At 37.6% G+C, this 72,089-nt stretch overlaps 1 protein-coding gene across 2 annotated transcripts; it reads right to left on the bottom strand.

Moving 5' to 3' along the window:
* Positions 1 to 45,004: 45,004 nt before the first annotated feature.
* On the bottom strand, positions 45,005 to 49,537 carry LOC149177689 (transcription factor MYB14-like). Of its 2 annotated transcripts, none has more exons than XM_089423455.1 (3): positions 48,007 to 48,171; positions 46,685 to 46,814; positions 45,005 to 46,442 (listed from the first exon to the last, which is right to left on the bottom strand). In XM_089423455.1, exons 1-3 carry the CDS (start codon positions 48,011 to 48,013, stop codon positions 45,662 to 45,664), a joined length of 918 nt encoding a protein of 305 aa, XP_089279581.1. In that variant the 5' UTR covers positions 48,014 to 48,171; the 3' UTR covers positions 45,005 to 45,661. The 2 variants fall into 2 exon arrangements, with proteins under 2 accessions (XP_089279581.1, XP_089279580.1); XM_089423454.1 differs by having other exon boundaries at positions 45,006 to 46,442; positions 48,030 to 49,537.
* Positions 49,538 to 72,089: the final 22,552 nt, after the last annotated feature.

Genomic DNA, 72,089 nt, shown 5'->3' with positions numbered 1-72,089 from the left:
GTAGAATCTCCTATATCTTGTACGATATGGCGAAAAGGTTTGTATAGCATAAGTTCAACTCTGCAAAAGTCAGTGTAGCAAGGTTCAGTTGTGGATGGTATGGAGGAGTAACGTGGTATGACCCGAACAATTTCTTTTGTAGGTCTTTGTTTCCATTTGTTTGTTTTGCTTTGAGGATCATATGACTAGGATCTTGCTAATTCTATAAGTGATGTGGATTCTAGGGTTGAAGGGCACTGGATATATGTATCTATGATGTGTGGGGATGTAGTGGAGGCGGTGTTCATTTGTGGAAGGCGCATAAGAATTTTTTGGTTTACATTTAAAGAAATGAATGGTAGACTACATAATGTTAATGGTAATTTTTGCAGCATACGGTAGGTTTCTTGTGCTCCAATGTCATGATCAATAAGGGTTTTTGCAAGAAATTTTTGAAATCCGGATGTTGCTGGGTCAGCAATGGGTGAATCCAGGACAATTCTACGTAGCATGTGGTGGAAACTTTCAGATTTTTTTTTTCTGCTTTGGATGCATATTTGGCGATATATTTTTGTACAGCGTGTATGGAGAGTACTGGTTGGCAGTCAACATTTGCACGCCAAATAGATAGGATGGTAGGGTTATGGCTATTGAGTCGATCATCATTGCAAGCAGGGGTGTATGTTTTTTGGCCATTGGAATCAATGAATAAGGCCAATTTTGGATGTAATTCCCATGGTGCTTTATAACGACATTGGAATGAGGATCCATTTTTTCGCAGGCATGTGCTTTCTGAGCATTTTGTGTGACATTCAACACAATTGATGAGTTGTTCATAGTCATTGAAAGGATTGGTTCTGAAGATTTGTGGTGTGGACAATAGACAAGGGTCTTCGGGATTTGTCCAAGCAATTGGTTGGTTTGAAGTCGAAGGAGTACGAGGGTTCCAAGCGGAAATATATTTGTCGAAGAACTGCCTTGTAATATCAACTGCTTCTGTGTCTTCCCAGTTGAGGTTTTCCATATCAGGTGCATTTTCTATCCAAAGGAAACCATGGATGTGCGCAGATCCCCTATGTTGCCATTCATACCTGTCAAGTATGCGTTTTTGTAAGATAATTTTGTAATAGGTGAGGAATGTTGTTTCGAGTTTTTGGAAAAAAATGCAGTAGAATGCATACCTGTACCAGTAATATTTTTTCTTTAAGTGTTTCTCTAAGATAATCTCACGAAATGTTGTGAATCTATGGTGCATATATAGTGATGTTAAATGTGGGTTAGAGATAATGTTATCATTTCTCCACTTTTGTTGTTTTGCAATATCAGAAGGTAGACATCCGGGCATGATTGCATGAAGATCAATCCATTTTGTATCAGCTTCACTTAATGTGAAGAAGAAGGTCAAGCAACCGAGTTGAGATATCATGTTCATTAGTTCATTTTTATCTTTGTTCCAAAATGATCTTGTTCCACGTAAAGAGCTACCGAATCGCATGACTTGCTCTGCCAATTGCTCATCTGGAAATTGTTCTAATTGGATGTTAAGATCTTGAATAGATACTGGGAAGTTATTTTTGATTTTCTTTTTCACAAAAATCGACATTGTTGCTTGACTGCGATGTCGCATTATGAGATTATATATATAATAACGAAAGTGTGGGTGCTTTCCAAATTTGTTATCGTAGTAACGTATGAGGTGGAGTGCATATTCATGTAACTGCACTGCTTTCATTCTTGGCTGATTTGGCATTGCAGCTCCTGTCAGAAAAAGGGTGGGGAAATCCATAGAGAGTAGACCTTCTATGTTGTATCCATTGATTGGCGATAAACCGATTGTTGGCCACTCAATTGTAGTATCAGATTGGTGGTTGTAAGCATGTAAATAATGGTGGATTTCTTGGATTTCTATATTTGTATTAGGTATGATGGGTACAAATGATGATGTTTGGTTTATGGATGGGTCTGCGGAATCTTCGGTGAGCTCATGTGGTGGTTCAAGTGAAAGGTGGACAGTGGTTTCTGTAGTATTGGAATGGTGAAGGGAGGAGGAGACATCGGTGGGGATTGCTGGTAAGGATGCCAATGCGTTGTTATCAATACAAACATTCTTATAGTATGGGTCATTTGCCAATTTGTATTCTAATGCAGTGAGAACGCGATGTCTACTGACAATGAAATCATAAGCCTTATGGTCATTACTATGACGAGTGACAATGAGGATGTCCAAGTTTTCAACACGTCGTGGCAACATGTTCGAGATTTTTGTAATGTCTTGAGGAAAACAAATTGTGTGGCCACTGTATTTATATTGGCCACCACGTGCATGTGTTACTTGTAGTATAGGGTTAACCCTAGCAATGAGCATTTCTTCTATTTGTGAAAGAGATGTAAGGATAGCTAGTTGATGACCAGGGTCCATGTTGTTTGATAATGAGAAGCGATGACCCTTTGTTTCAGAGATGCATCTGGAGCAGCAATACATGTGGTTGGAATTGCGGATATGTATTCTAGGATATGATTCAAGACAAATGGAGCATGGGCATTTAGGTGGAAGTTTATCAATCTTTGCATGGAAATCTCAATGTTCTTGATTAGTATAAACGTTGCTAAAAGCATGTGCGAAGGAGGGGTTAGGGCAATTAGGTATGGATGTATTTGTTTGAGAGGTTTGCTGAGAAGATAAAGAGTTTGATAATTGCAAGGGAGGATTGTTTTCGGGGTGGGCCATTTCAGACGAGGAATGTTGGTTTTCCTTCTATTTTTTGTGTTTTTGACATTCTCTAATGTCTTTTTTTTCTTGATAAAGCTCACGGCAACGTGCATTTATTCATTCTTTATTTGTTGCATAGTATCTTCGAGCATGTTCATCATTAGACGAAGAAGCCATTCGCAAAATTTATGGTACCTACAAGCAAGAGAGGGGAAAAGAAGAATGTTATTTGGAGACAACAACCATGTTATTGCATGAAAGCGAAAGAAGGGAAAAAAATTTAAGTGAAAGTGAAAGAAGGGAAAAAAATTTAAGTTTTGAATAGTTTTATGTGAATTTTTTTATTTGAATAATGTGTTTGAAAGAACATATTAGTATTTTTTCTTTATACATGTAGATAGTTTCATGTGTAATGTAGCAAGTTACGTCATTTTTTAAAAGGAAGAAGATGATAAAAGAAAAAAAGAATGTGAATTTGTCTACTCACATAATGCTAGATACAATGGAGGACGAATACTTATTTCAATGGTATATAAGAAAATTTCGTAAGAAGGCATGCAACAGTATATCGTGTAAAGTTGTATTTATAAAATTGGACAATAGGAATTGTCAAAAAGCAAGGAATACATTTTGCGATATTTATCTACAATATCGAGATGTTCTGAATTTCTCGAAGGATGTTGTTGCATTCTGTCATGAAATGCAACTTTTCTTCTTTTATGATAATGCATTTCAATCGTGGCACTCCTTTAAAAGTTTTTGTCTTCACTGATAGTGTGAAGATATGATCTGTCCATAGAGCTTTAGAGACAATTTCCTTGATTAGTTCTGGATTTGAAGATAATAAATAGAAGTCTTTGGCATTATTTCCAAGAATTGTAGATCTCACGTCTTCAAAAGCAACAGTTGAAGCTAATTCACCAGTGTGATCTTGTATGTCGATTTTCAATAAGTATCTGTAATCACAGTCACTTACTTCAGTGTTGCATTTTGGGCAGAACCACATCCCTGTATTTTGTGGAATATGTTTTTTCATGCATTTTTTCCCACCAACGATCGACAGGCAGACAAGGTGTCCCTCAGTCCTGGCCTGGCGAAGCTAAGCCAAGTGCTCGGGGAAGGAGAGAGCCGAGCTGAGCGGAGTAGTGGAACATATATAGATAGGGTGATCATTGGTCTGATGCTTCGGGCGAAATCAACTCCCAGGGTGTGACGGGCGGTGTGTACAGGGCCCGGGTACATATTCACCGCGGCATGCTGATCCGCGATTACTAGCGATTCCAACTTCATGTTCTCGAGTTGCAGAGAACAATCCGAACTGAGGCAATCTTTCCGGATTCGCTCCGCCTTACGGCCTTGCTTCCCATTGTCATTTCCATTGTAGCACGTGTGTGGCCCAGCCCATAAGGGCCATGTGGACTTGACGTAAAAACTATCCATCCCAATTTTTGTTATTGTGCCCTTTAATTGGAAAAATGTTGGTTTCTCTAAGGAATCCATACTGTAAATATCAGCAATTGTTATCTTTTTTGTTGATGGCCAAAAAGAGATCTTGTTGTCAAAGATGTAGAAGCTGTAGTCGAACCTTCTTTTTTAAACCATGACTTTAGCGTATGGGCCTCTTCAATGTCATGATATACAAGAATAATGGATCTTGTTGTAGTGCCAATATTTTTTCCATTAAAATCTACAACACGCGCAGATTTGATTGCAATGATGTGGTTATTTCCTGTAGCACATAGGGAGGAGATTTCTTGTGACACGGCATTAAAATTACCTCCCCAAAAGATTGCATCTATGTTATACCCTGACATGTCTTGAAGTTGTGCTGTTTTTTTATTAACTTCAGAGCCGTCTTTTCTACGTATAGTGCATACACTGGAAATGTCCGTGACAATACCAAGAATATTAACAATGGAGTTGACATTTGTTGTTCTGATATCATTAATTTATTTTATATTGAATTGCACTGTTGGATTATGTTTTTTTTTCATTGGCAACATGTTCTATGGTAGATGTTGCATTCAACAAAATTTCCCAGCCATTGTTCAAGTGGTTATATTGCTTGTTAGCCATTTTTACATTCCCTTTAGAGACAATGTAGACATTTTCATTTTTGATTTTGTCGAAAAATTAATCTACGACATTGTTGAAACATGCAATATGTATTTCTCCACCCTCTGTATCGAACAGGTCAAAACCAAACACTTTACCGAGTCTGTATTGATTATAAAATTGTCGAAGAGTTGTTTTCCTTTGGACGTATCCTTTTATGCACCAATTTGAGTGGTAAGGGTTTAACGATTTGATGGGAATTTGAACTGGCAGAACGGATGGAGTTGGAGTAGTTGGAAGAGGGCAGTGTCTTTTTGATAAAGGATTTGGGTTCGATGAGGATGGAGTGTTTTCCTCAGATGTGATTGGGATGCTCATTGTTTTTGGATTGCCAATTAAGGGTGCAAATGAAGTAGATATTTCAAAGTCTATTAGCTTTATAGACCTACATGACAAATGATTGTCATAGGAATAACTGTTAGAAGCGGATGTGTTATGAATAAAAATGTTAAATTTGAAATAAGAAATTTATAAGAAACTTACGTTGATGGACCGATAGCTAAGGTAGTCCAACTTTTAACATTTATAACAGAACCCTTTTGTAGCAAGCCTGTTGCTACGAGATCATTGAAATCTTTTGGAAGCATGATATGTTTCTTATGTGTTTTGTCTGAAATTGCAGTACGATATCGTGGAGTTGAATTTTGCATTGATTGTATTGGTTCAAGTTCAACAATTTGTAGGTATGGTTGAATATGAGTTGATCCAGATAACATTGAGGAAATTGCATTCTGAGTAAGGTTTGTTGTCATTTTCTAGTACAAAACAAAACACAAAAATGTTGTTTTCTTCGTGTAAGATGTTTAATACTCATTACATTCCTATAACATTACTTGAAAATATATGAATTAAAGGGCAAAGGGCAAGAAGCATGTTCAATTTGTTTCTAAATGAGTGGGTATCTAAGCTTGTAAACATAATGAAGAAAGATATTTATTACAACAACTTTTATATGATCATTTTTTTTAAAACATAGTTAAAATTGAAAATTAACAATTTCAGAAACCTACACATGTTAGAAACAATAAGATAGAAATAATCGGATAGGGCATGATGATTGAGTTTCCGGTGCCAAATAATGTATACATTTTTTAGGGAATTTGGCAGTAGCAACACCAGAGCTACGTTGTGGGTTTTGTATTGGGCAAATTTGTATTGTGGAATTTGGGTTTTGCATGAGTATTTTTGTTTCCAGAGAAAACGAATGTTGTACATAATGGTGGAGAGAAGTTGTGCAATTGCATAGAATGCAATGATAGGTGGCTAAGCTCAACATAGGTCCAATGACCAAGCACTGAAACTATTTAATGCAATGCCTATGCTAGATGAGGTTACATAAAATTATGTAATTCCAGGATTTGTAATTTGATGATATGCACAGAATGGGTAATGCCATGAGGCCCTAAATGTTTTTGCTCAATTAAGCAGATTGTTTCTAAGCCAAACAACTTCAGCTTTGGCACCATTGTCAAGGCCTGCGTTGGGTAATGCCATGAGGCCCGAAATGTTTTAGGTCAAATGAGGAGAGTGTTTTTAAGCCAAACAACTTCACCTTTGGCACCATTCTGGAACATCTAAAAGCTCTGAACAGCTTACCTGCCTGGTACTTAGTATGTTGTACGGGCCTGGAATTAGATGTTTTTAATCCTCAGGATCAGTTGGCATTTGTTTAGTTGACATATTCACAAACAAAGAAAGGACAACTCTTGTGAAAGCTAGATGAGAGGATAAAATGAAGTATGTCATTCAAAAGAGTAAAGGAATATGCAATAGCCAAAAGTAGTGCTAGAAAGGAACGGCAAGCGGGGAGACCAGTCCCTTAAGATCCGTGGGATGCAAGGACAATCTCGAAGATTGTGATTTCCTTTGCAAATGACACATGGAGATTTAGGTTTGGATGGTGCAGTGTGTGGATTTTTGTCAGATGATGCATGGTTGCCCCCTTTCGTCGTTGGCTTCTTCTTCTTCTTCTCCTTCCTTTTCTTCTTCTTCTCAGTTACTTGGTTTTTAGTTTGACTAGTTTCACCAAGCGAAGAGGAAGAAGGAGAGGGAGAAACAAACGAAGTAGAAGGTTGGGGGGTAACTCTAGTATCATCTGGTTGCTGATTTGATTGCTCAAGAATCATGGTGTTTCGAATGACAGAGGCCAAGAAAAGCCATACTGACGGGCCAATTGCAAGCCCTGGTAGGGAGAATGTAGCCATATGAGGTGCACCAACATCTCCCCTAGAGGAAAAGGGAGTAGGATTCCCCTAAGGGGAAATCCTTGATTGGTGGACTCCATTTTCTCAACCTAAGACCGATGAGGGAACAATGATGTTATTCCGATTTAAATAAATTTTATGATGCTTTGACATAACTTGCTTTTTCAATTTTTAAGAGTCGAGAAAAAGCTAAAGATGACTCTAGTCGCCTTCGATTTCAGTAACTCTATTATCATCTGGTTGCTGATTTGATTGCTCAAGAATCATAGTGTTTTGAACAACAAAGGTCAAGAAAAGCCATACTGGCAGGCCAATTGCAATCCATGGAAGGGACAATGTAGCCATATGAGGTGCACCAACAACTCCCCTAGAGGAAAAGGGAGTAGGATTCCCCCAAGGGGAAATCCTTGATTGGTGGACTCCATTTTCTCAACCTAAGACCAATGAGGGAACAACGATGTTATTTTGATTTAAATAAATTTTATGACGCTTTGACACAACTTGCTTTTTCAATTTTTAAGAATCGAGAAAAAGCTAAAGATGACTCTAGTCTCCTTCGCTTTTTAATGAGCCTGAAGTGACAAATGCTTAGATGGACCTTTTCTTTTAAGGAGTCTGAAAAGGAACGAAAGTGACTACTTTGGAAATCTAGACAGGGGGATTACCAAACCAATCGCAAAACTGCAGAATACTTTTTATGGTACGGTAGTCAATCTTCCCGAATGATGTGTTCAGTGCATTGCGATTGATAGGGCGGCAGACATGGCTTCCTGAGGATAAAGGATATAGCCTACTGTGGTCTCCCAATATATACTAGACGGTACGTGGGAGCACAAGCCCGTACTGGCACTTTTCGTCTCAAAGAGGAGGAATCACCCAACCTACGATGAAAGCGATAGTTACCAGGCTTTACGACGTCGGAATACATCTCTAGCCTAGACTTCTAAATGTTGTGCGTTGGGTTCCAAAGCATTTTTATGTTTATTGAAATTTATTTTACAGTTGATCTTTCTTAAGAAGTTTTCCTTTAAGGTTGATCGCGTGATGTAGATATACAATTCCTAAATATGCAATCTAAGATGATAAACAGTCGTTTACTTTCTTTTTGCAATGAAAATCCTAGCTACTAAGGAAAGAGAAGTGAAATTGTTTCAACATAGAGCAGAGAGCACACACTAAGATGCACTATCCTAAATCAATTTGTGCATGCAAAGTCAACTGTTTGACTTTGATCATATCAATCATATCAGGTATTCCACTATAATAAGATAGCTTGCCATCACATATATAACAACTACAAGTCAGATCTGGTACACAAGGCAGGACACTAAAACCACTGATGTTGTTTGTATCAGAGCAAGAGAAAAATGACGTAAATGCACCTGGTATAGCTAGGTAATCCGAAGCTAGCTGATGTTGTTTGTATCAGAGCAAGAGAAAAATGACGTAAATGCACCCGGTATAGCTAGGTAATCCGAAGCTAGCTCTAGCACCCGGTATAGCTAGGTAATCCGAAGCTAGCTGATGTTGTTTGTATCAGAGCAAGAGAAAAATGACGTAAATGCACCCGGTATAGCTAGGTAATCCGAAGCTAGCTCTAGAAGTGGGTACGGATATCAACTAATGAGAAACAGAATCTTGTGAGTAAGAATGCTTACTATAGCAGAAAGCATTGTAATCTGGTAAGGGTTCTCCTTTCTTTATGGGGTAATGTAAAAGAGTAGTTCTTATGGAAGAGTTCAGATATTAGTATCTGTCAGGCTTTAAAACTCCCAATGGTTGGAATAAAGTAAGCTAATGTGGGTGTCCTAGCAAATAAAAATGTATAGCTTGTTATAGTTAAGTGTTTGCTGTAATGGATTTTGTTAATCTCAAGGTAATGGAGTGAATGTTTATATGATGTGCATAGCTGACTATTTCCAAATAAAGGTATACAAAGAGTGAACAATGCAGAAATATTTTTAAATGAAAACTATCAACTGATTTTTGATGGACATGAGCAAAGTTAATTGTTTGACTTTGATCATATCAATCATATCAGGTATTCCACTATAATAAGATAGCTTGCCATCACATATATAACAACTACAAGTTAGATTCTAGAGTCTGTTCACCAGAAACAAGACAGTCACGATGGCACCACTCTGCATTAGTTTAACACACAGGAATAAAGTCTAAATTATCAAGAAAGCATATACATAACTGAATTAATTCAATTAGGAAATAATTTTGAATAAAATTTATAAGACTCTGTATCTGCTCTGAGGCTAATGTACAATTGATGGCAGAGCATTTTCTATCATGGTCCATGGATGAAATAGAAATTAAACAAAAACTCAAAAAGGAGATTAAGGCTGTTACCGGAGATGAAGTAGTCCAGAAACATCCAGAAATGTCCCTGAAAGTTGAATCTCCTAGAGACAAAACAGAGTAGGCCAAGGCTTTTTTTAGGAAGTGATGAAAAGCATCTGTATTTAACATTGTTGTGTGAGTAACCAACATAATTTGTACAGTGCTATGGAAATTAATAGTCTTTGCGGGAAAAAAACCTAATATAATCCTTTCTGTTGGTTTTTTATTCAATATTCAATTGGAATTCCTAGAAGCATTTGGAGGAATACAAATTGCAACTATTGACAAAAAGTTATGCCCTATCGAGTTGCAAAAAATTGATTATTAAATTTCAAGATGCTCTTGAAAGACTTGGAAAGCAGCTTGGATGATTCCTTAAATGGTGGCATTGCATACTCAATGGATACAAATGAGAAATTCAGAAACTCATCCAGTGATGAATGAGAGCAATTATCATCAAAGCATACAATACTATTTTATTAATGTTTGGGTGTTTTTGTTGTCTTTGTAATTCTGAGTATTGGAGGTCTGGTAAGGCATTGTTTCTCAATCAACAATACATACAAAAGTCGATTGGGCTCTTCATAATAAGTTTGTAAAATAAAATCATGAACAATATGAAAAAACTACAAATATAATGCATCGGTGTCAAGCAGTCCCAAATCTCACATTAAAATGCTAAAATTGCTGTATAAAATCCGAGAGGAATTTACCATATTAGGTTCGCAAGACTAATAACTTAATAAAATGAGAAAAGAGGAATCCCAAATCTGGCACAAATTCTCACACACAAAAGTTTGGGTGGTGGGATAATTGGCTTGGAAATGGCATGTGGTTACCATATGGTATAGAGCTCCATAATTGCTGCTCAATTTATCAGATCATACTGTAGCCATTGATGTGTTGTCAGTAGGTTGTATTTTCATGGAATTGATGAACAAACAATCCTTATTCCGTCCAAGGGAATCCATGGATACATTCTAGGATATGTGGGAATTTCTATACACCCTACAACTGTTAAGAATTCTTTTTTCTTGTCCCATTTAATGCCTATTTAATACCTATTGAGATTGGAAAGGCTACTACTAAGACAACAAATAATGCATAGAAAAGAAGGAAATGCAAGAACTTCTTAGTTGGGCAGGGGATCTAATATCCATAATGCATATAAAAGAAGGAACTGTTTGGTCTGGCTCAGATTATTGCTGAAACCGATTTCATGACCCAAAAAGTATTAAAAAATACAGAGTACAGAGTAAATACAATCAGCATGATGCAACGTAGAGTTCAAGAGAGCAAGGAAATTTAAATAAAGTTTGGAATATTTTTTCTGATGGAAATTCTAGTGAAAAATAAATTTTTTGTACACCCTATAGTCCTGAAGAAAACCGTTGAAACCAATTTCATGACCGAATATGTGGTTACCATATGGTTTAGAGCTCCATAATTGCTGCTCAATTTATCAGATCATACTATAGCCATTGATGTCTTGTCAGTAGGTTGTATTTTCATGGAATTGATGAATAAACAATCCTTATTCCATCCAAGGGAATCCATGAATACATTCTAGGATATGTGGGAATTTCTGTACACCCTACAACTGTTAAGAAATTTTTTTTCTTGTCCCATTTAATGCCTATTTAAAACCTATTGAGATTGGAAAGGCTACTACTAAGACAACAAATAATGCATAGAAAAGAAGGAAATGCAAGAACTTCTTAGTTGGGCAGGGGATCTAATATCCATAATGCATATAAAAGAAGGAACTATTTGGTCTGGCTCATCCTTTCAGGTTTTATGAAATTAATATGATTAAGGTTACCACCTACAAACAAATGACTATGTGGAAGAAGATTATAGGGCCAGGGCAAGGTAACCTATAGAGATTGTGCCTTAAAGATCTTTATAACGGGCAGCACTAGAAACTTGCAACAGCTGATGGAATTGCAAATTGAAAACATGCATTTAGGTGATAGAGGTCTGATTGTCCTGATCTCCAGCAAACATTGATAACTGCTCAAAATGAGGAAGATTATCCCAAATCAACAGTCGATAATAAATTGTCTTCTTTCATACAGTGCTTGTTATAGTCATCATAGTTAGTACCGCTACAACAAAGACAAATACTCTATGGAGGCTATTGCTATGTTTTTTCATTCTCATTCTCACACACAAAAGTTTGGGTGGTGGGATAATTGGCTTGGAAATGGCATACTCCAATACTTTTGGTCTTGCCACGAGTACTTTTCTGCTGGTTTTTTATTCAATATTCAATTGGAATTCCTAGAAGCATTTGGAGGAATACAAATTGCAACTACTGACAAAAAGTTATGCCCTATCGAGTTGCAAAAAATTGATTATTAAATTTCAAGATGCTCTTGAAAGACTTGGAAAGCGGCTTGGATGATTCCTTAAATGGTGGCATTGCATACTCAATGGATACAAATGAGAAATTCAGAAACTCATCCAGTGATGAATGAGAGAAATTATCATCAAAGCATACAATACTATTTTATTAATGTTTGGGTGTTTTTGTTGTCTTTGTAATTCTGAGTATTGGAGGTCTGGTAAGGCATTGTTTCTCAATCAACAATACATACAAAAGTTGATTGGGCTCTTCATAATAAGTTTGTAAAATAAAATCATGAACAATATGAAAAAACTACAAATACAATGCATCGGTGTCAAGCAGTCCCAAATCTCACATTAAAATGCTAAAATTGCTGTATAAAATCCGAGAGGAATTTACCATATTAGGTTCGCAAGACTAATAACTTAATAAAATGAGAAAAGAGGAATCCCCAATCTGGCACAAATTCCCTATCGAAAAGCACAATATATTTAAAGTAAAATCATTTTAGGAGTTTCATCGAATTCCAACAAACATTGATAACTGCTCAAAATGAGGAAGATTATCCCAAATCAACAGTCGATAAGAAATTGTCTTCTTTCATACAGTGCCTGCTATAGTCATCATAGTTAGTACCGCTACAACAAAGACAAATACTCTATGGAGTCTATTGCTATGTTTTTTCATTCTCATTCTCACACACAAAAGTTTGGGTGGTGGGATAATTGGCTTGGAAATGGCATGTGGTTACCATATGGTATAGAGCTCCATAATTGTTGCTCAATTTATTATAGTTAAGTGTTTCTTGTAATGGATTTTGTTAATCTCAAGGTAATGGAGTGAATGTTTATATGATGTGCATAGTTGACTATTTCCAAATAAAGGTATACAAAGAGTGAACAATGCAGAAATATTTTTAAATGAAAACTATCAACTGATTTTTGATGGACATGAGAAAAGTCAACTGTTTGACTTAGATCATATCAATCATATAAGGTATGATATCTTTCCATCACATGTATAACAACTACAAGTCAGATTCTAGAGTCTGTTCACCAGAAACAAGATAGTCACGATGGCACGACTCTGCATTAGTTTAACACACAGGAATAAAGTTTAAATTATCAAGAAAGCATATACATAACTGAACTAATTCAATTGGGAAATAATTTTGAATAAAATTTATAAGACTCTGTATCTACTCTGAGGCTAATGTACAATTGATGGCAGAGCATTTTCTATCATGGTCCATGGATGAAATAGAAATAAAAAAAAAAACTCAGAAAGGAGATTAAGGCTGTTACCGAAGATGAAGTAGTTCAGAAACGTCCAGAAATGTCCCTGAAAGTTGAATCGCCTAGAGACAAAACAGAGTAGGCCAAGGATTATTTTAGGAAGTGATGAAAAGTATCTGTATTTAACATTGTTGTGTGAGTAACCAACATAATCTGTATAGTGCTATGGAAATTAATAGTCTCTGCGGCAAAAAAACCTAATATAATCCTTTCTGCTGGTTTTTTATTCAATATTCAATTGGAATTCCTAAAAGCATTTGGAGGAATACAAATTGCAACTACTGAAAAAAAGTTATGCCCTAGGTATCGAGTTGCAAAAAATTGATTATTAAATTTCAAGATGCTCTTGAAAGACTTTGAAAGCGGCTTGGATGATTCCTTAAATGGTGGCATTGCATACTCAATGGATACAAATGAGAAATTCAGAAACTCATCCAGTTATGAATGAGAGAAATTATCATCAAAGCATTGTTGGTAAGCTAAATCCCCTCTGCGGACAGAGGCGATCCCACTAGCCTATGACAGAACTAGCCACAAACAAACCACGCTGCTACGCAAGTTCCTAGTTATGCCTCAAAGGTGAATCAAGAAGACTAACCTGGAGTCCAACGCTATGATTGAAGCAGAGTTGATATCCTCGCTCCCTTGCTCCAACAGATCATAACAAATACCTGCACATACAAAGGAAGAGACAGATACCAACATAAAAACTACCAAGGCACAACTATATTTCAGTCAGAAAGGAAATAAATCAACATATCACCATGACAGATAATGAGATTGGAACTATAATAGCAGTCGCTCATCAATTAATAAACAGGAAAAGTTACAACCATTGTTCTGACGTCGACCCTTCTCCTGGCTGGGTGAGTAACTATATGTGTCTTGACATGCATCTCCTCTCCGGCAGCATAACCTCTCTAGCACTCATTAGCATTCTCTCCATGACCAATAATCATCACTACTATAACTCAATTACCAAATCACTAGCATAACACTAACACCAACACTCTCTCTAGCACTAGCTTGTCCAATGCATAATGACAAGCTTATATAGATGGAGAAGGGAGGAGGATGCGATGAACCGGGACACCTTTTGTGGAATTAGCAAAAGCCATAAAGATGGATAAAGCTCGACAAAAAACTGATTTTCTATCCTCAGAAAAGCTCCATGTAATGAAGGAAACAACAGTCGGACGTGCATTAAGGCAAAAAGCACGACTAAATTTGGTTGGCGCGACTGTTGCTCTAAGATAGAGCGCCAATGGTCGCGCCCCCTTTTGAGGATCTCCATCATTGGCACGGGTAGGATACTGTGGACTTGCGCCAATGGAAAAAGAGCATTTTTTAGGGATGATCTGCAGAAGGTGTCTTCAGGGAACATGGAGTACATACTCAGGGGAACATAATGTAGGTGTTTTTAGACTTTGTCACTTCTTATAACTCCCGGGATGGGTCCTCCAAGGTACGACAAGAGGAGTAACAGGGATGGTGACAAATTACTGTGTAACAGATGCCCCCTAAAGCATGAAGTCCGAGAGGTGGAGAGGGGTGAAATGCTTTACAAGAACACACACATAAGAGCACACAAGAGCACATATAGTTACTGCCGCCGAGGAGCTGTATTAAGAGACATGACTGATAGTTCAATTACAAGATGTACGTGGTATGGTCGCAGCCATCCATAAGAGAGTACATAAATAATCTAGATCCATAGTATGGACGCAGCCATCTAGTTAGGATCAATGATTTGACTCAGGTATGGTCGCAGCCATCCAGTGAATGAGTCAAGTATCAAGAAACACGCCTGGATTACAACAGACACAATCCAGGGTCTTGCGCTCCATCTCGACCCGAACAAGAGTACAAGTCCAAGCATGTGAATATATGAGTTGAAGTCGAACATGCATGAACATCGCCTGATTACCAGTCAATAATGGAAACTGTTAACAGACGCGAGAGGTACCACCAATAATGACAATGGCCCTCAAGGTACTATAGGTACAATCTACGGCGTGTGAATCAATGCGCTGAAGTCGAACACCCGTAGAATCATTCGATCGGAGGCCAATGATGAAAACCTCACGTCGAACACGAAGAACCTGCCATTGAGGCATGTAAGCTCCAAGGCACCGGAAGGGAGTCTCTAGGTCAACTTCCTGGATAGTGAGCTGAAGTCGACAGGGAGTGACCTTGATCGAAGATGGGCCATAATGTTTCCCACATCATCGACACAAGACAGAGAGATAATGTTGTGAATCAAGATTGTGCGAACTATCAGAGGGAGGTTGTTTATTTGCAGAGGTCAACTTCTCTTGAACATATCGGCGGCACATTAATGGAATTGGCAGTATTTGACATCAATGTATCAAAGGTCATTATGACGAGGCAATGAGTGAATGAGAGGTCAAATAGGGTACCCAAATCCATGGAAGCAAGTGAAAGATATGAGATGAAATATCCCCACCCTGGACACGAAAGCAAAAAGTGCCATGTTCAAGAGCGACATACTGCCGTTACGTAAATAATTATGGTTCAAAAAATTTTATTTTCCCCCACCATTTCTGGCGAGTACCCCAGTTATTTTTAACAAGCTTGATGGGGATAGCATATGCTTGCGTTGTGACAAAATCGGATGTCATTAAGTTTTAACGAGTCTGACAAAGGAAGAACTCAGCGTCTTTTCTTGTTTAGAGAGTTTGAAAAGACAGCGGAAAAGGAAACTCCAGGGATGTCCTTTTTCGTAAAGTTGTGTCTCTCGGGCCCGAAAAAGTATAAAATAATACCCGAAATAACCGCCCGATCATTACGATCGAGGAGTACTTTTCATGATTAGTGACTTCGACCTGAAAAAGTAAAAAAGCGGTCAAAACCACGTCGTTTCGTAACCACTGACGAGTTTGAAACGACAAAAACCCGGTAATCTTTTTATGTTTTAACGGTCGACAAAAAGAACTTAAAACGACCGCCCCTTATCACCATTTAACGAGTCAAGAGGAGCGACTCGGCAATCTTTTCCTCTTTAAATGGTCAGAAAAGAGCTGAAAGCGGACCTTCATTTTTATTTTCTTTAACGAGTAAAAAAAGGGAAAAATACTCGGCAATCTTTTCATATTTTACGAGTCAGAAAAGAGCGTAAAGGTGACTCATCCTGAAGGAACGAGTGGTATAAGGGATAGCAACTGGTTTTGGTAATGGTGGAACTTTACTTGAAACACATAAAGGTTAAGAGGCTGGCTAACAAGACCACTCATCGCTGCGTTTCCTCAGGAAAGGAGAAACAACCAAGTGAAAGCACATGATCGGCCAAAAAGATGGTGGCGATGGAATGAAACAACCAAGGCTCATCTAGCAGAATTTTAGCGGATAAAAGGCAATCACGGGATGTAACTGGGTTCATTTTTACACAAGCTTGAACCATGAAGAACTTTGCTTGGATTCAGTTTCATGTTTACACAAGCTTGAAACGAAAAACTATGCTTGCTATAAATTTGCATGCCCCCAGCATGATAATGCAAATCGAGGTACATGCCCCCCAAGCTTCATGGCATTCACGGAGTGGATGGAATGAAGCTTCACTCTCAAGATCTATCAAAAGACTCGATTTGGAAAGGGAGGTGTTTCATTTTTTAATGAGGTTGACACAGTAAAAGAACTATCCTCATAACCCTTGTTTCATTTTTTAACGAGCTTGACACAAGACAAGGAACTATGCTCCGACCGAACTTCATCATAATGAACAGGAAGTCGGGGCTTCCAAGAGTTCCACTTCCGGTGGAAGGATAACGTCTCGGAAGTCAGGACCCAATGCCCCCAGGACACTATGCACGACGGCAGCATCACTAGATATAGGCACGGGATAAGTGGCCACGTAGTTGACCTGCGGTGGGGCAGATGCAACTGGTGGATGACAACCAGGAGGGGATGACGATTGCGTAGGAGGGACCCATGGACGAACGAACGATAATTGATCGATAGTCACAATTCTTCCATCGTGTGGAAAGCAAACCACACGGAAAAGTGAAGAGACAAGGGCCCCCATGGCATAAACATAGTCACGGCCAAGGAGAAGATTGAAGTCTAAAGCACCTTGGGTAACCCATACGTCTAGATAGACGGTCTTGCCTCCCAAAGTAATAGGGAACTTTGGAAGGAGCCCTAATGGTTGGCTAGTTCTTCCGTTAAAAGCAGTCAGATTCGATGCTACAGGCACAAGCTGTGGGGAACCCAAAGCTTGCCAAATAGTGGCAGACAGAAGACTAACAGATGCGCCCTCATCCAAGACAGCGCCAGGTATTGCCTTGTCATAGGCGTGTACCGTGACCCAAAAAGGCACATGAGATGGGAGGTGGAAGGTAGTCAAACGTCTCCAGTCAAAGGAAGCGACTGAACTACTTGGTGGGGGAATCGTATGCTTGCCCCCCTGCTCGAGAGAGAGCGCAGTAGGACTCTCAGGTGTAGGGGTATTTGCGGATGTAGGAGAATCTGAGGAGACGAGAAGAACAGGAGAATGATGCTCTTCCGAAATAGAGTGGTCGGCGGGTGGTGAACTCGAGTCGACACTCTTTCCGACCAATGGTTGGTCTGGAACAGGCTTGGCAGAGCCAGATTCAGGAAGAGGAGGCTGGACAAGAGAGGAATCTTGGTTGATTTCTTTGTTAGCAGGGGAACGTTCTGCAATTGCAGAAAGACGTTGATAACCAGTAGGAAGTTGGGTTGAGGGAGCTGTAAGACTTTCCAATACAATAGAGGCTCTATCCAGGAATGGACAAAGGTGAAGGGGATGATTGCCTTCACAAAGTTTACAAGGGATTCGAATCTTCTCTTTCCCCTTACCATTTCCAGGTGATAAGGTAACATTGCCATGATCTACCGAGGACGATGCAGGGCAGTCCGGATCATGAGACCATACTTCTAAAACCCTGGGAATACCAGGACAATCGCGGAGAAGATGGTTTTCCTTGCATAACTTACAAGGAAATTTGACCTTCCGCGGAGGAGCACAAGGTGGCTTGACTTGGGTTATACCTTTAACCTCTGGTTTAGGGGTCTTCTTCTTCTTTGTCTTCTTAGCCACCTGGTTACTTGAATCCAGAGGTTCACCAGGCGAAGTAGAAGATGAGGACGCAGCAGTAGGTGAAGAAGGGGAAGGGTCCACCTTGGAATCAGCAAGACGTTGTTCAGGTGGAGGAGGTGGTGGTGGACCCGAACTGAACGGAGGAGCACTAGAGGGTATCTCAGGCTCCTTCCCGATAGATGGCGGGTAATCTTTTGTTCGAGTACTGATATTGATGGGTATCGTTCCAGCCATGAACACTTGAGAACCAAAGGAAGAGGGAGGCTGAGATGGGTCAACCACCATTTGAGTTTTTTGAGTTTGCTGTGAGGGAAAGGGTTCTTTAAACACCGCAGGAGTCCCAGAGGTGCCTTTTAACAAACGACTAACTTCGGACCGCCTCGGGCAATCCTTGGTATAGTGATCCTCATCACAGATAAGACAAGGATACTTGGGTTTGCGTTTAGCGCCGTCCTCAGGTTGAGGTTTTGGGGTTTCCTGTTTAGGTTGTTCTGGCTTATTCTTCGGTTTCCCTTTCCTCTTTGCTTTCGAGGCTTTGTTTGCCGTGGTGGTTTGGACGGCATTGACCTCGGAAGTAACATTCGAAGTGGGTATTACCTGGGAGGTGGGTGCATTCGGAGCAGAAGTTATCACACTCAAAACCACCGAGGTTGAAAACAACCATACGGGCAAACCGATGGTTAACCCAGGCAAAGACAAAGTTGCGATATACTGAACACCGACATTTCCAACAAAAGGAAATGGACTAGGGTTTCCATCAGGGGGAACACCTTGGCCGGTGGACTCAGGGAAGGATGCCATTGAACGAGAAATAATCCTACTCAAGCTAACGCAAACAAAATCTAATTGGGTAGATGTTATCGTGGCCAATAATTTTTAAGACACTGAACTTAACCTTTTCATTTTTTAAGAGTCGAGAAAAGGGTAAAAGATGACTCTAGTCTCCTTCGAATATTTAATGAGCACGAAGTGACAAGACGCTCATAGGCACCTTTTCGTTTAGGGAGTCCGAAAAAGATCAAAAGTGACTGCTCTGGAATTCTAGGTAGAGGGTGTGCCAAACTTTTCACAAAACCACAGAATACTTTTTAGGGTACGGGTGGTCGATCTTCGTGAATGCTGTGTTCACTGCATTGCGAATCGTAGGGCGGCTGACACGGCTTCCTATGGATAAAGGCTTTATTCCTATAGGGGTCTCCCAATATATACTCGACGGTACGTGGGAGCACAGTCCGTATTGGCAGCTACCGTTTCACCGTGGAGGAATCACCCAACCACTCGACGATAAACTACCAGGTTTAACGACGCCGGAACACGTCTCTAACCTAGACCTCTAGAGTGTTTGCGTTAGGTTCCAATGCGTTGTTATGTTCATTGAGTTCATTTTAAAGTTTATCTTTGATTATGTTTTAGTTTTTTGGTCCTACCGTATGTGATATCTCGAAAACTTCTTACATGCAAACTATGTGCCGAAATTAAATCATTTGATTCGATGAATCCTATCTACAGGAGGGTTGAGATCTTTTTTCACAAACGAAATGATCACTTCAACAAAGAACAAAGATCCTAATGCAGCTAATAACAAGAAACGAAATTTTGTCTTTTTCCTTTTAATAACAGCAAATAACAATAAATGCTAACTACTATAATGCAAGAGATTTTTTGTTTTTCCTTTCCTTTAAGATAGCATGATGCATGTAAACAAATTCCAAGAGATATGCACAATCCAAGTTCAGTCAATGAAATAGAACCAATTCTAAAACACAAAATGAACCATGCAAGCAAGGAAAAACACAAAAACTAGTGAACTTCAAAGAGGCTAGAAGTGAAGTATTCAGAGTATAGAAGATCAAGCTTTAACAAAGCATTGGATAGGTGTAGAACAATCAACAAGCTGACTGGATGATCAAGAGACCAAAACTTCCCACAGAAGGCTAGACATGCAAAGTCACTGGAAATAAGCAAACAGCTGAGGGATACAGGCTAAAACCAGTCAAGCAGAGGTTCAACACAGTTCCAGAGGCTGAAAGAGATATATAAATAGACTGAATGAGATTTCCACCCACACACAGGCAAAGTTTACAGAGCTGGCGCGACTGTCAGCCTGCAACTTGCGCTACCACATAATTGGCGTGAGTTGCTTTTGAGCAACATGCGCCAACTGGCGTGACTGTCAGAGAAATAACAACGCCAATTAAGCTTGCCAACTAAAAAGATAAATGATACGACCTCAGGTCGGGTTGACAGTGCTCAGATGGGTCAAACAGTAAAGAATCAACTCAGAACTGACTCAGGAAGCTCATGCACTCAAGCAAGCAGAAGAAAATTAACATGCAAGACAGAAAACAAAGAGTTACTCCCCAGCGGAGTCGCCAATTTGTTGGTAAGGTAAATCCCCTCTGCGGACAGAGGCGATCCCACTAGCCTATGACAGAACTAGCCACAAACAAACCACGCTGCTATGCAAGTTCCTAGTTATGCCTCAAAGGTGAATCAAGAAGACTAACCTGGAGTCCAATGCTATGATTGAAGCAGAGTTGATATCCTCGCTCCCTTGCTCCAACAGATCATAACGAATACCTGCACATACAAAGGAAGAGACAGATACCAACATAAAAACTACCAAGGCACAACTATATTTCAGTCAGAAAGGAAATAAATCAACATATCACTATGACAGATAATGAGATTGGAACTATAATAGCAGTCGCTCATCAATTAATAAACAGGAAAAGTTACAACCATTGTTCTGACGTCGACCCTTCTCCTGGCTGGGTGAGTAACTATATGTGTCTTGACATGCATCTCCTCTCCGGCAGCATAACCTCTCTAGCACTCATTAGCATTCTCTCCATGACCAATAATCATCACTACTATAACTCAATTACCAAATCACTAGCATAACACTAACACCAACACTCTCTCTAGCACTAGCTTGTCCAATGCATAATGACAAGCTTATATAGATGGAGAAGGGAGGAGGATGCGATGAACCGGGACACCTTTTGTGGAATTAGCAAAAGCCATAAAGATGGATAAAGCTCGACAAAAAACTGATTTTCTATCCTCAGAAAAGCTCCATGTAATGAAGGAAACAACAGTCGGACGTGTATTAAGGCAAAAAGCACGACTAAATTTGGTTGGCGCGACTGTTGCTCTAAGATAGAGCGCCAATGGTCGCGCCCCCTTTTGAGGATCTCCATCATTGGTGCGGGTAGGATACTGTGGACTTGCGCCAATGGAAAAAGAGCATTTTTTAGGGATGATCTGCAGAAGGTGTCTTCAGGGAACATGGAGTACATACTTAGGGGAACATAATGCAGGTGTTTTTAGACTTTGTCACTTCTTATAACTCCCGGGATGGGTCCTCCAAGGTACGACAAGAGGAGTAACAGGGATGGTGACAAATTACTGTGTAACAAGCATACAATACTATTTTATTAATGTTTGGGTGTTTTTGTTGTCTTTGTAATTCTGAGTATTGGAGGTCTGGTAAGGCATTGTTTCTCAATCAACAATACCTACAAAAGTCAATTGGGCTCTTCATAATAAGTTTGTAAAATAAAATCATGAACAATATGAAAAACTACAAATACAATGCATCGGTGTCAAGCAGTCCAAAATTTCACATTAAAATGCTAAAATTGCTGTATAAAATCCGAGAGAAATTTACCATATTAGGTTCGCAAGACTAATAACTTAATAAAATGAGAAAAGAGGAATCCCAAATCTGGCACAAATTCTCACACACAAAAGTCTGGGTGGTGGGATAATTGGCTTGGAAATGGCATGTGGTTACCATATGGTATAGAGCTCCATAATTGCTGCTCAATTTATCAGATCACACTGTAGCCATTGATGTGTTGTCAGTAGGTTGTATTTTCATGGAATTGATGAACAAACAATCCTTATTCCGTCCAAGGGAATCCATGGATACATTCTAGGATATGTGGGAATTTCTGTACACCCTACAACTGTTAAGAAATTTTTTTTCTTGTCCCATTTAATGCCTATTTAATACCTATTGAGATTGGAAAGGCTACTACTAAGACAACAAATAATGCATAGAAAAGAAGGAAATGCAAGAACTTCTTAGTTGGGCAGGGGATCTAATATCCATAATGCATTTAAAAGAAGGAACTGTTTGGTCTGGCTCAGATTATTGCTGAAACCGATTTCATGACCCAAAAAGTATTAAAAAATACAGAGTACAGAGTAAATACAATCAGCATGATGCAACGTAGAGTTCAAGAGAGCAAGGAAATTTAAATAAAGTTTGGAATATTTTTTCTGATGGAAATTCCAGTGAAAAATAAAATTTTTGTACACCCTATAGCCCTGAAGAAAACCGTTGAAACCAATTTCATGACCGAATATGTGGTTACCATATAGCTCCATAATTGTTGCTCAATTTATCAGATCATACTGTAGCCATTGATGTCTTGTCAGTAGGTTGTATTTTCATGGAATTGATGAATAAACAATCCTTATTCCATCCAAGGGAATCCATGAATACATTCTAGGATATGTGGGAATTTCTGTACACCCTACAACTGTTAAGAAATTTTTTTTCTTGTCCCATTTAATGCCTATTTAAAACCTATTGAGATTGGAAAGGCTACTACTAAGACAACAAATACTGCATAGAAAAGAAGGAAATGCAAGAACTTCTTAGTTGGGCAGGGGATCTAATATCCATAATACATATAAAAGAAGGAATTGTTTGGTTTGGCTCATCCTTTCAAGTTTTATGAAATTAATATGATTAAGGTTACCACCTACAAACAAATGACTACGTGGAAGAAGATTATAGGGCCAGGGCAAGGTAACCTACAGAGATTGTGCCTTAAAGATCTTTATAATGAGAAGCACTAGAAACTTGCAACAGCTGATGGAATTGCAAATTGAAAACATGCATTTAGGTGATAGAGGTCTGATTGTCCTGATCTCCAGCAAACATTGATAACTGCTCAAAATGAGGAAGATTATCCCAAATCAACAGTCGATAATAAATTGTCTTCTTTCATACAGTGCTTGTTATAGTCATCATAGTTAGTACCGCAAATCTCATTAAATACCTTGGGGTTACCAGCTGGTATTTCAGCTAGCGGTTACTACCCCCGTCCATCCAGAAAAACTGGGGAAGAGGGAGGAAATCTGCAGGGGGTTAGCAAGATGCCAGTACCCTCCCTTGGAATGCCTAAAATGTGGAAGTGAGGGGCAATATTTCTCCGGACCCAAAAAAGAAAGATGACTTCATGTGATGTGGAGTTCAAGTATGATGTTACTACCATGTAATTATACCTCCCAAGTCAAAGACATATCAGTTGAGTTAGAAGGTCGTCTCAGGTTTCTAGGGGAACTGTTTTTCATAAATTTTCAAGAAGATTCTATAGTACAAGAATCAACAAGGGAATTTATAGATGGTTCCCTGTCCAATCAAAGAAACTCTACCAAGAAAAACCCTGCTGATACACATTTAGCATTAGCTCTAACTCTTATTCTGTGCTTTTGATGGCTAGTAACTATAGTTAGACAAATGAGACCTGCTAACAATTAGAACATAGTTTATTCATTTATTAAGTCTGGTGTACATTGCTTGATGAGTGTGTCCTAGCACTCTAGTGTTAGCAGATAGAATAAAAAAATCGCAATTCCAAATCAGTTATCATGATTTCAAGTTTCACGGGGCCAATTTGACAGCACAGTACATGTAGCCTAGTAGGGAATTTAAATTCCATGTTATCACTTCACCAACACAGAGAACATATAGCCTAGTGGTATACATGGATACAAAAAGAAACAGGGCATTTGGGCTTCTAACAGTTTAAAGAGGTGGAGTTTAGCACAACTCCCTTCAAGTGTTGGTAGATGCATAATCAAGGAAAATTCGGGGAGGCGGAAGCCCCAAGTTTTGGACAAGGAGAAGGAAAAAATTCAGAACAAAATTGGAGAGTAAAAAAGATAAACATATACACATATTTTGACGAAAATATATAAGCATTGATCAGTGCCCTAGGTGTGACAACATGACCTCCCTTCAGTCTGTTTCACAGAAATTAATCAAGAGAAGCAATGAACCCATCAGAGGTAAAAATAACCTAAATTGGGCTGCATGAGGGTTTTTATAGGCCTTATTAGACAAGTTTAATTCAGTCAACTAAGTCATACTCATACTCAAAGGTCAAACTCACAACAAACTCTCTCAAACTCTGTCAACAAACAAGTTTGACTTGGACAAGTTGAAAAATCAAACTCTGCCAACAACCAAGTTTGACTCGGACAAGTTGGAAAAACAAATTTTCCTGATGACTCATTTCAAACTTGGCTAATGGCGGGTTCAAGCCACAATCCTGGCAACACTGGAAACTTTCCCTTCTATGTTCTGAAACTACAGATAATTTTAAGTTATCCCTTGCACAACTTCTATGCATATGATCATGTTAAATTAAGAACTTCAAAAAGACACATTAATTTTATTTTGCAGGAGTACTAACTACATAACAAAGAAAATCACTGCATGACCCAACTTACCACAGCCAGGACCTTCCTTGTGATTTTTCACAATGTACTGGTGACCATTAGATTCTAGCCATTCTTGTATGCCCAAAGCATTCTCAACACACCCAAGAAAGTTTGGATTCAGCGAAGCATATTCATTGGCTTTATAAAAGACTCCAACAATTTCATTACTTCCTGCAGGTGCCTGAAACGTAAGACCATATAAATTATAAAAATAGGAAGCAGAGAAGAAAATACAATCTTTTTAATGAGAGTGATAATTGAAACTTGATACTGCTCCAGGTTTCCAAAATGTTCAAATCCACAGATGGTGTTATTGAAGGGTTTTATGCAAGAGCTTCTAACATTACGACACATAGATCAGAATAAATGTAAACAAAATTGTCCTGGACATCATTGATATATGATATAACCCTTCGATCACCAATTGGATTCACCATTGAGGAGAGTCCGAACACTAGTCTTTTACAAAAGCATAAAAGTAGATCAATGATTAAGATAAAGACCTTTTGTAGAAAAATATCAAGATTAGGAAAAATCAAATCAAAATAAAATATGCCTCTGAGAGCTCGAGTTAAAGGCCCTTTGCAGAAACATGTCAAGATCAGGAAAAATAAAATCTAACACAAAAAAGAAAATTATTATCTTGACATTAATAGGATACTTTCTGAGAGCACAAGATAGGATGTTATGCTCTTAACCTGCAAAGTAATACCCAAACATAGAATTTGCGAAGAAAAGATACCGAGAACACAGAATATGCGAAGAAAATATACCCAGAGCACAGAATAACAATGATTTTATTATTCAGAGAGAAATGTTCACAGGCCTCTTCGAGGGGGCAACCTCCAATAGAGCAGAGCTCGATTACAAAACAAGACACGATACTCCTCGCAGGGAGTCTCTATCCTTTATATATGACTCATACATGCAATACCACGGGCTAATACCGTGGGTTTTATTAATACCATCTATCTAATACTACCGCCCATTTACCATCTATCTAATACTACCGCCCATTTGTAACTAACTGTGGTCCCGTCATTAATTGCGGGTTAACCACTTACAAATATTAATATGGGCTTTATTGACTCTTGACCATGACGTGATCCCATGACAAAAATAAGGGGGTTAGGGTGGGACCCTAACATGCCCTCCCCCTTAAGACTAGCCTTGTCCTCAAGGCTGAAGCTGCGGAAACTGGTGAAGAATAGTGGCTGGTTCCCAAGTTGCATCTTCCGGAGAGGTGTCTTTCCATTTGACGAGGACCTCCTTAATCATGCGGCCGCGCAGGTGCTTGTCTCGTGTGTCTAGAACCTGTTCAGGTTGAAGCCAGATTGACCCTTCTTCGTCCAATTCAGGTAGACTGGTTTGAACTCGGCAATTGTTCCCAATCACTTTCTTGAGGCACGATACATGGAAAACTGGGTGGATTTTTGCTGTCGGTGGCAAAGCCAACTTGTAAGCCACTTCTCCAATCCGCTGAAGTACTTGGTATGGTCCGTAGAATTTTGGAGAGAGATTTTGACAACCCTTGTCTTTGAGTGATGTTTGCTTATATGGTTGCAGCCTCAAAAAGACCTGATCCCCTTCTTGAAATTGGCGCTCTGAGCGATGTTGGTCAGCCTGTTGCTTCATACGGTTCTGAGCTTGATGAAGATTCTCACGCAGATGGGCAAGCATGGTTGCGCGGTGTTGTAGGAGTTGATCCACGGCTTGTACTTTGGAGCATCCCGTGAGATAAGAAGTAGGGGAAGGCAGAAGTTGTCCATAGACTGCTTCATAGGGAGTCATTTTGGTGGTGGCATGATAGTTGGTGTTATACCACCATTCCGCCAGAGGTAACCACTGTACCCAAAGGTGTTGCTTTTCTGACGTGAAACACCTAAGGTAGGTTTCTAGACATTTGTTGACGGCTTCGGTTTGACCATCTGTTTGCGGATGATATGAAGTACTGAGTTTGAGTTGAGTGCCTTGTATTCTGAAAAGCTCCTGCCAAAAATTACTGGTGAAGATTGGGTTGCGGTCGGACACAATAGAAGTGGGCATGCCATGCAATTTGAAGATCTGATCCATGAAAGTTTGAGCAACCAAAGTTGGTGTAAATGGTTGGGGTAGGGCGCAGAAATGAGCATACTTCGACAGTCGGTCCACAACCACCATGATGACTGACTTGTTCCCAGACTTTGGAAGACCTGTAATGAAATCCATGGAGACCTCTGTCCAAATTGACGCCGGAATGGGCAATGGTTGTAATGTGCCTGGTGTGTTGACAGTTTCCCCTTTGTGGCGTTGACAGACGTCACATTCTGCTACGAAGGTAAGGATGTCCTGTTTCATGCCGGCCCAAAAAAATGATCTTCTGGTGCAAGCATAGGTCTTCTAAAAGCTCGAATGTCCTGCAATGGGAGATGAGTGCAATTCTGCCAAAATGCGACTTTTGAGGGTGGATGTTGGTGATATTACGACTCTGTCCTTGTAGCGAAGAATATCATTCTGCCACGAGTAGCCCTTGCTAGAATTAGGATCTACCTACAATTGAGAAATGAGTTGGGAGAGCCCGGGATGTGAAAACCATTCCCTGCGAGCCTCTTCAATCCAGTCTGGAATGGGGAGGGAAATTGCGAGCAGAGTACTTTCCTCCTCAAATTGGCGCGACAATGCATCTGCTACCCTATTGTCTTTCCCTTTCTTGTAAATGATCTCATAATCATATCCCAGCATTTTGGCTAACCATTTATTTTGTTGTGGGGAAGATAGGCGTTGCTCCAAAAAATATTTAAGACTGTGATGATCTGTGCGGATTTGGAAACGTCACCCCAACAAGTAAGGTCGCCAGGTCTCGACTGCATGTAAGATGGCCATCATTTCCTTCTCGTAGGTAGATTGGCCTAGATTCCTCCCACTTAGTTGTTGGCTGGTGAAGGCCAATGGTCGCCCTTCCTGCATTAAGACCGCTCCAATACCTGTTCCCGAAGCATCACATTCAATGACAAATGATTTGGTGAAGTCCGGTAGTGCTAAGACGGGAGTGGAACACATGGCGGTTTTGAGAGCGGTAAATGCCTGTTGTGCTTCCTCGTTCCAGAAGAAGGAATTTTTCTTTAGGAGTTGCGTTAGGGGCTTCGCTATGCAGCCATAGTTGCGGACAAATTTACGATAATAGCCTGTGAGACCCAAAAATCCTCTCAAGCTTTTCAAGGTCTTAGGTTGAGGCCATTCTTGCATTGCCTGGATATTTTTGGGGTCCACCTTGACACCTTCACGCCCCACAATGTGACCCAAATACTCAACTTCTTCCATGCCAAATGCACACTTAGACATCTTGACAAATAATTTATGCGTGCGGAGCAGTTGCAAGAGTAGATCTACATGCTGAAGATGTGCCGCCCAAGTGCCACTATAGATGAGGATGTCATCGAAGAAGACAAGGACAAATTTTCTGAGATATGGTTTGAGGAGGTGATTCATAAGGCTCTGAAAAGTAGAGGGGGCATTACAGAGACCAAATGGCATGACCAGGAACTCATAATGGCCTTCATGAGTTCTGAAAGCTGTCTTGGGAATGTCGACTTCCTTCATGCGAATTTGGTGGTAGCCTGATCGAAGATCCAACTTAGTGAAGAATTGAGCCCCATTGAGTTCGTCCAGCAAATCGTCAACCACCGGGATAGGAAATTTATCTTTGACGGTTAACTTATTGAGGGCCCTGAAGTCGGGACACATCCGCCACTCCCCATCTTTCTTGAGGACCATGACCACTAGGGATGAATAAGGACTAATGCTGGGACGAATGACACCTGCTTCCAACAATTCCTTGATGATGTTTTCTATTTCATTCTTTTGGGTGAACGGATATCTGTATGGCCGCACATTTGGGGGTTGGGCCCCTGGAACCAATGTGATGCTATGATCATGTTCCCCTCGTGAGGGTGGAAGCTCATGAGGCTTGTCAAAGACCGTCCGATGTTTATCTAAAATCTGTTGCATCTCAGGATGAATTGGCACAGGCATGGTGTCTACTACCTGGATGGCATTAAATTGAGCTACCACTCCATGATGGCCCTTTTTCAACAATTTTTCCATCCTATGCGAGCTGATGATAGAGGGGGCTCCCGCTTGTAGTCCACGGAGGGTGTGTGTGGAGTTGTTCTGCTTAAAACTCATATATAACTCCTGGAAATCCATTGTGATTGGCCCAAGAGTGCGGAGCCATTCCGCGCCTAGGACAATGTCACAACCCCCCATGTGTATTGCAAACATGTGGGTTTTCAATTGATAATCCCCCATTTGAATTTTGACATTTTCACAGCGACCTTCACATTTCATTGTGCCCCCATCTGCAATCTGGACTTGGAAGTTAGAAACTGCCCGGACGAAACAATGTGCTGCTTTAGCGATCTTTTGATGGATGAAATTATGGGTACTTCCACTATCAATCAAGACTACTACTGGGCAATGTTTAAGAAAACCCCTGATTTTGAGAGTTTGAGGGGAAGAAATTCCTGCCAATGCATTTAGCGAAATAATTGGTTCATCAGATACAATCTCCCTTTGGTTATATTCTTCGATCTCCTCCGGTTCCTCAAGTGGTGGATCTTCCTCAGTGGAGCTGTAGTCAGTGGCATCTATTTGAAAAAACTTGTGCTCTTTGCATTTATGACCCGGGGAATATTTTTCATCACAGTAGTAACATAGTCCTTGCTTCCTTCTTTCGGCCATTTCCGCAGGTGACACCTTTTGAATCTTAAGTGTCTGAGTCATATTGGGAGCCTGTGAGGGACGACCTTTAGCGGGGAAGTTGGGGCGGCTGGATTGGGCTGTTAATGCACGTTCCACCTTACAGGCTACCTGGCAAGCCTCTGTCCATGTGGGAGGGTGGTGGAGTAGAACCTGAGCTTTGATGGCTTCTTTAAGACCGCTAATAAAGCATTCCATGTAGAACTCATCTGTGAGACCCCTAGTGCGGAAGGCTAAGGCTTCAAAAGCAGTAATATATTCCTCCACTGTACCCGTCTGTCGGAGCTTAGCGAGACGCCCCAAAAAAGAGTCTTCCTGTTCAAAGCGACTGCAAAGAGTTTTGGCAAATTGGGCCCAATCCCGAAACTGTCCATTGCAACGCTGATGCCATTCCTTCCATTGCCATCATTCATTGTCCAAGTACATGGTGCCCACCATAAGCTTAGTCCCCTCATCTATGATATGATTCAATTGGAAATACTGCTCCATTTGTGCTAGCCATGCGGACGTGTGAGAACCGTCAAATTTATGCATATCCAACTTGGGAGGTCGCTGACTAGGTGGTGGATGGGTGTGCCAGACTTGATGAGAGTGGCTAGACTCACCCTCATGGTATTCATGGCCATTATACGCCTCCTCGTGGGCTGGCTTCTTGCCCTTTGGGAGTGCATCATGTAGCTGGTTACTTATTCCTTTAAGCTCAAGTTCGATAAGCTTCACCGCCGATTGGAGGGAGTGCACATGCTCTTCAATTTTGTCGATCCTTTCATTGGGCATCGCTTGGGCGCGAGTTTCTACCATACACCAACTTGAGGACAAAAATTGGGACCGCCTAAAAATTTTTTACTAAGAAATTGAATGGTACCACCTTGCTCAGCTCGTCGTCCTGATTCTAATGGGCTAGGTCACCAATAAGCACCCCGGAAGACTCCTAACGGAGTTTTACTCCTTCCTGATCAATACTGCAGGCGCCAAATCCTCAGAATGTCAATGCCGCCAAAAGTCCTGCGAAAATTATATCCAGGGACAGGAACCCTTCACAACTACTCCTATTTGGTGGATCTGAGAGATCTAAATGGTGGAACAACTGCTGCTGCTGATCTGATGGAGCTGTGGGACTGATGTCTGCTGCTGCTGCCCTTGCTGATCTGGAATAGGTGATGTGTGATCCCCCGATAGAAAGGGAACTATGGTCTTGAGGAGTGTCAAGTGCTACAGATCGCAATATACATAAGGGTCTGACAGTAGTACTCGGCCCAATGTTTCAGGGCTCTAACTAAGGAGGATCGACTGTACCCTTAGCCGTACAACCCGACTACCCTATTGTATGGGCGAGTAATCTCTCCAAGTGCTGTTCTCGGTGTACTGTAGCCACAAGACGGCCGAAGGTTTATCTATGGCGAGGTTTCAAGGGAGCTAGGGGGCTTCCTATATACCCAGAGGGTACGTGGAAGACAGTCCGTGCGCGGTTCTGTCTAATGCGCTACTACTCGAAGGGGTACCCACAGGGGTTACAAGGGAGTCCAACAGACGTGACCACCTCTTGTATTTCCTGCGTGCATGCCTCCCCAAATCCGCAGGTTTATGCGCTTAACGACAGATCCCGTGGTTTAAAGACGTCGGAACATGTCTCTAGCCAAAAAAATTTTGCTAAAATTTGGAGATCCCACCGAGCCCTGGAAAGTGCTCTGATACCACTTGTTATGCTCTTAACCTGCAAAGTAATACCCAAACATAGAATTTGCGAAGAAAAGATACCGAGAACACAGAATATGCGAAGAAAATATACCCAGAGCACAGAATAGCAATGATTTTATTATTCAGAGAGAAATGTTCACAGGCCTCTTCGAGGGGGCAACCTCCAATAGAGCAGAGCTCGATTACAAAACAAGACACGATACTCCTCGCAGGGAGTCTCTATCCTTTATATATGACTCATACATGCAATACCACGGGCTAATACCGTGGGTTTTATTAATACCATCTATCTAATACTACCGCCCATTTGTAACTAACTGTGGTCCCGTCATTAATTGCGGGTTAACCACTTACAAATATTAATATGGGCTTTATTGACTCTTGACCATGACGTGATCCCATGACAAAAATAAGGGGGTTAGGGTGGGACCCTAACATAGGAGATAAAGGCCCTTTGCAGAAACATATCAAGATAGGGAAAAATAAAATCAAAACACAATATGCCTTTGTGAGCCCAAGATAGAGGGCCTTTGCAGAAACATATCAACATCTGGAAAATAAAATCTAACACAAAAGAGAATTATTATCATGATATTAAAAGGATAAAGTATCCTATTAATGTCATAACCAGTTTGGTTTGTGGGAGATGACATGTCCTTTTGAAAATTATATATTATCATGATATTAAAAGGACAAAGTATCTTATTAATGTCACAGCTAAATAAGGTAAGTTCATAGCATTGAAGAAGCCATGCATTAAAAATAGCCCAATATCTGATGAAGGTCTTGTGACGATTGCCAGCGGCTTCCCTAGCCTTATAAAATTAAAGGTGAAAAGGTGTAAAGCAGTAACATCCAAAAGTGTCTGTCAGGTTCAGAAAAAAAGAGCCTCTCTAATCGTTGTTGTCGATGGTGGTTCACAGACAGCAGGAGAGGATGATCAGAGCAGAGTTAGATCTACATGCTTGGATATGGTAGCTAAACCTTAATCTTCCCAAAGAAAACTCATGTATGTGAATAGACAAGGAAAATAAGCATTGGAATCACTTGCAATAATTGTTTTTAAAGTGCCTCCAGAATCACGCCATGAGCTCCAGAAATTTTCACAGAGAATCCTAAAATCTCAGTGGAAGTATAAAACGGATAAAACTTCTAAGAAATTCACACTCGGTGGAAATGACAACATTGATGTCTTGTCATTAGGTTGTATTTTCATGGAATTGATGAACATACAACATAAAAGGGACCAATGGTTGAAATTCCCTTGTTTTCAATACCAGTCACTTTAACTGAAACAACCACAGGATGGTCTGTGTCAACAAGTAGTGGGACAACACCATGTGCTTGAAACAAAGGATTCCCTACAAATAACACAACATTGTAGACCAAATTCCTATCAAATACAACTAAATATTTAGTCGTCTAGAAACCAAAGTTAACTGAAATTTCTAGTTCCATAAATTGTTTGCTTCAGACATCTACATACCCAGATCATCAAGATATGTAATATTAACGTGTTATTGAGTTCCGATAGAAATCTCAGCAACATGAAATGTTGAAATGGAATTTTACAGAATTCATAATGCATATAAAAGAAGGAACTGTTTCGTCTGGCTTCGATTATTGCTGAAACCGATTTCATGACCCAAAAAGTATCTAAACAATTCTGAGTTTTTAAACAATTCACACTCATCTAATATCCATAATGCATATAAAAGAAGGAACTGTTTGGTCTGGCTCAGATTATTGCTGAAACAGATTTCATGACCCAAAAAGTATTAAAAAATACAGAGTACAGAGTAAATACAATCAGCATGATGCAACGTAGAGTTCAAGAGAGCAAGGAAATTTAAATAAAGTTTGGAAAATTTTTTCTGATGGAAATTCCAGTGAAAAATAAAATTTTTGTACACCCTATAGCCCTCGTCGAAACCCTTCTCCCTTCTCTGGAGGTCTGCCACCCTCCTCTGCAGCAACTCTGTTGCGCCCTCCTCAACACCCGCGCCCTCCTCTGCATCAAACGCGAAAACATATTAGTTATTAATTAAACAGTTGATTTCTCTCCAATCGTCTAACATTACATCTAACGGCTACGATTAAGACAAAGACATTTGGGGGGTTCATTTCAAAGGGAAACGCCTTGCGGCGTAATTATAATCATGAGTATAATATGCATTAATGTTGTGTGGTTAAAAATTTCAATATTTCCCTTAAATGTAGTGAAGGTTGGTCAATGTATTTCCTACATTTTCTTCTTAGTGTTCTTTCAATTCTATCTTGGTCTCATTTTCTCTCTAGCCTTCTCTTATACCTCATCTTCGTTAACTTGTTCCTAATCATTTTTCCTTTTTGAGGTTTTTAAGTTCCCCATTATGATTGGTGATTGAAATGTGGTTTGATATTAGTTTTACCATTATTATTAGTTTTTTATTTTTTCCACATATAATAACTAGGAGATAGTTAGGTTTGGAAAAGGGTGTTTTTATTTTTATATTTCTTCATGTGAAAAGTAATTAAATTTTTAGATTTCTTAAGTTACATAACTAATTCTATTGAAATATTTCCTTAATTATGGTATTTCTTGAAATTTTATCACAAAACCTCCATCAAACCAATAAACCATGATATATAATCCAATAAATTTGAACTATTTCACTGTTTAAAAGTTGAAATCCGAGCTCTCTTCTCCAATTTTTTTTGCAAATGAAACCCCTTCATCTCTATCATGTAAGTGCTTGAGTTTGATGTGAGTGGATTCATTATTGAAGTGTATTCTCACATTTTTTTTAATATTTACATGTTTATTTTATAATAAGATTTTTTGAATTTTAATTTAATTATAAATAATTATTAAGTTAATGGTAGAGATTTAACCTCTAATGAAAGTTGATATAATATTGAAAGTAGTTTTGCCTTTTTTTCCCTTTTAATTAAACCGATTAATTAAAAAACATGTCATATGAACACGCTTGATATAAAATGAGTTATGATTTTTTGGGTATGTGATATTGATTAACTATTTTATTGGCCCATGATATTGTAAGAAAGCCTACTTACATATTAAGAATCTCCATGGTAAAGTGGGGGGATATCTTCATGGTTATATATATATATATATATATATATATATATATATATATATATATATAGTAGTAAATAACAATAATAAAGCTACAATTTAGTTAATTTTTATGAATTTTTTTAATTTTATCAATGTGAGATGTATGATAAAGTAAAGATTTTGATGTTTATCATGGATTGATGTCTATGTACAACTACCATCCATTTAATGGTTGAACATAACAACAAGAAATGATAAAAATAGAATCTAGAAATTCCAGTTTAATTTGTCCTTGAATTAAACTGAGAATTACAATCGAATTCTATTCTCGTAACAACTTGTAATAGTTAACTAGAGTGAGTTGACTTAGTTAACTTGGGAAATTTGAGTTGGAAGTCTTTCTGAAGTCATGTATATGTCCTCCTATATTATAGGGGTCCAGGATGAGTTAAGTATGAGTAGTTATTAGTTAACTCAGTTTACTGAGTTAAATCTAGTTAAATTAGTTCCAAACTATTTGAGGAACTAATAGTGAGTTAACAGTCAGTTGATGCATTAATGCACTCAACTAGTGCTACTCTAGTTAACTGAAGATTCCCTCATCACAAGCTCATGCATGTCGATTCTGAGAAAGACCCAGTTGAGACTAGAGTGCAGGGACAGTGTACTATTTGTTGTATAATTTTCTGAGTTGTACAGATGGTGCATGCAATCAGGAACTAAACCTAGAAGGGATTGCACAGTTATGGATGAGGAATTTCCCTTTAAATACAAACTAGTTCTCTAAGGAACTGTGAAAAGAATTAGAAGCTTGAAGGCTTGGAAATTTGTCTAAGTATTGGACAAAGGAAGTCATCAGGCAGAGGATAGGAAATACTTGTGCAGGTTAAGCTCAAGGTTGAGCATAGCATATTTATTTATCCAAATTCTTTGACCAAGGGCACAAGGAAATAGGAACTTGGAGAGCTAGAGAATTGGCTAAGTGTTGGCCAAGAGTTTGCTTGTGAGTTGGAGATTGATTTTACTGAGTGTTGGGATTGTTCTTGTGAGAAAAAACATTGTATTATCATCTTGGATTTCTAATTAATGCAATACAAATAGTGGGGTTTTGAGCTATGGCTTTTCTCGAATATTTATTGTCTTATGTGCCATTGATTTGTCTTCCTCTTGTCGATTATTATTTTCATTGATATTTATGGGATTCCACTATAAAGAGTAGAAGCATATTCTTATCTCTTGCTTTAGCAAATTGCATTAGCTTATGAATCTACAAGATTTTCTACATGGTACCGGAGTTGAGAACAATATACTAGAGGAGATTTCAAAGTTTTGAGTTTTGGGCCGCAAGTTTGCAGAGAATATTTGAATTTTTTTGTGAAAAATTTTCAGAAACAAATAGAAAATTTGGATTCTTTGTGAAAAATACCTAAATTAAAAAAAACAATCAACCGAATCAGAGTTCGAATGAGGGAGATATCGCTGATTTAAAATCAACTATTTTTCTAGAAAATTTCGTCATAGTGGGACAAATGAAACAGATTGGTGTGCTAGCCAAGAACCTGTATTCTCTTGAGGTTCAAGATGAATGCAAAGCCTTGAGGAGCAAGGAAAAAGTTAGAGACTTGGTAGTTTAGAGGGAGAGTAAATTACCTCTCAACATGTAGCCCCAAAAGAAGCCTCCGAAGCAACTTCAAGAAGTTGTGGAACAACCACAACTAGAGAAGCTATGAGGAGACTGAGTGGAGAGATCCAATCAAGTAGAGAAGAAGCAGTCTTAGAGGCAGTCTCAAAATTAGTCTCAGAAAATTGTGAAGCAGCCACAATTGGAGAAGCCGAGAGGAGACTAAGTGGAGGCATCTAGTCATGCAGAGACCTCCAATAGGGGGGAATTTTGAGCCAAGTGGGAAAATGGATCACATGCAACCATACCTCCATGTGTGAGGTGGGGCAATTTGAAGTAATAGTCCTAAGAGAGCTAAAATTGGGCAGGGTCCATTGAGTGGTTTTATCTCATGGATTGTACCTTGCTATGGGAGCCCAAAGTACATAGTAGCGGGAGGAATGAGTGGGATTGATGCAGTTAGAGATCAAAGTGACAGAGGCTAGAGTTGTCAGATACTGAAGAATCATAGAGAAGGGTTGAAAACAATGCAGAAAGGTAGAGTCAACAAAAGAGTAGAGTTTTCAGTCAACAGAGGCAATAACAGATAGAGACTTTGATGGCAGAGGCATCATTCTAATTCAGGTTGGATGCTTTTTTTGTTTATGGAGTTGCTAGAGCAACAACACTGAGAGAAGTGTTGCTTGTAGAACATTCAAAAGGTTCAGGATTGGGATTGAGTTGAATTCCTTTCTTGTTGAGAGGGAGTGTTGAAAATAACAAAAAAAAATGATAAAAATAGAATCCAGAAATTCCAGTTTAATTTGTCCTTGAATTAAACTGAGAATTAAAATTGAATTCTATTCTCATAGCAACTTGTAATAGTTAACTAGAGTGAGTTGACTTAATTAACTTAAGAATTTCGAGTTGGAACTCTTTTTGAAGTCATGTATATGTTATACCTATATTATAGGGGTCCAAGATGAGTTTAGTATGAGTGGTAATTAGTTAATTTAGTTTACTGAGTTAAGTCTAGTTAAATTAGTTCCAAATGGATCTAATAGTGAGTTAACAGTCAGTTGATGCATTAGTGCACTCAACTAGTGCTACTCCAGTTAACTGAAGATTCCCTCATCACAAACTCATGCATGTTGATTCTGAGAAAGACCCAGTTGAGACTACAGTGCAGGGACAATGTACTATTTGTAGTATAATTTATTGAGTTGTACAGATGGTGCATGTAATCAGGAACTGAACCTAGAAGGGATTGTGCAGTTATGGATGAGGAATTTCCCTTTAAATACGGGCTAATTCTATCAGGAATTGTGAAAATAATTAGAAGTTTGGAGGCTTGGAAATTTGGCTAAGTATTGGCCAAAGGAATTCATCAGGCGTAGGATAGTAAATACTTGTGCGGGTTAAGCACAAGATTGAGCAGAGCATATTGTATTTATTCAAATTATTTAACCAAGGGCGCAAGGAAATAGGGACTTGGAGAGCTAGATAATTGGCTAAGTGTTGGCTAAGAGTTTTCTTGCGAGTTGGAGATTTATTTTACTGAGTGTTGTGATTGTTCTTGTGAGAACAAGCATTTTATTATCATCTTGGATTTCTAATTAATGCAATACAGATAGTGGGGTTTTAAGCTGTGGCTTTCCCCGGATATTTATTGTGTTATGTGCCATTGATTTGTCTTCCTCTTGTCAATTATTGTTTGCTCCATGTTTATGGGCTTCCGATGTAAAGAGTAGAAGTAGATTCTTGTCTTTTGCTTTAGCAAATTGCATTAACTTGTGAATCTACAAAATTTTCTACAATAATTTTATGGCCACGCTAGTATACTTTTAATTTATTTCCTCAAACGTATATTTTTTTTTTTCAAAATTTTAAAAGTGTTCAAAGAAACATAAAAATTAGACAACAAAAACATTATAAAAAAGAAATACATACTCCATGGATCTTCTTATTCTTCTTAAAAAAATATTTTGTCATTGAAAATACAAAGTTGTATAACATGTAATTCAAATATTAATTTATTGGGTCTCTCTCTCTCTCTCACTATATATATATATATATATGTATATATATGTGTATGTGTATGTGTATGTGTATGTGTATGTGTATGTGTATGTGTATGTATATATATATATATATATATATAATCAAAATGTTTCTATTAATTGGTCAAAAGAGTACAAAGTTGTATAACATGTAATTCAAATATTAATTTATTGGGTCTCTCTCTCTCTCACTATATATATATATATATATATATATGTATGTATGTATGTATGTATGTATGTATGTATGTATGTATGTATGTATATGTATATGTATATGTATATGTATATGTATATGTATATGTATATGTATATGTATATGTATATGTATATGTATATGTATGTATGTATATGTATATATATATATATATAATCAAAATGTTTCTATTAATTGGTCAAAAGAGTACATCGAGAAATGCTTAATGGAAAACTACTCCTAGCCTCATTCCTACTAGACTTTTTGGCGAGGAGATACAAGAAAAAATAGACTAATAACATTAATAAAAAACTATTGGATTGCATGCAAACAACCAGAGAAACCAAAACAATCCCAATATCCAAAATCCGCCCATCTAAGTATCTGCTTCCCTAGAATTGGAGCATCTCTGTCATTCTTATTCCTCTATGGTTAGTGGAAGGCCTCATGGATATGAGTCGCCATATGTTCCATCATCCCCCCAATTGGTCCTATTGATCCTAAATTCTCTTTTGGTCGTGACGGAGGGAGGATAGTCTGTATAGCATTTTCCACTAATTACATTGCAAGTCATTCATGAAAGTAATCAACTTGTTCTAGTCGTCATGGTGAGCCTTAATTAGCTGATCCATCCTTAAGGTAAGTTGTCCTCATTGATATTCTAAGAAGTCAAAAGGAGGACGAAGGTCAACTTGGCTCAGTGATTGGGATCACGGTTGGCCAAGTGCCTCCCCCAGATCCCATTGGTTCACAGGGTGTCGAGATCCATCACCCCTTGGACCCACTCCTTTGCACGCTTTCCCTCGCTATCGCAACATGAGACTACCCACTGTCATTGCACTCCAAGGTTTCAATGACTCCCACCACCTTAGAGCCAACCTGATGCATGAAGGAAGAGATTGTTCCAAGAGCCAACAATGAAAAATGTACCACCCTCAACGTGTCCCCAAAATGATTTCAAATACAGGGGGATACTGGTTGGCAGGACCATGCCTTATGAAAATTCCACTCCGACTACCAATACGACCACCGTACCAAGGCCCTAGAAGTGATTGTGACATAGAGCGATGGTGCCAAACTACACAACATAGGTCACAGAACACACACCCTCCCCAGGGAATAAAAGAGCCATAAAAAAGGTTGAAACTCACAAAGACGCCCCAAACATAAAACTATAGCCCATAATAGGGTGTGGAAACCTCCCAACACAACAATTTGTCTAACAAAGTACTAAATCCCACCAAGGTGAACCAAACACTAAGAAAAAATATTGACTGAGTCAAAGAAATTACCAGAAAAGAGTGGAGGCATCCAAGGGCATTGCCAGGGAAGAACTTTCCCTTCAAGGCCAACTCTCCTCTCTATCTAATGACTTTCCTCTAGACTGATTCAACCAAGCACAACCCAGGGTCCCAAATAAAACTCTATAGTCTCACCAACTTGGTTGAATAAGTTTTATTTCGCCACTAAATACCCCAAACAATCAACACTATTCTAGAAGTGGGGAAGGGCTTGGCTAGAGAGCCTCCCTTCGCACTTGTATTAATTGAATCCCCAACACCCATCACTTTCATCGCTTGTTGATTACCATTGATGCTTATGCTCTGAATAAGAGTAGTTATATCCCAGAGGACTTCAAGAACCAACGACTAATTTCAACAGTTAATTCTAGGCAATGATCCATCCATGCTATTTATTCCTTAAGATCGATTGATTCTTCACCTTATCCTGAGGATGAACCACATTAGTTGGTTCGAAACGTCAACCAAATCCTAATAATGTGATTAATCCGAAAGAAATCTATCAACCTTCATCCACTTAGAAGCAAAATTAATGCCCCTCATATGTTTTCCTATTGACATTGCTACCAATATTCCAGGGAATTAAACTTTCATCAATCACCCTAAAAACAAAACTCATTTATTGATTTTTCATAACTTTTACACCAATACATTTTAATTAAATTCTTTTTTTCACATTTAAATTATTGTAAACTAGAGAAGAAAAAATTAATAATGCAAAATTATATAAAATATATTTCTCACACATATTTCTCACACTCACAAAATTACTAATACTTTAGTCACACAATTACTAATAATAACAAAGTATTAGTATATAAGATATTAATCATTTGTTAAATTTTCATGAAATTATTGAAAATATTATTCAAATATTTAAATAATAAATAATAAAAAAATAAAATAAAATTATATATATAACAAAAATTAATATAAAAAATATTAATAATTTATTAAATTTAAAATTTTGAAAATATTATTTACATAATATTTATAAGAATGATACAAAATTATATATATATATAATTAATATTTGAATTACATTTTATATGGATTTGCGTTTTGTGAATTTCCCGAAAAGTTAAAACGTAATTTTTGTTCTCAATATTTAATGTGATAGGGTTTTGTTATTGTATTAATAACTAGGTCTTATCACTTTAAATATCGGGAACAAAATGAAATTTATAAAATGCAATTTCAATATTAATTTATTGGATTTTAATATATTTATTTAAAAATATTAATAATAATAATCACAAAGTGTCACTATATTAATTATCAAATATTTGTTAAATTTTTATAAAATTTATAATAAAAAAATTATAATTAAAATTTATTTTTAATGTTAAAGCCAAATTATACCATAAAAATATATGAAATATAGAAATATATATGAAATTATGAATCTTCTTTTAATAATATAATAGAATCGAAAATATGAAAGTTTAATATAACACACTTATGAATAATATGTTTATATATATAATGAAAAATATATCATTATAAATTTAGCTAATATGCACATCTATTAAATTTGATAAAAAAAATTAGTCCTTTCTATGTACACTTTTTTATCTATTAAATTTGATAAAAAAAAATTAATCCTTTTTGTGTACGCTTTTTCTTGAGTTTTAAGATATAGACACTCTTTAATCTTCAAAGAAATTAAACTTTTCAAACCTGATCACTTATACATTTAAATAAATGTATATAAATATATAAAAGTCTTTTAAGTTATATAAATATACAAATTTACTTAATTGTCTCCTCATGCATTCCTAGTTTCTCCTTATTCTCACACCAATGATCATTATATTATATGTATTCCTAGCTTCATGTTTTGGGAATCATGCTTTTTTAGTATCTATTTAGTAGAATTGTCTCGAGTAATGGGATGTTGTGATGTTTTAATTTTTTATTTTTAAAATTTTAAAGTCATTAATATTTTATTAATTTTAATTAAAATAATAATATTATTATTTTTTTTTTTTTTCGTAAAAATTATATATAAAGAAATTTTTTTATGTAATTTTTATTAAAAGATTTTGCTTAATTCATTATGGATCATAAAAATTTAAAAAAATAAAATAAAATTAATCAATTTTAATTTCTTTCACGGTAACCAATTCCCTTCTGAAAATTTTATGGAAATTAAACTCCCTATAAACCAGCGAAAAAAATTCTTGAGATCAAGTTCCATATAAACCAGCTAAATATTTTTTCCCTGCTTTCCATGATTCAATCGGCAAGGTGGGATTGTTTATCGAAGTATCTAGTGCCTGCATGCACGGACTTTCGTTAACTGCAGAGACTCGCATTGTTACACCATCGTACGTATGAGCATGCAGAAGTCACTCCACGTTCCCTGTCCTTTTTTTCCTTATTTTCATATCTTTCAAATAAATTGAGTCCACCTCAGAGTACAATAAAAATTACTGTTTGCCTGACTTCTTTCCTACTATCAGGTTTAAACTATTATTCATAAATATTCTTTTCACTGATATATCGTTTTACCATTGAGTTACCGTTTTACCATTGAGTTACATGCTCGTTTATGACCCAAAAAAAAATGACCATACAATTACAGAAAGTGCAGATACTTCTTAAATGTTTTCAGACTTTCAGTTGTTATAATATAAAACTTTTAACTCGCATTACGTCGTCGTTCATTTGATATAACTCCAAAGAACGTGCGGGGGACCGTTGAGCTGGTAATCAGAGATTGAAATGGTGGAAATTTGAGAGATCTAGTTTTAAATTTCTAGTAGTAATTTAGGTTAGAAAGAGGAAAAGAGGAAAGCAAGTTATAGTTCTTTATAAGTTTACTAATATTTACGTGTCAAGTTGTTGTTGGTTTTTATTATGTTTTATAATATAAATTAAATGATTGAACTGAGAGACTAGTTTACAGTTCAGTGTAACGATGTTTAAGTTTTCTGGTCTATTTTTGTCTTTTTAAAATAAAAATAAAAAATAAAAATTATGTTTTAAATAGAAAAATAATATCCACTAAAATTAAAAAAATGAATATAGTGTAAATTAATTAGAAGTAAAAAAAAATGTAAATCAATTCTTTGAAAATCTATGTTAACTAATTTATGTCACTATCAACTTTATATATAGAAAAAAATTAGATTTTTATGATTAAAATTTTTATTTAGTCTTATAACATTTAAAAGTACAATTCAAACAATAGAAAATAATACAATATATTTTACAATATAAAAGAAATTATATAATTTTTTTTATCCCTCTCACCTCATGTTACATCATGTTAGATTCATAATAAATATATACTAATTTAATCAAAATTTTAAATGTCAAAACGGCAAAAGACTAAGAAAATTGGATAACACTGTCATGTTCTAACACCATGAATAATATAACTTCAAGACTTATTTGCACAGTTTACGAAGAAGATTATGATATAAATTATAGTGGATTATCAAGAAGACTATATACATAGTTTGTGGTTGAGGAGAAGTTAAACATTATTTATAAAATTATTTATCATGCATATTTTAGAGGAGTTGTCTATAATGCGATTTTTTGGAGATTTCCTGCGGAAAAAATTGAGATTAAATCTTGATTTGTTGCAGTTAAAATGGTTTTTTAACTGCATATTTAGATTCAGCACCCTGAAAAACCCATGGGACGCGAAACTAGCTATCAAACTTGCGATTCCAATAAATCGCTACCGGATTTTGACTGGAAAAACCCACTGGAAAGGCTTCCAAAAAGTCGCATTATAGACAACTGCTATTTTAGATACAGAGGGATGAGTTTGCACAGTTTACGAAGAAAATTATGATATAAATTATAGTGGATTATCAAGAAGACTATATACATAGTTTGTGGTTGAGGAGAAGTTAAACATTATTTATAAAATTGTTTATCATGCATATTTTAGAGGAGTTGTCTATAATGCGATTTTTTGGAGATTTCCTGCGGAAGAAATTGAGATTAAATCTTGATTTGTTGCAGTTAAAATGGTTTTTTAACTGCATATTTAGATTCAGCACCCTGAAAAACCCATGGGACACGAAACTAGCTATCAAACTTGCGATTCCAATAAATCGCTGCCGGATTTTGACTGGAAAAACCCACCGGAAAGGCTTCCAAAAAGTCGCATTATAGACAACTGCTATTTTAGATACAGAGGGAGTGGGTTGTCAGATGACTTAGGTGAATTTAAAAAAAACATTTTTCACTCGGATATATTTACACACTTAAATAAAGAAAATTTAAAAACATTTACTATCAATCTGTATAGACCATATTGTTTATCTTTATTTTATTTTCATATGATATTGTTTATCTTTATTTTTAAGGATATTTATTAGCAATTTGCATAGACCATATTTTCTTTATTGAAGTTTATGTGATTCATATATGGTTTATGATTTGGATTGATGATATATTTATTAGTTGGCCAACGGCTTTACTTAATAGACCATATTGTTTAACTTTACTTTTATTTTTATACTATATTGTTTATCTTTATTTTTATTTTCCTATGCACATAAAATATGATTTTTTATTACTATATATTTTACTCTACTCTAACTATTTAATTTTTTGGTTGTTTTAAAATATATAATTTTTATTTTAATTTTTTGGTTGTTTTAAAATATATAATTTTTATTTGTTTTATTTAAAATTTTTACATAGGAGTTGTTTTTAGTGTGATTTTTTTTTAAATTTAACAAGAACTGTTAGTGTATTTATTGCCAAAAGTGGAGCATGCTCCTATTACAATTTACAGTGGCTTTTAAAAACTGAGTAATGAGAACAAGGAATGTAGTGTATTCTCCTATGCTTATATTAAAAAATTCATTGAATTCTTTGGCTATTCTTGTTTTCTGTCTTACATATTGTCTCTGAAAGAGCAAATTCTATGGCCTTATCCTTATGTTTTTCAATTTGTTGTTCCTTCTTCTTGTTGTTCCTTTGGCCTGCTGTTCCTTCGGATGTTGTTCTTTCTGCTCCTATTCCTCCTTTTTAGTGTGATTTTTTGGACTTTGAGGTTTTAGCAGAAAAAATTGAGATGAAATCTTTAATTGTGTTATTTAAACTGTTTTTTTGAGTGTATATATGGATTCAGCACTTTGAAAAACCCCTAGGACACTTGGATTGTGTAGGGGTCACCCATCAAGCTTGTGATTTGGATAAATTCGTGCCAAATTTTAGTGAAATTAGACTGAAAAAAACCCAGCAGAAAAATTTCCAAAAAATAACATTAAAAACAACTAATTTTACATATATTTCTTGAAATCATAAATAAAATCATACATTTTTCTAAACATAAATTTAAAATAAATTACACCATTATTTATAGATATATAAAAAAACCTTAAAATCATAAATTTTTCGAAACATAAATTTAAAATAAATTGCACCATTATTTATACATATATATAAGCCTTATTTTGCCTGATTAGGTAATAAATTGCACCCTTGTTTATAGATATATATAAAAGCCTTATTTTGGCACTGCATAATTTGGTAAGATCAGAATTCAATATCTAACTTGAAATTAATTGTTTTCGAATAAAAAATTGTATTTTTAAATTCTGATTTAATAGTTGTAGTAATTTGGTCTTCACAAGTCTTGAAATCTATTTTAAAACAAAACTATATATTAACTTTCTTAATTCCTACTCATAACCACCCACAGAATATATATATATATATAATATCAGAAATTATACCATTACAACATATTAGTGGACGAAAATGTTTATTTATACCCAAAAGAAAAAAGAAAAAAAAGTTCCAGTGTATCCCTTCATACACAGTGAATTAAAATGTTTATTTATACCATAAAAAGTTCTAGTGTATCCCTTCATCCAGTGAATTTCTCGACGACACAACTTTAAACCATCCATCTCACAGCTTATTGACACGTTGGAGCTCTCCAACATAAATATGCCATATTTAGCACAACTTCTTCTGTAACTTCTGAACGTGAAAGAATTTCTCTGCAAGGCAATCAAGTTTATCTTCCATTAGCCCTCTTTTCCTGAGTGCCTCATAATACTTACAATTTACGAGAACTGTAATGAGTTGCACTTGACTGATATGAGAAATTGCAAGATATTAACAAAAGGTATAGCAGTAGCCTCTCTGAATGCATGAACTCCTGAACCAGTGTTAACGTCGCCCACTTCAGGTCTTTCTCAGAAGATTAATGTCACAGATAAGCCACACTTAAAATGATACAGCTGAAGTTTCTTCAGATCATAAGAGATATATGTTGTCTCAGGGATTCCACTCAGTCACTGGATTAATGCACTCGGAATCCATGGCAATAGTAATGGCTGAATCTAAAAATTCACTACCATAGTTCCCATATAACCCATATGCAGAGGAGAATCGAAATCTATTTGCTTCTCCTTGGTCTAAAGAGCATTCGGCCTCTGCAATCTCGATTTCACAGAGCTTTGGTAGATGCATTCTCCCGGTACCAAAGGCTGGATTAACCCAGAGTCTGAACTGTGGGATAGACAGCCAGCATTGGGGATAACAAAGGTGTCTAATTGATGATTTGTGCTTTGGTAATTGGGCACTGCATCCATTCCAAACTGACCCAACTCCATAGGATTATTTTGACCTAAGAATGGGTGTTTCTCTTGATCGAAACCCTTCAATTGTGATGAAAATGTGATGGGGTCAGACATGATTTCAGGTTGGAGAAACTTGTTTTCAAATTCACTGTTCTGGGACTTGGAGATTTGATACTCATTGAGAGCAGTCAAACGCTGGAAGATATCATTTCTGAAATCATGGGCAAAGATGGATTCATGCAATATCTCTTCATGGTCAGGTCTAATATAATCTGCATAGGAGGGTCTTTCCATCCAAGTACCACCATGAATAGCATAATATGGTGAAATATTTGCATTTCCTGCACAAAATAAACTTCCCATGTAATTATCAGGTACTATTTCTCTCATATCTGCAACCCTTTTTAGGCCATCACGAGTATCTGATGCAGGGAATCCTTGATTGACTAATGAAGCAGACTTCTCCTGTAATTCTTCACCACTGGTAGCTTGGTTTAAGAGCTTATGGGCCTTTAGATCAACTCCCTGAGCCATCAGTTTCTTTTTTATACAAGAATTCCAGAAGTTTTTCACTTCGTTGTCTCGTCCAGGTAAATGCTTTGCTATTTGAGCCCATCTACACACACGGGACCTCATTGGAGTAAGAGAAGTATAAAAAAAGGGTCTCAGTGAGGTCATTGAAACAGAATAATAGTACTAACATGACATGGTATTAGATATACTGACTGTCAAAGTGACCCTATACTGTTACTATATAACAGATCTCATTACATATAGAACTTTGTATAGAACTTTATGAATTTATAGAATGTTACAACGTGAATAGACTGCACCAGAGGCATTCATCAGATGTATTACCTATTTCCAATAATTTTATGAAGATCAATAATAAGTCTTTCTTCTTGTAGGGAGAAGGACCCTCGCTTTAGATCTGGTCTCAGATAGTTGATCCAGCGTAGCCTGCAACTCTTGCCACAGCGTTGTAGACCTGCAAATAAGGACATTTTACTCATCATTTTTCTTGCTCCTCAAACACCTTCATATATAAACTAATGATCACTGCAAATACTAGAGATATGAAAAACCTTGCAGTACATCATCTCACAGCCATTTTTTAACAAATTGGTATTTGTATGATTCTATTTCATCATTCAAAAGCTAGATGTATTTTACAGGCTCCATTCACCAGATCCATAATCACTCATAAGCAAGCTATATGTGTTCTAACATCCCCTTTTCCACAGTGCACAGAGATATGGAGGCAATCCATAAACACAATATATAACCATCAGTCCAAATAGGTTTAAACCCAGTTCAGATATGATTTTCAGAATGAAAAGCTAGAAATACATATTTTGATATATCAATTTTTGATTTGGATGGTGATTTATAGGAACTGTAATTTATGCATATCTGAAACACAAATTTAAAAGAATTTTGAATAAATATCAATTTATTGAGTAGAAATACACATCATTATAAAATGAACTTATAATATAAGTAAGGTTATGACTAAATATAATAAAATAATAATATTAAACTAGATAAACACCAAATATTTAGACACTGATACTTTAAGATCTTGCCATCTTCAGAAATATTATCTCCTTATAATTCGAACAATATAATATTAATATAAATATATTTTAATTTAATATATTAAAGATCAAATCTTTTTAAAAAAATTTAATCTTTTAATAATTGTTTTAGGGAAAATAATTAAATTTCCTATCATAAAACACCTTTCTTCAGAGAAGAAAAACTTAAAATAGAAAATTTTAACCTACATAAATTAATCTGCTAGAGCACTCATAACCTCATAACTAATTATATGAAATGAAAAAACATATAAAACTGCACTTCATATACTACAAAGTAAAAATAAGTATCTTCCAATATGTGGATATATGCAATTTAGTGTTCCAATATGTGTATATGTGCAATTTAGTGTTCCAATATGTGTATATATGCAATTTAGTATTCCAATATGTGTATATATGCAATTTAGTATTCTCTAATATGTGTATATGTATATAAGAATAGGATAAAAGTAGTATCCAAAAACTAGCTGTGTATATATACAATTTAGTATCTTCCAGTATCAGTGTATATGTATATATAGAATATGGTAAAAGCAGTATACAAAAACTAGCCCAGTTCCACTGGGTTCAGTAAAGCACCTCGCATCTCTTAGCTCAATCACCTGCTTGCTTGGGAACGACGCTCCAGCAGCCATGGCCATAAGCGGTAACATATTTGATCAGCTTCTCATCTTCTTCCGGAGACCAGAGGCCCCTCTTAACCTTCTGCTTGTTGCAGCAGGAATGGTGTCCCATTGACTGAGTGCCCTGGATCAGAATTAGTTGTCTGCACAGAACCCAATACTAACCAGAGCTTCTAAAACGCCTTAATCAGTGACATAAAAGAGAATCAACAAAATCACCAGATATCAATTGACCCACTAAGAGAAATTCATGAGATACCTACTCCTCAGAAATAAAAGCATGGAAGGCAAATCTCAAGTACATATATTCCAGAAATTGATGACGGTCATGTGCCTTCGCTATCGACAGCAGGCACAATTAATGACGTTTGTTTTTTTCTTTCTGATGATTCAAACCCTAGGCAAAACCCTCCATACCAGAACTTACCCAATTTTGGGCCTAGATGATTCTCAGGTGGAGCCTATACGTGAGAATCGAACCCGGGCTATTTAAGGTAAAGTCCCGAGTCCCACCCACAGTTTTAGGAAGCCTTTTACGCTTATTTAAGGCGGGGATTGAGGTTGACCCAGCTGGCCCACTGCCGACAGGCGGCCCTGAACTGCTAGAAGAATCCCATCTCAGAACCGACCCCTCCGGCGTTCGTTAAAGCGATCCCACACACAGTGATTCGATGGCGAAGGTTAAACAACCGGACCCCAGCCGTATGAAAGCAAGACCCTGTACATTCAAGTGAACGACTTTATTGTATTTATCCTCTTCGCAAAGGATTTTCAAACCCGTGGGTGAACCCAGGAAAAATAAATAAAAAGTACTGATAGGATACTATACAAGAAACAGAGTCCTATGGAATAAGTTAAGAGTAAGAATGCTCTGTTTCAGGTAAAAATTTGACCATAATCACATAGAAATTTCAAATATTATGACAATTACACCATGATTGAAGTCCAGAATACTCTGTTTCTGGTAAGAATTTGACCATAACCGCATAGAAATTTCAAATATTATGACAGCTGCACCGTGATTGAAGTTCACTGTCTAGATAAAGTTCCCAAATCCTCTTTGACTGTCACAACTCTATTATAATCTTCCAAGTTCAAGAACCATCAGAATTTGACCATAATCCAAATCATGTCTCTGAAATTTTGTCCAATCTTGAACATCATCAGATCTTGAAAAATGGACCTAATTCAAAATTTGAACTTCCTGTAACATCAAGTTCCCAAATTCCTGAGAGGAGGTGCACACAGACAGGGGACTGGTGTTAAGTAAAGAGACTTACAGCGGGGTCAGAGCAGTTTTGCCCGGTGGCAATTTTTAGAAGTTACGAGGATAAGCTACAACTGCAGCAAATGCAGATTACAGTATTGCATGCGGCCAGTCTAAAAATCAGAGGCTTCAGGGCTATAGCCATGGCTGCTTATAGTAAGTCTGGGGAAATAAATGTGTCCAGTCCTTACTCGCCCTCCAGTCCCCCTCTTAATCCACTTCCTTCCACCACATTCAACGCTACATTCTGCACGCAATCTTTTCTTCATTTAATGAAGTGAACGTGGCCACCATCGATGGTTTTTCGTTTTGTTATATGCTGTTACAGTTACAAAGGAAAAGGGAAACCCCACGCAAATGATTACAGGGTACCATAGACGAAAACAAAAAGGAATTCCAAACGAAATATGTTGTGTAGGTGTGGGAATTAAAAATTTGGTGGAAATTTGTTCAATTTTTTTCTGTCTTTCTGTTGCAGGCGATATCAACGATGTGAATTGGAGACTGAATCGTTGAAGATACGTGCCTGCGTAGCCCTGTAACTTGATATATCATTATTAGGAGCAGTACATTCATTTGAAATTTATGGCGTTGTACCAGATTTATAGGCTCACGTCTTTTTCTCATAATTAAGTTGCTGTCTGTATTCTTAAGAAAACTAAATGCATATGGATTTATATTTCGGAGCTGTAGCGTTCTGATTGATGGCTTCTACGTGTGATTCTCCATGCAAGCAATTACTGGTAGGTCCCCTCGTATATATAAATATATATATCACTGTTTGCTGCAAATGTTAGGAAAAGTTTCCTTGTGTATGTGGGATAAAATTGTGTAAAATATAAAGGAAACCCATAGTTAATCATCAAACAACTAATATACTCATTCATTGGTCTCACTAATCAGGAAAAAAAATATCATCCCAGAAGTAAATTAACATAGTCACATCAAACAACTAATATGCTCATTCATTGGTCTCACTAATCAGGGAAAAAAAATATCACCCAGGAAGTAAATTAACATGGTCACATATGCCTATAGGAAATAGTAAGTGCGAATAAAGAGAAACGTTGGGAAGTAATTGCAAAAAATCTCTGGGATTGTACACAGTCACCATTGATTTTGGAGTTCATAAAAAGAAAGGAAATGCCATTCGTCAATATAAAGTCACCATTAATTTTGGACTTAATGAAATGGACAAGGTATGTGAGTAGAAACAGAAATTTAGAAAAAAATTCAGAGATATATTAATATAGAATGAGAATCGGGTTTTGGGTAGAGGGTGATCAAGTACTCTGTTAAGACATTTTTTGAAGTTATATTTCAATTCTCTGTTAAGGCACCACTTGATGTGAAGTCATGGTTCAATTCTACGCCCCTATTCTGGTGATATATTGGACATGATGAATATGTAGTCATGCTAATCTTACCAACAAAAGAATAAATATAGAATGAGGGAAAAGAGAGGAAAGAGGGCAACGTATCAAGAACACATGCTAGGACTTTATCTAAAGAGGGTTATTTTTAAGTGATTAAAACATGGTTATTATTTGAAGTAATTAAGGTATAAAGTAGGGAATACCATTAATTTTATTTGTTCTTTGTGTTGAGAAATACTCTATAACTTAATGTTATCACATCATTTAAAGAAAAGGTTATTTTTTTAAGTGATTAAAACATGGTTATTATTTTAAGTAATTAAGATATAAAGTAGGGGATACCATTAATTTTATTTGTTCATTGTGTTGAGAAATAATTTATAACTTAATGTTATCACATCATATTACATTTATTTATTATTATTAGTATCCATTTTTAAGGTCACGGCCAAGCCAAACACCAAATTGGTGTATAAGATCCCCTTGTTTGTGGGACAAGGGACCCACTTCCACGACTGCTAAGTCTACGAAGGCATACATACTCTACCCGCCTCTGGTTTGAACTAGTGACCTCTTAGGAGGAAACATATGCTCTTAACCATTAGGCCCACTCAAGATGTATATTAACAAACACACTAAAAGAATACTTATATTAACAAATTAAAAAATAATAATAACTAAAAAAATATTTAAAATCTTTAATTTTGATCTTAATTTTAAATCAACTTTATATAAAGATATAAAGTAATTAAAATTAATAATTTACTTTTTAGTACAAGGGAAATGTAATTCATTTGCTATTTAATATGGAGTTGATAAATGGCATGTAAAAATAATATGCTTGGTATTATCTTGAGTTTAATTCATTATATGTTTAATTGCCATGTAATATTTAAAATAAAATTATATTAATAACATACAAATATTTTAATGAACCATAAGTAAAATATTTCAATATCCATATTAAATAATATAATTTTATATCAATTATATTTTTACCTTTTTTTTTTATATAATTAGAGAGGGGGGAGGAAGGTCCACATGGGAAATTTGTAATTCATTCAACATGTAACATTTAAAAAAATGTCAATAACAAAAATAATTCAATATATATGTATATATAAAGAAAATACTCTATGAATATATGTTTTCTACTTCCAAATATGATAGTACAATAGTAACATTTTAATATGGAGAGTGTGAATCATAAATAAAATATTTAAATGTCTACTACATATTTTATATATAAAACAAGTGAGAATAAAAAAATTATTATAGTTAAAACATGGGTGTTTCTCAAAATCATCATAAATTCATCTTAACTCTAGATCTACCAAGTCTCCAAAGAAATCAATGAAAGTGCAAACTTTTCTTCAAATTTTATACTCACGAAGTTTTTATAAGTTTTCATTTTAAAAGATTGGATCCCTCTTAAAACTTAGTAAAAAAAAAATTATGATTAAATATTTATACCACCATTCTCTACGCATATAATTTAAAAAAATAATTAATACACAATGAAGTGTTAAAATTTTTATTATTTGAAAAATATCTCTCTTCTTTATTTAATTGCCAACCTAGAAAAATATCTTTTTCTTCTTTATTTAATTGCCAACTTAGGTTAATTCATGAAATCGATGATTTAGAATTAATCATTTAAAAGGTGTATCATTTATTATTAGAAAAATTTCTGTCTTCTTTATTTAATTGCCAACTTAGGTTAATTCAGTAAATCGATGATTTAGATTTAGTCATTTAAAATGTGTATTTCATTTCTGCCATGGCTTTTCCTTGGTTAAGTGTTACCTCTCCTATTCATTTTTATTGAACTTTTGAATCTTTCTTCATGTTCAAGATTTTGGGAACTTCCTTAACAATAGATTAAAGAATAATTTTATATATATTTCAGGTTAGTTACAAATCAAATACTTTAATTTTTATGTGGATTTCATGTTAGCTTTTCAATAACTTGTTTTTTTTTTCAAAAAGTGAGAAAACCTATGATAACTCAAAAGTCAAACCTACAGTAAAGACTTTCAATAACTTGTTGTGGCAAACAACAATCTCATTTTTATTGTTTATATCATAATAAAAATAAGGTTTTTTTTTAAGCCTGCTTGAGTCTTTCATATTCCTTTGAAAAATTCAAATAAATTTTTTATTTTTATATCATTTATCAATATATCTTAGCCTAGGGTTTTATTTCATGTATTATTTATTAAAATATGTTAATAAGACCATTGGTCGGAACCACCCCAACCGAGCATTATTATAAATAAAACTTAAGTGGAACATACTCTGTGTGATAATAAAATATTTATTGAACTTGCGCCCGCCTTGTTTTAATGACACGTTGCTCGAAGGTCCTGAGTCTTCCACTTTCCATGGGAGTTGTCTATAATGCGACTTTTTGGAGATTCTATTGATGGAATCTGGTGAGAGAAATTGAGGTTAAATCTTGATTTGTCGCAGTTAAAATGGTTTTTTAACTGCATATTTGGATTTAGCGCCCTGAAAAACCCCTGGCACGCTTTGATTGTGCAGAAACTAGCTATCAAACTTGCGATTCCAATAAATTGCTGCCGGATTTTAACCGGAAAAACCCACCGGAAAGGCTTCCAAAAAGTCTCATTATAGACAACTGCCTTTCCATGTAATCTCGTGACATGTTATCCTGACCTTTTCAATGCACTAACACTTTATTTCTCCCGGGATCCAAATTTTGGGATGATTCATCACACCCACGTGGCATTGATACACTCCCACACTCCATTTCATTGGAACACACATGCTCCCCATCCACATCATCCCAGATCTCGTCGTCTCGACCATATCTTAAACGTGCACCCTTTCCTTTTAGGCTTTAGCGTCCAGGATGATGTAATGTGCTACGATGATTGGCAACTCATAACTCCTTCAAATCACATTGTGTCATCTGTCACTCTTGAACAATTATCATTCTAACATGGAAAATTTGAAAACATGTCATAATTAATTGTTTGTACTTACCACCTTTTTGGTCATTTACTCTTGTGTGCGAAGTGTAATGTTTCTATAATTTTCCGTGGTTATATTGATTTACTAGTTTTATTGTGATAATTTGGTGAAAATATCTTATAACCCTGGTTTTACTCTATAATAGCAAGATGCCTCCATAAGGTTTGTATCAAATTCTGTTACAGTGAAACCAAACAAGAAGACACTGGTTGAGCAACCAACAAGGCCATTCCATGAGATAATTGATGAAAGGTTGACAAACTCTTTCCTTTTTTCTGATCTGTATTCACAAGGGATTCCAACATGTCATTTTGGAATGTGATGTATAAGTTATTTGAAGAAGAATTACTAGTAGTGAAACACCCTCCTCCCACATCCACCCAAGTAACCATGCTAACTAGGTAAACATGAGATGAGAGGCTACTATGATCAAATTCAACCTCCTATGCGACTTTAAGGAACTGGAATCGATGGAAACATCACACATAATCATCCAAAATCATCAACAAAACCCTCAGGAGACAAGTCAGCCACTCAAAAAGCTTATCCTTGGGTCCCATTGTTGTTCTGGATCTCTTAGGCCATAGTCGCTCTCATGATATGGGCAAAGGAGCGACTAGCAACCTAAAGTCGCTCTCACAGGCTTGCCTGCTAGCGACCAGGGACCAAAATTGCCAGTTCTGTGCCAGCACTTTTTTAGGCCCAGAGCCCAGGCCACTGCCCAGAATGGAGTGATAGCTTAAAATCATTAAAAATATAGGGAAATAATGATGCAAAAGCAATAATCTAAACAAGACCATAACCAGACCCCTAATAGCCATGCCAGAAATTTCGTCAAACATATCATCAACATGCAACCTACAGGTGTAAACAACATAATGAAGTGTAGGGATCTCATACTTATCTGAGAATCGTGATGAACCATTGTTCCCTCATTTCATTTGCTGTAATATCATCTATTAAGCCATAGATACACTATCCATTTATTTACAAGTAAAAACATGCTAAGAGGCATACATAGTTGCTGTCATAAAATATACATATAACCAACAGAATAGGAACATAAATACCATAAACATGTCATCCATCAAATCCACATATACATCAATACATTTTCACATGAAAAACAAGGGAATAAATTTCTCATTAATGAATGCAATGAACTAACCAGAGATGGGACTACCACATTCCACCCAACCATAAAATGGTTGAGCCAAACTTCGCTTCAACCATTCATCCTCGTGCCATATTCCAAGCATGAATGTGGGAGTCAACCAAAAGAACCAACCAGGGCATACTAAGTTTAGACCACATCACACTCATCAATAAAAACCAAGATTTATCGTAATCCATCCTGGATCACTAGGCCAACACAATGAACACATCATAACAATATTTACCGTGATTTCCACCTGATCACTAGGCCAAACAAGCATGGATGCCACTTCCTCTGCTGATGCATCACATACATCCTCAACATGTCCTCTAATATCTTGTTGACCTTATCTATCTATCCGTTTGTCTATGGATGATAATTTGTGCTAAAGGCCAACTTTGTGCCCAAACCTACAAATAAATCCTTCCAAAACTTGGAAGTGAACTTCGCATTCCTGTCTAACACAATATTCTTTGGAACACCGTGCAGTCTAACTACGTCTCTGATGAATACCTGTGCCACATCGCTAGCTGAGCATGTAGACTTTACTATAATGAAGTGTGCAACCTTTGTTAACCTGTCCACAATGACCATGATGGAATCATGCTGCTTCACTATCTTAGGCAACCTTGTGATGAAATCCATGGAAATGACCTCCCATTTCCACTCTGGAATCGCGATCGGCTGTAGCAGTCCACCTGGATGTTTACACTCTGCTTTCACTCGCTGACAGTCAAAACACCTCGCCACAAACTTTGCTACATCCCTCTTCAAATTTGGCCAATAGTAGAATCTCTTCACCGTTGTCAGTGTCTTTTGATAACCTGGGTGACCTGAATAAGGTTTCACATGAAACTCCCTCAAGATCACCTTCTTGAGCTCACTGTTATCCGGTACATATATCCTATCTTGGAACTTGACCAACCCATCCACTATAAGACAATAATCCATACCATGTGCATTTTCATTTGTACCTGTACTTGTACCTATATCTGCATTTGTACCCTGCTGCAACCTCTACACAATCTCCATATACATAACATCTTGCTGGCCTTCCTGCAAGATACGATCCTATAAGTTTGTCCCATAGGATCTCATAGTTGCCAAGTGATGTACTTGTACCTGTCTACTGAGAGCATATGCCACCATGCTCTTTTTACCTTTGATATACCTGATCTCGAAATCAAACTCGCTGATCGTGGCCAACCATCTAGCTTGCTCGGTGTTTATATTTGACTGGTAAAATGAATACTTCAACCCAATATGATCACTCATTAGTACAAACCTCCTGCCAAGAAGATAGTGCCTCCACATCTTCAATGCATTTATGATTGATGCTAACTCAATATCAGGTGTCGGGTAGCTCTGCTCATGCTCATTTTGTTTCCAAGACTCATAACATACCACTCGTCCATCTTGCATAAGGAATCCACCAATCCCTCTCTTGCAAGCATATGTGCATACCACAAACTCTTTGTCTAGATTCAAAATCTATAGAATTGTTGCATGTGTCAAAAACTGCTTAAGCTGTTCAAAGCTATCCTCACACTTCTTTGTCCATTCGAACTTCTTACCTTTCCTTTGCAATAATGTGATAGGATAAGAAATTCGTGAGAAGTTCTTGGTTGAACCTCCTGTAATGTCTTGCAAGACCCATGAAAGATATTACCTCATCCACACTCTTAGGAGCTACCCACTCCATGATGGCCCTTATCTTCTCTGGATCTACTACAATTCCTTCCTTGGCAACAAGATGCCACAAGTTGTGTACCTCAATCTCAAAAAAACTACACTTGCTAAGCTTAGCATACGACTGATGCTCCCTCAACAACCTCAACACTACTACTAAATTATTGGCATGATCTTCATCATTTTTAGAATATACCAATATATCATCAATGAATACAATAATAAACTTATCCAAATATGGATGCAACACACTATTCATCAAGCACATAAATGTTGTTAGAGCATTAGTTAAGCCAAATGGAACAACAAAAAACTCATAATTCCCATGCATGGTCCTGAATGAAGTCTTGTAAATGTCCTCCTCTTTGATGCGTACTTGATGGTATCCAGATCTCAGATCAATCTTTGAGAACCATGTCGCTCTCTTCAGCTGATTGAACAAGTCATCAACCATCGGTCAAGGGTACCTGTTCTTGATAGTCACTTTGTTCAACTGCCCGTTGTCAATGCACAATCCGAGAGTACCATCTTTCTTCTTCACAAACAAGACCGATGCACCCCAAGGTGATACACTTGGCCTAATGTATCCCTTATCCAACGCTTCCTTCAACTGTAGCTTTAACTTAACTAACTTAGGTGTGATCATCCTGTAAGGTGCTTTTGATGTTGGAGTTTCCCTTGGAACTAGCTCAATAGAAAAGTACACCTCCCTGTGAGGTGGAAACTCTGTAATGTCTTCAGGAAATACATCTTTGAACTGCTATAAAACTGGGTATCTGCTCAACACATATGCATCCTCAAAATCCTTACCTTTATGACTAGAAATTTACACTACAAATGACTTGCACCCTTTCCTATGACTACGCTTTGCTTTTATAGTTATCAACATCCTAACTGATGTAGCTTTCTTCTTACCTAGTAAGGACTTTGGTTCTCCATTATCATCAAAATACTCAATAGCTTTGTCATAACAGTCCACCTTGGTCTTATGAAGATACAACCAGTCTATGCCCAACAACACACTGTATGAACCCAACGGTAATACATTCAAATGTTATATAATAGGCATACCATTCAAGTCAAATGCACAAGATCTTACCCAATGATGAAATTGTTTCTTCATACCTGTAGCCAGCTGCACTAACCAAGACTTTGCATGCAATTCCTTACTCAAAACACACTTATCCACCAAGTCAGGACTAGCATAGATATAATTAAATCTAGGTTCAATCAAAATATAAATAACTTGATCACAAAGCCTACCGTCCATCTCAATGATAGATGCCTAGTGTTCTACCTTCCAGCTGTCCACTGCCACATAGATACGTGGAATTACCTGGCCAACATCCCCAACAGTCTACGCCTCCTGTGCACTGTATATCTGAGGTCTTCCACCCTGATTTTATGAACAACCTCTCTTAAGGTGCTTCTTAACGCATGTCCAACACTCCAACCGACCAGTGCCCTCACCTCTATGCTACTCCTGTTGATGTGACCCATGTCCCTATCTAGCTGCATTAAATCTCTTTTTTGGTGCCACGTTCTCTTTCTCATCTGCATGCGAAGGCCTTGTCCTGTCAGGCTTCCATTTACCTTTACCCTTGTCCTTTCATTTACATCCATGCTGAGATTCATTCTTATGCTTTGATTGTTCATAGAAATGCTTCAGTTTCCCAATAACTTCCTCAAGTGATTGAAACTCATCATACTCAATCCAATCTCTAAATGCTAATAGAAAACCACTTACAAATCTATGAACCTTAGCCTCCTCATCAGTAAGATACGGTGCATACCTCAATAACTCTAGAAACTAGGTTGTGTACTCTTCAAGTGTCATTGATCCCATCTTTAGCTCGTAGAACTCTTTAGCCTTACCATCGTAGTAACTTCCTGACAAGTACTTCTTCCTGAAAAGCCTCTTTACTCCCACCAACGCAAGTTATCTGTCCTGATTTCTCTAAGCCGATTCACATCTTCCCACCAAATGTCTGCTTTACCTTTCAAGTTGAAGATAACTATTATGGACTTCATGTTATCTGTGTAATCATGCAACTCAAAGACATTTTTCATCCCAAGTATCCAAGCCTCTGTATCTTCCAACTTTTTCAAATCTCCATCAAAAGTAGGTGGCTTCACTTTCTTAAACTCATCAGGTAAGTATCCCCTATCATTCCTCCTGTAAGGATGATAATGATGAGGATCATGATGTTTATCAGAACCAGAACTAGAATAGTACCTGTACTCATCACCCCTCCTATCTGAAGTGTCCAACATCCTGCCATCTCTCACTGTGTTAGATCTATCTGACTTGTGTCTACTAGGAGACCTACTTCCATATGCCCCATTAGTTCTATCCTCATGTCCATGGTTAATCCAAAGTAGCCCTTGTCGCTGCAATTCCCACAAACTTTGAAGAAATATAGCATTATCCTTTGCTTGCTTCTCTTGTGCCTGTATGATCCAATCATTATCCACCTTACAACTCCTTATCTCTTCCTTCAAACATCTTAATGTAACTGCTAAATTGGAAGAGTTCCCAACATCATATTTCTCTTCAGATTCATAGGGAGAGTCTTTGTAGTCAACCATCATTGATCCAAAAATGGATCTTGGATAAACCTCTAAGTCTAGAAGACTTCATGCAAGAGGTAAAAGGTGCCAAATGGCACAAATCCTTTGTAAATCAGAGGAAAATGAAAGTCACGGGATGCTCTCAGAAATAGTTGTGTTAGCCTCCTGTTGCAACAGGTGTTCATTTTTCATGATTGACATTTTTACATGCCAAATATGTCATACTTTGCAGGCTGTAGTGTTCCATATTTCCACAAGATGCCATGAAATGTGCTAGTCCAAATGCTACTGCTGTATTCCATTTTTGATGAGTTGTTCCATTTTTGAAGATTTCTTTCAGTTAAGGGAAGGCCAAATAGTTTAATCTTGGCCTCCCTAGGTTTCAATTTCCTATTGTAGAATATAGAGAATGATATCTGTCCAAACAGTTTAATCTTGGCAGGTTTGTAGATATGTAGAGAATCAAAGGAGCCCAACTGCTTAAACTGGGTCCTTGGCAGAAATAAGTGTAGACTTAGATAGGAGAACAGAAAAAAAGGATAAATTGTAAAGCTGGGTCTGCAAGTCTAAGTGCACCCAAACCAAAAAGAAGAAAAAATGTTAGGAAAAGTAGACTGGGCAGGTAGTTTTTGAGGTTGCAGAATGATGATTCATGATCAATTATGTGTTTTAAAGTGGTATACCTTTTCAGATCACACAATTGATGCAGTTTTTCACCTGGAGGAACTCAGGCCGGACATTACTAACTCCCCTTCTTCTTTCCCCAAATCACTTACTAACTCCCCTAAAGAGGTCAAGATCTGCTTGATTACTCTTAGTTTCATCATGTTCCATAACATTGCCCTTGGTGACGATCTGCGTCACTCAAGTATTTTCATTCTTCTTTTACAAAGTTCTATTCCCCAAAATGGCCTAAGGTCCCCTACCTTAGCACTTTCTGGTCACCTTCATATTAATTCCTAACTACACTATTTAACTCCCTACATCATTTCCCCTTCCCTTACTAAAAGCACTATATAACTCCCCTATGTATATATTCCCATCCCTGGGCATTATAGCCATATTTATCAAAGTCTTGGAAATGCTGAGTTCATCCGGAACCCAACATTAGCCTTCCATGTCCTGGGATTAGCCTAACATTTGGTTAGGCTAATAACCTTCCTCATTCACCCCTTTACCCCTCAAAACCTTCTATCTTTCCCCTCCGCAATCATTTCTCAAACATTAATGTTTAAAATTTTTATTAAACATTATTTAAATCATTTACCCCTCCCGAGCATTATATAAAAAACCCCAAAACCAACTTTCCTAAGTTCAAAACCCTCGCCGCATCGCATTTTTAATTAAATATTTCGGTGGGCCCCATCCCTTACCCCTCCGCCATCTAACCGTCCTGTCAGCCCTCCAATCTGCCCCCTCCCCATCCGACGACTCTTGCCGATTTCGGAGTGCCCCCTGCGTCCGGACATTAGCCTCCGATATTGCAGTGGTTTTCTCCCCGTACAAGAGGACGCGCGTCCGCTTTCTATTGCGTCGGAGCCGCTCTGACAGAAACTGGCCCTGTACCAAAGGTGGTCCGACGGAAACCATAAACCGCCTGTTCCCCCCCCTGACGACTGCGCCAAGACCTCGCCACATCATCTGCACACGTCGTCCTCCTGTCGAGTCACCCTTGCCACGTCACTGCCACCATGTCCCTGCCACGTCATCCGCCGTACATGCTGACGTCATCATGCTGACATCATCCACCGCACCAGGTCTGTCCGCTTACGTCATTCTGACGTCATCATCAGTTTTTGGAGCCAAAGGCAAAAATCGTGCTTAGGAGTCCCGGATTCAGTTTCTGAGGCAGTTTTTCATGTGCGAATAGTGCCTACGGGAAAAGGGCCGAAGTGGAAAATCCCTCATTGCGCAGCCCCCAGCAAGCCCGAAAGGCACCGAAAGACCCGTTTTCTTCGCGAAGCATGCAGAAAGGATCAGAAGACAGTTCTAAAAGAAACAGAGGGCCGAACAGCGGCCATTAATTTGTAATTTGACCCACAGCAAAGGAGAGACGCAACCCAATTCATTTGTCAAAGAGTATCAGAGGAAAGATGAAGCAGCAAAGTGTACCAGTTAAATTGTTTAATGGAAACCTTCAGTTCCCAAAGCAGGTTACATTGAATGGCAGCCAACAAAGTCAAATCAAGTTGTGCAAACCCATCCCAGCTCTCAAATCACAGTTAAAGCATTTAAAGCCACCGAACTACAATGGAGCATAAGCCCATGCACAGTTATTACAGAAACACTGCACCAAGCCACCGAGGACAACACATTTACTCAGTTTTGATACGGCTGCCCTCAACGCAATTGAAGATATTTTCTTGCATTTATTTCTGGATAGGATTAGGTTAAAAGTAATCATTTCTCAGACCTGTTTAGGTCAGGTTGTAATAAAGGAAATTAGGAGTTTTTTTCCCTATATATACCACCCTCTGTACTGTTTTAAGGGTTGGTCGATTGATAATTCTCACTAGAGACTCGCACTGTATACCTGAGATTGTTTCTATAATCAAAGATTGCCGAAAGCTTGGAGAAGACACTTTCTGATGTGTTGTTAATGATTTCTAGAGATTGAAAGATGGAATTCCTACGCTACAACATGAAACAATAAGTGCATCTTACCTCTGTTCATTGTTTACCACTCTCTAAATAGTAGAAAGAAAGATTAGCCTAGAACTTGTTTAAATACACTCTATACTCAATTTCTGCTGTTTCTTTATGTTTTCATCTGAATGAATTGGTAATGAATATGAATTCCTTCTGGCTCATATTTACCCTAATTCACCTGTGTTTTCCAATTATCTAGGGATTCTTCACTGCCCCTAGGTAGAGCTCCGTTGCCTCCCTCTGTTAAGCTGATTGAGAGATTCTTAACTGCCTCTCATTACTTAGCATTCACTCCACCCTTTAAACCTGAAACATTGTTTCATGCGCAGTTACCTTGCACCATACCTCTCTTGTGACCAAGAAAATGCACCAGCAGTCCTACTCTTTGACTCCATGCCCAATGGTTTGAAACTTTCACACTATACCTGCCTCTTCACCTGAAAACATCAATCTTCCCACCAAAATCAAAACAAAAACTCCTGAATTCGATAGCTAGCCTAAAATCCTTTCAAATAAAGCTAAATCATAAAGAGAGAGCCCTCTCTGATTGCAGGTGGGCTAGAACCTGTAGTCCAAAGTTGGTCTATGGTTACCTCGGCCGTATCCCTTTATTACAACCTAAGGGACAACCTGAGTGATAACATAATGGCGGCTCCACTGGGGACCCTCCTCAGTTAATTTCACGAAGAAGGTTGTAAAAATCCACTTGAAAAGTTGATTTTCTAATTGTTGTATATTCCTTAAAACTACAGATGAAGCCTAAATGTCAGCCAGATAGCCTTTGAAACTGTCTCTGCTTTGCATTGACAGAAGCAAATAAAAGCTACTTCGGTCAATCTTCATGCTAGTTTTTAGCTATACATAGCTGTTTCAAAATTTGATCAGTTCCTTGCTAATTCTAAAAAACATTCCCAGAAAAATACCAAAATAGTTCGGAAGCTGGCTCCCAAGAAGAATCCACGATATACAAGGTCAAATCCAGATCCAGACCCACCAGCTGTTTTTGAAAACCCGAACCTAATCCCAAAGATCCTTAGGAAGCAAGAAAGATAGGAAGATTTTGCTGATTTGAGTCCTGAAGCAGCTCTCTCAAGTTGTGTTCCAACTCCTGTCAAAGTTTTATTCCGCTCAACTCCTGCTTCCCCTGGTTCATCATCCACATCTCATAGCACTCCTTCCACACCTCCATTCACTGCACATACTACAAATACCACTACTGCTGTTCCAGTTACCCCTGTTATCCCTGTTATCCCTGTTGTTCCATTAATCCCCGTTGTCCCACTTATCCCTGCCAACATGGCTAATAGATATGCACCCCTGCAACTACCTGCTAATCCTAGGGCTTTACCTCAGGAGTACCAATCTAAAATTACCTATTTTGACAGTACCGGTCCTTTCACAGCCCTTCAGCATACCAAAAAGATGCAAGATTATTTTGAGAACTACGAGGTAGACGATGATAGCGTGAGAATGAGAATTTTTGTTCAAAGTTTAACCGGTGATGTAAGAACTTGGTTTAGATCACATGCTGCAAATTCCATAACTACTCCGGATGAGATTTACCAATCCTTTACCAACAGATGGGAGAAAAAGAAAGACCCCTTGCACATACTAGCTGAATATGATACAATTAAAAGAGGTCCTCAGGAGACTGTTTTGGAGTACTGTGCAAGATTCAATAATGTCTATAATGCAATACCACAGAACTTAAGACCCCCACCTGACCTTGCCTTGTATAAATTCCCTGATGGATTCGACCCAGACATGGCATACCAGTTAAAAGAAAGAGCCCCTCAGACCCTTGCAGACATGAAAAATGTTGCTGTTAGCGTAGAGGCCAACCTAATTGCCAAAAGAAACAGAGCTAGAATGGAAAGAAGAACCACTTTTAAGGAAGAACCCTCAGCTTTTGATCAAAAGCTTGATGCTATTATCAATGGCCTACAAAGGCTGGGAGAGAGAGTAGAAAATGTTGAGAGGAAAGCGTCATGGGAAGGACATCAGCCCAATACCATAAGGAACCCAAATTTTAGGAAAACGTAGACCACAAATGCGGGCAGGTCTAGCCCAGACCATGACATAAGACCCCCTTTTCAAGATAACTATGTTGAAGGATCTACTTCTAGTGAACCCTTAGAGGACACTCACATGAACCTGATGGATCTAAAGGATGAGCATCAAACTTTTCTGAGCCAAGAAGACAAAAATGAATGTGACTATAATCAGTTTCACACTAAATCTAGTGAGTCTTTTGATTTCAAACAGGGTTATGATACTGTTGTGTATGAAGTACACAAACAATATAAGCTGAGAACTAGGACCATTGATATTTCTGAACCTAGCAAAACAAAGGATGGCAAACAGCCCAACAGGACTAAAGGCAAGGCTGTCATAACAGAACCAGCTGATACAACTGCCCAAAACCCGCATCAAGTGACTGTAGAAGACATTATAGAAGCGCAACCTTCTGTAGATCAGCTTTTGACACCTTCTTCCTCAGAGCAAAACTCGAACAACATTCCAAAAAACCCTCCTGAAATTGAAAAACCGCAAGCGATCAATTCCCATAACGCTGATAGACAAGAGCAAATAGCAGATAGTTCAAATGAAACAGAAAAAACTGCCATTATCAACACCAAGACTCCATTGGAAAAGCCATTTAATTTAGAGGCAGAAATAGCTAAGTTGAAGATATCGATCCCTCTCTCAGAACTTGCCAAACACGATGTATTTAGGCAACAAATTCAAAGATCACTTCAAATACCAGAGAATAAGGACGATGTAAATGTTTTGGATGATACTCCTGAACTACTGTTTGGCCCAGAAGTTAATGGAAAATCAACATATGGACCTATTCCACCCTTTTATGTCAGTTTGCATATACATGACAAAGTTTTGCACAACGTTATGTTTGACTCCGGTGCATCGCACAATCTTATGCCCAAAGCAGTTATGGAAAAGCTGAACCTTGATAATACCAGACCCTACAAAGATCTGTTTTCCTTTGATTCCAGTCAAGTTAAATGTTTAGGCCTCATCAAAGACTTGTGTGTCTCCTTAGTTCAATATCCAAATAAGACCATCCTCATGGATGTGGTGGTGGTTGAAATCCCACCAAAATATGGTATGCTCCTGTCAAGATCATGGGGAGCAAAGCTCCAAGGATCCCTTCAACTAGACCTCTCCTATGCTATGATTTCAGTCTTTGGGCAACCAAAGAGACTGTACAGAGAAACACTTATGAAATATGTGGTAAGTAGTGAGAGCAAGCCTGAAAATTTTCCCATTTACTCAATCCATTCTGATATGGATTCCTTTATTTTGTTTAATGATGATACAAATTCTCCAACTGATGATGAGCCTTTGGCTCTAGAACAACAAGCACACATCAATAAAGAATCGGTTGCACATACTCAGTAGACCGTCACAACAATTTATGCAACCAACATGCTAGAAGAAACTCCCCAAACAGAAATTTCAAATCTGCCCAATCCTAACATAGTTGAAACTCTTAGCACGAACCATGAGCAAGAAATCACATGGTATTTAGAGTTTGATGGCTCTGTCAACAAGTTAGGAGCAGGGGCAGGTGTATGGATTCACAATACACATAACAATCGTGCAGAAGGTCATGCCTACAGACTAAATTTAAAATGCATAAACAACATGGCAGAGTATGAGGCTCTGCTTTTAGGCCTTAAACTACTTAAAGCTTTAGGAGCTGCAAAGGTGTCTATTTTAGGAGACTCTAATTTAACCATACAACAGATGAAAGGTAACTTTGTAACCAATGATAATAGAATGAGGGCCTATAGGACTGCTGCCACTTATATACTCAATGCATTCACTGAATTCAGCCTGGCCAAGATTTCAAGAGAGCATAATATTCATGCACACAGCCTAGCCACCTTTGCTAGTACATGCAAGCTTCCTTTTGACCCAAATCATCACTTCACAGCTGAAATAAAACATAGGCCCACTGTCCCAAATAACGTTAAAGATTGGCAAGTGTTCGAGAATGATGCCCAGATTAATAATTTCCTTACCCTTGAGCATGAGTTTTCAAATATTAACATTGACATAGACGCTATGACAGATGACCAACAACAAACAACTGAAAATCAACAAGCTGTAACAGCTGCAACAGCCAAACAGATCCTGAACCCAACTGTTTTTGACAAAACAAACATAGAACAGCTGAAACAAATACATTTGGAAGAAATTGCCAAAACAGAGGCAGAGATCATTGACTTGAAGGATAATTTTCTGCCTGCTGGCTTAACCCCAATAGAAGACATGTTTGACACCAATGATGTTCCTAGAAAGCCAAAATTACAACCATTAAACGCTGCTATAGAAGAACACAACACCGGGACAAAAGAGAATCCCAAAATGATCAAACTATCCAAAAATTTGCCACCTGATCAAAAGGCCAAGTATATTGATTTATTTAAAGAGTTCCAAGATGTATCTGCTTGGAGTTATGAGGATTTGAAATCTTATGACACCTCGGTGATCCAACACACAATTCCCTTAAAACCAAACCAGAAACCCTTCAAACAGAAACTTAGAATAATTAACCCTATGCTTCTTCCCATGATTGAGAAGGAAGTGAAGAGGATGTTTGAAACAGGCATAATAGCACCCATCAGATTTTCTGAATGGGTATCCAACCTTGTTCCCACAAGAAAGAAGACAGGTGAGATTAGACTTTGTGTAGATCTGAGAAATTTAAAGCAAGTCTCCCTAAAAGACCACTATCCTTTGCCCAAAATGGACCACATCCTATAAAGAGTAGTGGGGTCATCTAGAATCTCTTTGCTGGATGGCCTTTCAGGTTTCAACCAAATACTTGTTCACCCGGATGACCAAGACAAGACAGCCTTCACCACACTGTGGGGAACATTTAAGTATGTTAAGATGCCATTCGGACTTAAAAACGCTGGTGCAACCTTTCAACAAGCAATGGATATTGCTTTTGCCAAAGAAATACATGACTTCCTAGTTGTCTATCTTGATGATCTTACCCCATTTTCCAAATCTGATCAAGAACACCTCAAACATCTTAGGCAAATATTCATGACATGCAGGAAATATGGCATTTCCTTGAACCCCAAAAAGTCTCTCTTTGGCCTTGAAGAAGGCAAATTACTTGGCCACATCATATCAAAAGATGGGATTAGAATTGATCCTGAAAGAATCCAAGCCATATTCCAAATCCCGTATCCAAGAAACATAAAAGAGCTGCAAGCATTCCTTGGAAAGATCAATTTCCTAAGAAGATTTATTCCAAATCTAGCTGAACTGATACGACTGTTAAGTAACATGTTAAAAAAGGATGCCAAGGTAAAATGGTCTCTTGAAACCAAACAAGCATTTGAGAGTATAAAATCTGCCTTAACCCAAACCCCTGTCCTCACCAGCCCACAATTTGACAAAGATTTTATCATATTTTCATTCGCATCTGATCATACTATAACTGCTGTCCTTTTGCAAAAGGATGAACAGGGAGCTGAAAAGCCAATCGCATTTTTCAGCCGAGCCTTAAGAGACGCCCCTTTGAAGTACCCAATCATGGAAAGGCAGGCCTATGCAATCGTTAAGGCCATCAAGGATTTCAGAGTATACATTTTATATTCACATGTGATTGCCTATGTCCCACACGTTGTTGTAAAAGACATATTGACCCAAGAGGGATTAGAAGGCAAAAGAGGCAAGTGGATAGCAAACATCCTTGAATATGACATAGAAATAAAACCAACCAAGCTAATAAAGGGACAAGGTTTAGCCAAACTGATGTCCGAAACAAACTTTCAGGCCCTAGACATTAACCAGCTGGACAATGAACCGGAGCTGGTGACTCCACAGATCAGTGAAATCTTTTTGCAATCCCCATGGTACGCTGATATATGCTTTGTACTATTAAACCTGTGTGCTCCCCCAGGATTGTCCAGGACCAAGAAAAGATTTTTGAAAATGAAGGCTTTAAAGTTTTGTGTAATAGATGGTGCATTATTTTGGAGAAATCATGAAGGTATATTGCTTAATTGTTTAACCATGAATGAAACTAACAAATTCATGAAAGAATTCCATGCAGGTGACTGTGGAGGGCATCTATATTGGAAGTCCACTGCTGATAAAATCTTAAGGGCCTGTTTCTATTGGCCCTCTCTTTTTGCAGATGTAAAGAAGTTTTCCATGTCATGTCACAAGTTCCAAATCTTTGAGGGTAAGAGAAAGCTGTTACCTTTGCCCCTGAAACCCATCTCAACCGAAAAACCTTTTCAACAATGGGGTCTTGACTTCATTGGAGAAATCCATCCCTCTTCCTTGGGCCAGCACAAATGGATCCTAACAGCCACCGACTATTTGACTAAGTGAGTTGAAGCCATTCCCTGTAGGCAAGCTAATGACACCATCATTATCCAATTCCTTGAGTGCAATATCCTTTCTAGATTTGGCTGCCCTGAGAAAATCATCACTGACAATGCCGCTGCCTTTAAGTCCAAAAAGATGATCAATTTTTGCCACCAATTTCATATTACCTTGGGCCACTCTACAGCCTATTACCCCCAAGGCAATGGCTTGGCTGAATCATCTAACAAAAGCCTCATCAACATCATAAAGAAAGTGTTGGAAGAGAACAAGAAGAACTGGCACAAAAAGTTGGTAAATGCCCTATGGGGAGATAGACTTTCAAGCAAGAGATCCATTGGGATGAGCCCTTATGAGCTTGTATATGGCATGGAGACAAGATTTCCTTCATCCTTGGGCATCCCTACTATCAGACTGTTACAGGAAATTTAGGCTGAACCAAAGGATATTCAAAGAAGAATTAATCAGACCATCCATCTTCAGCAAACTAGAGAACAAGTCTATGAGAGAGCTCAAATTTTGCAAGAAAAGCTCAAAAAGATGTTTGATAGGAGAGCTAAGGCAGAGGATTTCAATATTGGTGACAAAGTTCTAAGGTGGGACTCAAGAAGAGAAGACAAGGGCAAACACACAATGTTTGATTTTTTATGGAAAGGACCATTCGTTATTTCTACTGTTCAGGGAAATAACACTTATTTCCTCAGATCTGTAGAGGATAGTTGTGTTGAAGAAGGCCCTGTCAATGGCCGTATGCTGAAACATTACCATGACCCCTTTTAAGGGACACAATGCAAGCTTTGTATATATCTTTGTACAGTCTTATTTGTATATATCAGCACTCTGTTTTTATTTTTGGTATAAGCAGGCTGATTTAAGGATCAGCAGTAAAATTTTGGAAGGCACAGCCAATGCAAGTATTCCAGTTTTGAGGGCTCTGTCTTTGAACTAGTCTCAACAAAACAGTGAAAGTAGCACCGTCATATCTCAAGAAATTCATGATAAAAAGGGAAGTTGTTTGCAGTCTTCAGTCAAAGGTAGCAAAACAGAGCAGTACTTTCAGTTCATATCAGCACCCTTGGTCAAAGTAACAGTAAAGCAAAACACATCAGTTTTGATCCATGTTTTGAGAATGTTTCAAAGATACAATGCTCAAGCAACATTCCACATAATAGCAAGCATGCAGAAGAAAGCAGGCAGTGCTATGCATTTCACAATATTTCAGTTGAGGAGGAGGTTGTTCATATTACAAGGTTTCCATTATCTAAACAACCAGCACAAAGAAGTTCCTTCAATCCACAGCAACAACAGAAGATCAAGGTAGTCTGACCTGCTGTTCTTGGGTTTTCATAAGGAAAAGCCATCCCCAAGTGGAGCCACTGTTAGCCTCCTGTTGCAACAGGTGTTCATTTTTCATGATTGACATTTTTACATGCCAAATATGTCATACTTTGCAGGCTGCAGTGTTCCATATTTCCATAAGATGCCATGAAATGTGCTAGTCCAAATGCTACTGCTGTATTCCATTTTTGAAGATTTCTTTCAATTAAGGGAAGGCCAAACAATTTAATCTTGGCCTCCCTAGGTTTCAATTTCCTGTTGTAGAATATAGAGAATGATATATGTCCAAACAGTTTAATCTTGGCAGATTTGTAGATAGGTAGAAAATCAAAGGAGCCCAACTGCTTAAACTGGGTACTTGGCAGAAATAAGTGTAGACTTAGATAGGAGAACAGAAAAAAGGATAAATTGTAAAGCTGGGTCTGCAAGTCTAAGTGCACCCAAACCAAAAAGAAGAAAAAATGTTAGGAAAAGTAGATTGGGTAGGTAGTTTTTGAGGTTGCAGAATGATGATTCATGATCAATTATGTGTTTTAAAGTGGTATACCTTTTCAGATCACACTCATGATGCAGTTTTTCACCTAGAGGAACTCAGGCCGGCCATTACTAACTCCCCTTTTTCTTTCCCCAAATCACTTACTAACTCCCCTGAAGAGGTCAAGATATGCTTGAATCCTCTTAGTTTCATCATGTTCCATAACATTGCCCTTGGTGAAGATCTGCTTCACTCAAGTATTTTCATTCTTCTTTTACAAAGTTCTATTCCCCAAAATGGCCTAAGGTCCCCTACCTTAGCACTTTCTGGTCACCTTCATATTAATTCCTAACTACACTATTTAAATCCCTACATCATTTCCCCTTCCCTTACTAAAAGCACTATATAACTCCCCTATGTATATATTCCCATCCCTGGGCATTATAGCCATATTTATCAAAGTCTTGGAAATGCTGAGTTCATCCGGAACCCAGCATTAGCCTTCTGTTAGAATCGGTCTAGTAGCCCTCCATCAGCGATCAAAGCTCTTTGCATTTGCATAAGTAGGTGTCTCATCAGTGTCATCTTATTGCATTCCATTAGGCATGCCATAACCATGATGGAGGAGCTGGTGTCTTTGTCCCCCTCTTGGCACCGCTGGATCAAGTTGTTTCAGTCATTAAACTGTTCAAGGTTACTTGTCTTTGTCTTTAGGTCAAAATTTTTAGGCCTAGGGTTGAGGTCAAATTTGTCTTCAAGGTCATGTCTCTGAAGGTCAATAAGTTCCCAGCAAGCCAGAGGGATGATTTTTAAAGTGTTTTTTCAAAAGATTTTATCTTGTACAGTTAATTTTCTCCTTGGATTTAAAAACCCTGTTTTTAAAGCCAAAGTCATTTCTCAAAATTTTTGTGAAAATTGTAAAAAATTCGAAATAATTCAAAGGACATCATATAACCTTGGCTCCCTTGCCAAGATCCCTCAGAGCCTATCCCTGCAAAAATTATCAAAGAAAAGCATCAAATCAATCAATTTCAGGACAAAAGGAAACCAAAAAGTCAAGTTTATAAAGTGTCATGGAAAAACATTATAAAGTGGGTTATGACATGAAATTAATTCAAACAAGGTTATAAAAGCCCTAATCTCCCTCCATCAAGCCTCATTGCGCATTCAAGTGATAGAGCAATTGTTTCCAAGAGAGTTTGAGCGAATTGTGTGAGTTGGGAAGGCGCGCGACCCGTTGGAGGCGCGTGACCCGTCAGGCGCCCTGTGCCAGTGTTAAGTTATAACGCGCGCGACCCGTTGAGGGCGCACGACCCGTTGGGCAGTGCGCGCGACCCATCAGGGTTTCCTCCACAGAAAATTACCAGCAAGCTGCCAAGCGACCACAAATTGTTCAAGCTTGTCCGGTAGGCCTTCAATCATATAAATTATGGTTTGCTAAAGCTTGAGAAGATCATGATAATATTTTAAGAGCCTTCATTCGCAAGTAAAGACTCCATGTGCTTTTGCTTGAAAATATCAAAGTTGCTAGGGTTTGTTTTGCTGTTTTAAGGTATTCCTTTTCATTCCTATTGTTCCTACATTTTCCCACCTCCCATTTCTTACTCCCTTATCACTGTTATTTAATTTCCCTACCAAAAATATTAAGAAATCAAAAATCAAACCCTAAACCCTACCTTCCATAACATCCTTGCAAATGAAATTGTATGATGATGTTGATGTCATGATTCCTCTCTTTAACCCCTGTTTCATATATTTTTCCCAATTTCCCTTCCAAGTCTCCCTTCCCTAACATTTCCCTTGTGCTACTTGTCCCCTTGAAACAGCATTTCAAAACAGTTAAAACAACAGACTTCAAAGCAGAAGCAGCAATACATTTCAGCCACTTTGCCCTTGAAACCATGTCAGAAACCGAAATCGACTATGAGCAAAGTGATGACCGTGAGTCAACACCAGAAGTTGAGCCTGCTCCGGAACATGAAAAACCACTATTGGGCCCGAATGCATGTATGCAAGGCAAAAATGAAGGTGCTCCAAAGGCGGTTGGCCAAAGCACAAAAAATGAAGAAAAAGGTCCGACCCCCTCCACATCTTGGCCGAGGCTTCCTTGAAGGAGCATGGCACTAAATAGCTCAGCCCCAGCACA

Source organism: Pinus tabuliformis, chromosome 4_1 (assembly GCF_031772625.1).
Source record: "Pinus tabuliformis cultivar Carrire ecotype Pingquan chromosome 4_1, CPIR1, whole genome shotgun sequence".
Classification (NCBI taxonomy): domain Eukaryota; kingdom Viridiplantae; phylum Streptophyta; class Pinopsida; order Pinales; family Pinaceae; genus Pinus; species Pinus tabuliformis.
Note: the sequence above shows the minus strand (reverse complement) of the source record. Positions and strands in the feature narration are given on the sequence as shown.

Coding starts and splice junctions, on each gene's coding strand:
- LOC149177689 (XM_089423454.1), bottom strand. CDS start 48,162: ATGGGACACCATTCCTGCTGCAACAAGCAGAAGGTTAAGAGGGGCCTC. Junction 46,815..48,029: donor CGTCGTTCCCAAGCAAGCAG/GTGATTGAGCTA, acceptor CCTTATTTGCAG/GTCTACAACGCTGTGGCAAG. Junction 46,443..46,684: donor CATAAAATTATTGGAAATAG/GTAATACATCTG, acceptor CCGTGTGTGTAG/ATGGGCTCAAATAGCAAAGC.